This window comes from Mirounga angustirostris, unplaced genomic scaffold (genome assembly GCF_029215605.1).
Source record: "Mirounga angustirostris isolate CCGP_5_RB_7025 unplaced genomic scaffold, mMirAng1.0.hap1 SCAF_1, whole genome shotgun sequence".
NCBI classification, from domain to species: domain Eukaryota; kingdom Metazoa; phylum Chordata; class Mammalia; order Carnivora; family Phocidae; genus Mirounga; species Mirounga angustirostris.
In genome coordinates, this window is record NW_026991709.1 from 165,959,632 (window position 1) to 166,030,263 (window position 70,632).

The 70,632-nt window shown below is 49.5% G+C and overlaps 2 protein-coding genes across 2 annotated transcripts; one reads left to right on the forward strand and one right to left on the reverse strand.

Annotated features, from left to right (window-relative positions):
- The first annotated feature begins 23,343 nt into the window (after positions 1-23,343).
- Positions 23,344-46,217, forward strand: OXTR (oxytocin receptor). Its single transcript, XM_045863780.3, has 3 exons — positions 23,344-23,523; positions 24,389-25,467; positions 41,321-46,217. Exons 2-3 carry the CDS (start codon positions 24,540-24,542, stop codon positions 41,566-41,568), a joined length of 1,176 nt encoding a protein of 391 aa, XP_045719736.1. The 5' UTR covers positions 23,344-23,523; positions 24,389-24,539; the 3' UTR covers positions 41,569-46,217.
- A 2,137-nt stretch (positions 46,218-48,354) lies between these two features.
- Positions 48,355-59,967, reverse strand: CAV3 (caveolin 3). The gene is made up of 2 exons (XM_045861926.3): positions 59,724-59,967; positions 48,355-49,110 (listed from the first exon to the last, which is right to left on the reverse strand). Exons 1-2 carry the CDS (start codon positions 59,835-59,837, stop codon positions 48,769-48,771), a joined length of 456 nt encoding a protein of 151 aa, XP_045717882.1. The 5' UTR covers positions 59,838-59,967; the 3' UTR covers positions 48,355-48,768.
- Positions 59,968-70,632: the final 10,665 nt, after the last annotated feature.

The following is a 70,632-nucleotide window of genomic DNA, read 5'->3' on the forward strand; positions in this document are numbered from 1 at the left end:
CTTGGGTGAGAGCACTGGATGATGGGAGGTGGTGTGGAGGGGCACTGAGGCCTCCTTACAGCTGCTACGGAAGCTCCAGAGGCACGAGTGAGTCCCTCTTGGATCCTTAGCCCTGTCCAGCCTTCCTAGCAGATGCCCCACGGAGCAGAGATGAGCTGTCCCGCTGTGACCTGCTTGGATCCCCAACCCACAGAATCAGGAGCAACAAATGGTTGCTATCTTAAGCTACTGGCACTCCCCTAATTATCCCTCATGAGTGATCTCTTGTACTTAGAATAAAATCCAAATTCCTTGCCATGGTTTATAGGCCTTCCACATTCATTCCCTGCCTGCCACTTTCCACTTGAGCACCATGCTGTGGCCATACATCTCCTCTTCATTCCTCAGACATGCCACAGGCATGCCTGCCTCAGGGCCTTTGCACTTGCTGTTCCTGCAGACTTTCTTGTGGCTATTGGCATGGCTGAATTCTTTCTATTCCTCAAAACCCACCTCAGATGCCGTCTCTTCAGAGAGAGGCTTTTGCTGATCACCCTCATCACTCTGAAACATTACCCTGTTTTCTTCTTTGCACTTACCACCGTCTAGATCTATCTTATTCATGGCATCGGTTTATTATCTCTCTCTCCTCAGAAGCACATAAGTTCTGTGAGAGCAGGATTTTGTCCCTCCCATTCACAGCTGCATCCTTGGGGCTTGACCAGCTGCCTTATCGTAGACCTTTAGTAAATGTCTGATAGACGAATGTTCATTGGAAACAACTTCAGTATTTGATCATAGGCAAATGATTACATGTCTGGACCAGGGCTTCTTAAACCTCAGTGTGCATATAGATCACCTGAAGGTCTTGTTAAATACGGAAAATGGTTCCATAATTCCAGGGATTCTGGAGTGGGCCTGAGTCGGCCTTGCTAACAAGCTGCCAGGTGATGCTGATGCCGCTGGTCCACAGGATGCCCTTCGCACAGCACGGCCTGTAGACATTTTCACCAGCTGGAGCATGTCGTGCTCCTACAAACATGTTTGTTTGGCAGGAGGTGCCAACGAGTGCTCATAATCCTCCCCCTTTGTTCAACCTTCTTTCTAGGTATTTGCAGTCGATAACTATCATGCCCAGGGCTGTCTTTTGCTTCTGTTGTTTTTCAAGTGGGTTGCTTCCCTGTCTTTAACAGCTATGTATGCTTCTCAGAATTCAATTACCCACTGCTCTCCACAGCCGCTGGCTTGCTGTGCCCAGGGAAGGGCCCTCTGAAGCTGTCCCGAGCACCTTGTCGGCCTGGCGTGAGAGAATCTAATCCCCGATTGCCTGTAATCACTTTAGCAATTAGCTAATGTCTCTGAGACTTTGAATCACCAGTCCTGGTGATTCAGGGTCCATCTGCGTCCATGGAGTTTCCTCAAGTGGATTTGCTGTCTGGTCTCTGCCTCTTGGGCCAGCTTTTGCATGTCTTTCCTGAGGGAAAAGGAGTGATGTCAAGTGGATGTGGGGCCCTGTGCATTCATGCCCATTAGAACTGCAGGGATGGCCAGCCCCTAACACATGGCCTCAGCCACAGGGGCTCAGGAAAGGAGGCATGGAGAAGACAATCTTTGTTAGGTCATGTTCTAGGGCTCGGTGTCCCCACATGCCTTTCTGAGCATTCACTGAGCAGGACTGTGCTGGGCAGTTGCCCATCTGTTATCTCCCCCACTCCTCCTGACAGTGACTCAGGAGGAGGCTGCCAAGAGAGGCGGGAGGGTCCTGTAGCTGGTGGGTGGTGGAGCCAGGACTGGGGGTGGTGCCCCCCCCGCCCCCCACACTGCCGGTCAAAGCTGCTGCCACTGCTTTATGGTGCGTGTAATCAGACCGAATCTCCTGGGGGAGAGGTTCTTCTGCCGCACTGGGGCCATGTGTCAGGGATTGGATGGGAAGCTGACAGATGGGCCGCAGGGCCAAGAAGGAGTCTGCTTTTTGCGGGAGGCACAGGATGCAGACAGCTTTGTCAAGGGTAGGAGCTATGGGGCTCAGGCTCCTCAGGGCTCCTGACCCAGAAGAGGATTTCCTGGAGGACTGTGGCCAGCAGTGCTGGGGATTCTCCCTTGGGGCAGCCTTATGCAGAGGTCCCAACGCCCACACCAGGAAACCCCACAGACCCGCAGCCTGTGCCCCCAGAACCCTCCTCACTACTCCTTTCTGTAGGGTAAGCTGTTTTGGTGGCTCCTGCCCACTTAAAATTGTACAGAGATATTAAATTGGTAACATCGCCCTGGGCGTGAGTTGGCCAGACCATTTCTGAGAGAGGAGGCCATGGTCACTGGCAGGTGGAAGGTGGAGAGGGAGGGATGTTGTTCCTGAGTCGTCTTTGGGGGTAAGTCATGGTGGCAGGGGCGGTGAGAAGCAATATTCAGAGAAAGGAGCTTAAGGGTGGCAGCTGGGCAGGGGACCAACGCTTGCTCCAAACTGAATGAGGAGCTAATGAAAGCTAACACTTAATAGAGCTCTTACCATGTACCCAGCACTGTGCTGAGCACTTAGATTTCATTTCCTTCCTTCCTTCCTTCCTTCCTTCCTTCCTTCCTTCCTTCCTTCCTTCCTTCCTTCCTTCCTTCCTTCCTTCCCTCCCTCCCTCCCTCCTTCCCTCCCTCCCTCCTTCCTTCCTTCCATCCATCCATTTAACTAACACATTTAACATTAACACACATATTCACCAGTTCAGAAGATGCTGAAATGTATACAGCAGAAAGCTGTAGCTCTCCCACCTAACACCAGCCTAGCTTTCAGCGGTAACCGAGCACCCTTAACAATGTTATCTTTTCTACGATCATATGATTGAGTATAATTCACAAAAGATTTTTTGTTTTTGCAAAAAAATGCCATGCCATACTTTCCATACAATTCTTCAATCTGCTTTCTCCCCACCGCAGAGCATGGACAGTTTTCGTGATCATCTCTATGGATCTCTAGGGGCTAGGTAGACTCAGAAGGGGATGGGCAGAGAATGATTGTTTGAGGGTCCCAAGAAAAGGTTGAGAGAGTTTCAGGGAAGCAAGATTGGGAGCATCAAGACTGGCTTCTTTCCACCCAGGAGAATGCGGGGTCAGCCCTGAATTCGGCGGTGGTCCTGCCTGGTAGGTACCTGTGCAGCAGGTCACCTTGGAGTCCTCTTCTTGGGTTGCAGTCCCAATTCCCTCCCTTGCAGAAGTCAGTGAAGCCAGGCAGCCAGAGCGCTCTGAGCCTCTCAGGGTGAGCCACTGAGCTAGTGCCAGGTGCTCTGAGTGTGAGATGCTGGAGTAGAGGAAGGCATTGCCTAGTAACAGCATCTGTGGGGGCCACAGGGTTTCAGTAGATGGTAAGCAGCCTGTGAGTCAACATACAGGAACTTCCAAGGAAGCCAATTTGTTATCAAGCCACAATAAAGGGAGTATGACCTTTAGGACTATGGAGAGGACTGTCTCACCAGCCTCTGGGCTGGGCAGACATCATCTAGAGAAATGGTCTCATCTGTAATCTATGCTTTATGAGGGGCAGAGCAGAATGACATGGCAAGAAAAGGGTCTATAGACTCTGTCCAGAGGGTGGATCCAAGACACTGATGATATGGAGCTTGAATGAGGGAGCTTTGTTGCAGAGTCTATAAAGGTATTATGGCAAAGTCCATGGGTACTGGGGCCAGGGAGAAAGTACTGCCACTAACAGTGTGACCTTGGGCAAGTTGCTCATCTTCTCTGAGCCACAATGTCCTCAGCTTTAAAAGAAAGGACTTAGAAATGTGATTTTGAAGGCCAACCCTCATTTGAGCATTGTAGATCTAACTTTATGTCTGTCTTTATTATCTCCTAGTGACAGCTCTGGAAGCACTGTGAACATGGCCAGGCTGGATGCTCTGGGGGAGGGCAGGGAAATGCCCAGTGTGGGTCTTAGCAAGCTGCATGCCTTGGCTTTCTTCCTGATTACCTGTAGCCTTCAAATCCGAGAGGAGCAATCAGAGAGGAAATGTAGATTCTTGCTCTAAAAGTAGGACCAGAGCATTGGTTTCCTGAAGACATGTAGACCCTGATTTTCCTAAGCAATAAAATTAAGTCTCAAACTGACTTCATGAAGCTGTGCCCAATGTTTCTGGGCAATAACATCCAAGGTTTAATTAAATAATGATAGCAATAATATGAAAAACTTAGTAGCACTATCTGTGTCAGTTTCTGCTCTCAGTGCATATTATGTATATTAACTCAATTAGTCCTCAAAGGAAGTATTATTAGTAATATCCCCACTTTACAGATAAAGGAACTCAAGTACAAAGAGGTTAAGAAGTTGTCCGAGATCATCTAGCTAAATTATCATCTCTTCCTGCAGATGAATGCTGATGGGAAAATCAAAGGAAGTCCCCATGAAACAGTATCTAAATTTATCTAGAAGCTCCCCCCCACCAGCTCCATCTAACCTCCTCTGTCCAAACCCAGCCAAATAATAGCAGATCTCTGGGAAATGTGGTTAGCTCCATCAGAAATACCAGAATGCTTTCCATATAGAGCAAAATGACTAAAATCCTTTTCTTTATGTGGTTTCATCAGTTCAAGGACTAAGTCAAAGAGACAAGTCCTTTTTCTTCTTCCCTCACCCTACTTTTAATAGTGTTAATATAGCTGTGTCTTTTACTGTAAATCTCCTCAAATCCCCTTAGAAAGCTGACAGATAGAAGTAATGAACAGCTGGAGTGTATTTTATGTGCTGGCCTTTACTCCCAGTGCTTTGATCCTGACTAGAAGTCTGTGAGGGTCTTCAGTCATCCTCACTCCCATTAGAGATAGTAGTAAGAGCCTTCATAGAGCAAATGCCTATTGGGGGCAAAACTTTGTGTGCATTATCTCATTTAATTGTCATAATAACACCTTTTCACGGTGGAGGAGATGAAGGCTTGGAAGAACTGACTTGCCTAAGAGCATACCCAGATCCATCTGCTTTTGACCTCTCTCTCTGCTGTTACCCTAGTGCAAGGCACCATCCTCTTTCACAGGCTGCTGTCATAGCTCTCCGCTGACCCCTCCACTCCCACTCTTGGTCCCTGTGTAGATTGCATCATTGGCCTCATTACTCTTGTATTCTTTTGCTTTGTGTGGATTTTGCAGTTCTTCTGATTAAAGGGGTGGAATATATTTTCTTGCCCCTTGACTTTGGGTTTGGTCATGTGACTTGCTTTGACTAATGCAATAAGGCAGATCCTTAAAAGATTTGTTTCACTTGACATCTTGAGCTTCTGTTGTCACCTAGAGAATGGTATGTCTGCAACAGCCTGCTGGTCCCAGGAGAATTATCCAGCCAGACTCAGCCTAGGTCAGTTTGCTCCCAGCAAACTCACACATGCATAAGCTAAATAAATACTTATTATTGATATGTTCTCAAAGGGTGGACTAAAGGGGATCTGTGAGGTCAAAATTGTTTTTATAATAACGTGACCTTATATATCTTTTATATAGTGTTGACATAGGCACTGATGTTCAATCCAGTGGACTGGATTAAAAAAAACAAGACCCAACTATATGCTGTTTACAGGAGGCATGCTTTGGATTCACAGGTAAAATAGATTGAAAGTAAAATGATGTAGAAAATTTATCATGCAAACAGCAACCATAAGAAAGCTGTAGTGGTTGTACTAATATCAGATAGATTTTAAAACAAAAAAAGTTACTGAGAACAAAAAGGGACATTCTATAATGATGAAAGAGTAAATCCATCAGGAAAATATGACAATTATAAATATATATAAGCCTAATAGAGTCCTAAAATGCATTAAGCAAAAACTGATGGAAATGAAGGTAGAAATAGACAATTTAACAATAATAGTTTATGACTTCAATATCTTAGTTTCAATAATAGATAGAAAACTAGACAGAAGACCAACAAGGAAATAAAAGACTAGAATAACATTATAAATGAACTAGATATAGCAGATATCTATAGAACATTCTACACAATAGGAGCAGAATCCACGTGCACATGGAACATTCTCCAGGACAGACCAAACACCTCTTAATAAATTCAAGAGGATGAAAATAATACAGAGTGTGTTCTCTGGCCACAAAGACTGAGATTAGAAATCAACAACAGATGGGCGCCTGGATGGCTCAATCGATTAAGTCTGTCTTCAGCTCGGGTCATGATCCCAGAGTCCTGGGATCGAGCCCTGTGTCAGGCACCCTGCTCAGCGGGGAGCCTACTTCTCCCTCTCCCTCTGCTGCTCCCCCTGCTTGTGCTCTCTCTCTCTCTCACTCTCTCAAGTAAATAAATAAATAAAATCTTTTTTTAAAAAAGAAGTCAACAACAGAAGGAAGTTTGGAAGCCATGAATATCTGTAAATTACACAACACACTTTCAAATAACCAATGGTAGAAGAAGAAATCACAATGACAAAAAATTCTTTGAAATGAATGAAAATGAAGATACAATATACCAAAACTTATGGGATGCAGCTAAAACAGAGCTTAGAGAGAAATTTATAGTTGTAAATGCCTATATTAAAAAGAAGGAAGATCTCAAATCAACATGATCTTCTACCTTAAGATTCTGGAAAAAGAAAAGTAAACTAAACTCAAAGCAAGCAGGATGAAGATAATAAAGAAGATTAGAGTAGGGATTAATGATATAGAGGATAGAAAAACAATAGAGAAAATCAACAGGATGAAAAGTTACATGAAAAGATCAATAAAGTTGATAAGCTTTTCGCTAAATTGACCAAGTAAGAAAGAGAGAAAGACTGAAATTGCTAAAATCAGGAATGATTTTAGGAATTAAAAGGATTATAAGAGAATACAATGAACAACTGTATGACAACAAATGAGATAACTCAGGAAATGAACAAATTCTTAGAAAGACAAAATTTATGGAAACTGACTGAAGAAATAACAGAATATCTGAATAGACCCATATAGCAAGTAAAGAGATTGAATTAATGATTAGAAATAAGCAAAACTACCCATAAAGAGACCAGATCCAGAAGGCTTCATTTATGAATTCTACCATATATTTAAAGAATAATTAATGTCAATTTTTTACAAACTTCCAAGAATAGAAGAGGAGAGCACATTTCCCAACTCATTCTATGGGGTCAGCATTACTCTGATACCAAGACCAGGTAGAGATGTCACAGGAGAAGAAAACTACAGACCAATATATCTTAGGAAAAGGGGCCAAGGGAAAAAAAAAAAAAACCACAAAGAAGAAGAAAAAAAACCTAGCAAACTGAATCTACAAACATATTAAAAAACAAACTTTACACATCATGACCAAGTGGGATTTATCCCAGGATTTCAAGATTGGTTTAACATCAGAAAATCAAATAATGTAATATACCATATCAATAGAATAAAGGGAAATAAAGGAAAAAACAGTCATCTCAATGGATGCAGAAGAAACATTTGATAGATTAACACCTCTTCATGATAAAAATATTCACAAGCTAGGACTAGAGGGAACTTCCCCCAAACACAAAAATCCCACAGCTAACCTCATATTTAATAGTGAAACATCGAATGCTTTCCTCCTAAGACCAGGAACAGGACAAGGAGGTTTGCTCTCACCACTTCTATTCAACACCATACAGCAGGCTCTAGTCAGAACACCTCACTGAAAAACCATTAGAAAAAATAAAAGAGTTTATCAAGGTTGCAGAATACAAGATCCATATATAAAAATATTTGTATTTCTATACACTTGCAGTGAACAATCTGAATGTGAAATTAAGAAAGTGATTCCATTTACGTTAGCATAAAAAATGGAAAGACATCCCATTTTCATGGATCAGAAAACTTACTAATGCTAAGAAGGCAATACTCTCCACGTTGATCTACAGATTCAGTGCAGTCTATATCAAAATTCCAGCTGATTGATAAGCTGATTCTAAAATTCATAGAGAAATGTAAAGGGCCGAGGATAGCCAAAAACCAAAAAGAACAAGGTTGGAGAACTCACACTTCTCCATTTTAAAACTTACCACAAAGCTACAGTTATCAAGACAGTTTGGTACCAGTATAAGGATAGACATGTAAGTAAATAGATTATCATTGAGGGTCCAGAAATAAGCCATCATCATTATGGTCAGTTGGTTTTCTACAAGGCTTCCAAGGCCATTCAATGGAGAAAGAATAGTCTTTTCAACAAATGGTTCTGAGAAAACTGGGTATCCAGATGCTCAAGAATGAATTCAAACCCCTGTCTCATACCAGGTGCAAAAATTAACTCACAATGCATCAAAGACCTAAATGTAAGAGCTAACACCATAAAAATCTTAAAAGAAGGCATAAATCTGTATGACCTTGGATTTAGCAGTAGTTTCTTAGGTATGACACCAAAATCACAAGTGACCAAAGAAAAAAATAGATAAATTGCACTTCATCAAAATTAAAAACTTTCATGCTTCAAAGAACACTATCAAGAAAGTGAAAAAGACAACTCATAGAATAGGACAAAATATTTACAAGTCATATTTCTGAAAAGGGAGGTGTTTCTAGAATGTATAAAGAATGTTTATAATGCAATAATAAAAAGATAGCCCAATTTAAAAAAATGGGCAAAGGATGAATAGGCAGTTAACCAGATAAGATATGCAGATAGCCAGTAAACACACAAGAAGATGCTCAACATCACTAGCCATCAGGACAGTGCAGATCAACAGCACAATAAGGTATCTCTTCACATCCAGCAAGATGGCTATAATCAAAAGAGAGAGATAATAACAAGTGTCGATGAGGGTATGGAGAAAATGGAACCCTCATGCTCTGTTAGTGGGAATGTAAAATGATGCAGCCACTTTGGAGAACAGTGGGGACATTCCTCAACATGTTAAACATAGAGTTATCATATGCCCCAGCCTTTTCACTCCTAGATGTATGCCCAAGAAAACTGAAAATGTGTGTTCATAGAAAAACTTGCACACAAATGTTTATGACAGTAATATTCATCACAGTAGTCCTTCCTTATCTGTGGTTTTGCTTTCCATGATGTCATGTTACTCATGGTCACCCATAGTCCAGAAGCAAATGATCCTCCTTCTGACATATGGTTGGGTCAATAGTAGCCTGACGCTACATCACTGTGCCTATGTCGTTCCCCTCACTTCCTCTCATCATGTAGGCATTTTATCATCTCACACCATCACAAGAAGAAGGGTGAGAACAGTACAATAAGATATTTTGAGAGAGACACCACGTTCACATAATAACTTTTATTATAGTATATTGTTAGGATTGTTCTATTCGTTATTGTTGTTAATCTCTTACTGTACCTAACTTATAAATTAAACTAGTATATTTAGGGTTCAGTACAATCCATGATTTCAGTCATCCACTGGGGGTCTTGGAACTTATCCCCCACAGATAAGGGGGACTACTATAGAGCCAAAAAGAGGAAACAACCCAAATATCCATCAACTGAATGGCAAAACGGCTACACAATCGAATAGTATTTAGCAATAAAAAGAAATGTAATACCGTGACACATGCTGCAGCAATGGATGAACCATGAAACCATTACATGAGGTAAAAAAAAAGTCAGATATAAAAGACCACATATCGCATGATTCCATGATTCCTGGATATGAAATGACCAGGCAATCCATAGATATGGAAAATACATGAGTGGTTGCCTAGAGCTGGAGGTTTGGAGAGAAATGGGGAGTATGCTAATGAGTATGAAGTTTCATCATGAATTGAGGAAAATGTTCCAAATGACTTAAAATCCCATGAATAACTTAAAATCCCACAAATGACATAAAATCCCATAAACCTTACAGTTCTGGAGGTCAGAAGTTGGGAATGGATCTCCCTGGGCTAACAGCTAGGTTTCATTCCTCGGGCTGCATTTCTTCTGGAGGCTCTCCAGGAGACTGTTTCCTTGTCTTTTCTAGCTTCTAGGCCACCTGCACTTTTTGGTTGGTGCCTCCTTCCTCCATCTTCAAAGATAGCAGTGTAGCATCCTACAGTCTCTCTCTGACACTGACACGGACTCTGCTCCCTACCCTCTTTCATCTATAAGGAACCTTGTGATTCCATTGGGTTCACCCACACGACCCAGTAAAATATCCCCCATCTCAAGGTTGGCTGACCAGTGACTTTAATTTCGCCTTGCCATGCAACAGAAGAGATTCACAGGTCCTAAGGATTAGGTCATGGACATCTTGGTGGTGGGGCATTATTCTGCCTACCACAGGTGGGTAAAACTGCTGGTACTTGAATATGAATCGAGGCCCTGGTACCACTTTCTAGTAGTAGTCATTTTATTCTTCAATGCTACATACTTAGACTAAAAAATGCCAGTTTTGCTTAAAAATCTTCTGGACAAAGCAGGAAAAAATACTAATTTTGTTAAATATCAACTTTTGAGCACACTTTCATAGTCCGGGTGATGAGATAGGAAGTAGGCACAAAGCACTTCTGCATATGATGTATGGGGATTGTGACAAGGAGATGCACCTGTGTAGTCAGTTGCTTGAGTTGTGAGTTGGACTAGCTGCTTTCTTCATGGAACACAGTTTTTACTGGAAAGAACTAGTGAAAACAAACTGTGGGTGTTCATATTTGGGTATCTCTCAGACACTTTCTCAAAAATGAATGAAATGGACTTGTCACTTCAAAGAAAAGAGTTTGCAGGATCTGTTGACAAGGATTAAATTAGAACTTTGAGCAGAAAATTAGAACTTCGGAGAACTTGTACTTAACTCGCTGAGCTGGATGGCTTCCTAATACCTAAAGACACTCCCGATGAGATCATTGGTGATATTAATGAATGTGAGTTTTAGAATGTTGTTTGAGGAAATTTATCAACATTTAGAAAATCTGCATAAACTCAATGAACTAATATTTTTCAAATGACCAATGCAGGATGTTATGAAATCATGCATGGGTAAATATGCATTTAATGGTTAAGATCAATTAGTGGGGTTTGATGTATCAGTGTGTTAAAAGTTCATTTGGATTCAGTTCCCACATTGCTACTAGCCTTTTTGAAACAATGACATGTTGAGTTTTAGTGCAGTACCAAAGAAGAAAATCCACAATACTGAAAAAGCTGTTGAAATACTCTTCCTTTTTCTAACTACATCTGAGTAAGGCTCCTTTTTCATCCTATTCCTCAACCAAAACTTCATATTGCAACTGATTGAATGTAGAAACAGATATCATAATTCAATTGCCTTCTTTTGAGCCAGATTATGAAGAGATTTGCAAAAATGCGAATAATGCTATATATTTGTTTTGTTTTGGTGCAGTGGTTTTAATAAAATGCTGTGGTTTTAATTAAAAAGTTGATTACTGGGGCACCTGGGTGGCTCAGTTGGTTAAGTGTCCAAGTCTTGATTTCAGCTCAGGTCATGATCTCAGGGTGATGAGATTGAACCTGCTTAAGATTCTCTTCCTCTTTTTCCCTCTGCCCCTACCCACTCGCGTTCTCTCTCTCTCTCTCTCTAACTAAAACTAAAAATAAAAAGTTTTGATTACTTAAAAAAAATAAAATCTTAAGGGGGGGCACCTGCCTGGCTCACTCAATAAAGTGTGTGACTCTTGATCTTGGGTTGTGAGTTCGAGCCCACTTTGGGTGTAGACATTACTTAAAAAATAAAATCTTAAAAAAAAAGTTTTGTGTTAACATGTAATTGGTTTATTATTGTTATTTTAAAGGGAATTAATATTTAAAAATTTCTCACAGTTAAGATTTTTAATACTGTTAAGTATCAATAAAAATAACTTATATAAACAAACATTGTTTGGGGTGGGGTCCTTGGTAATTTTTAAGTGTATAAAGGTGCCCTGAAACTAAAGACTTTGAGAACAACTGTATTATCAAATGCCACTGCGCTTTTGTGGCTGTTTGCTATGTAGAAGTACCTAACCGGTATACTGTCTGGTGGTCATGTGTCTACTTAGCATAGTGATCTTTGAAAATAGTTATCATTCTGGAACCACCTGTCCGACTCTTGATTTTGGTTTAGGTTGTGATCTCAGGGTCATGAGATTGAGCCCCGTGTCAGGCTCTGTGCTGGGTGTGGAGCCTGCTTAAGATTCTCCCTCTCCCTTTGCCCCTATCCCACTCTCTCTCTAAAAAAATATATATATACATATATATATATATATATGTATATATATAATAGAAAATATTCATCATTCCATCAACAGATAAACAGAGAAAATGTGGAGACACACACACACACACACACACACACACACACATATATATAAAATACTATTCACTCATAAAAAAGAAGCAAATCCTTCCATTTGTAACAACATGGATGGATGGACCTTGGATGCATTATGCTAAGGAAAGTAAGTCAGGCAGAGAAAGGCAAATATTGTATGATCTCACTTATATGTGGAATCTAAAAAAACAAAACCACACTCATAGAAAAAGATCAGATTTGCGGTTACCAAGAGAAGGTGGGGGGATTGGATGGAGGTGGTCAAAAGTACAAAACTCCAGTTATAAGATAAGTACTGGGGATCTAATAGTTGACAGTGCTGTATGGTATATCTGAAAGTTTCTAAGAGAGTAAATCGTAAAATTACTCATGATGAGGGGAAGAATATTTTCCTTCTTTTTTGTTATCTATATATGATGGATGCTAATTTTGTGGTAATTATCCCACAATATATATTAAGTCATTATGCTGTATACCTTAAACTCTTACAGTGCTATATGTCAGTTATATCTCAATAAAAATGGGAAAAAAAGAAACCTGCTGACACCTGAATCATGAATGTATAGTGTCCAGAAGTGTGAGAAAATAAATTTGTGTTGTTCAAGCAAAAAAAAAAAAAAAAAAAATCTGTAGGATTATATCATTACCCTGCTTGAAACTTCCAATTTCCCTTACATTTAGAATGAAGTCCAAATTCTTCTGCTGGCTCATGAGGCCCTCCATGATCTGGCCCTTGACCTCCATGACCTCATTTCTTATTACTGTACCCTCAGTTCACTCTACTGTGGCCACACTGTCCTTCATGCTACATCAGATTGTTGCTGCCTCAGGGCCTTTGCACTTGCAGTTTTCTCTGCCTAAAATGCTTATCTCCCATAGCTGACTCCCAGTTTATCAAGTCTTTGCCCAGTGTTACCTCCTCAGATTGGCCTTCGCTGATCGCTTCACCTAAAATAGCAGCCAAGTCTCCCTCCATCCCCTTACCTTGATTTTTTTCTTTTTCAGAGTTCTTACTCCCTCCTACTGTTCTATGTGTATATTTGTTTATGGTCTCTCCCACTGGAACGTAAGCTCCATGAGGGCAGGGACCTTGTCTATCTTACTCATAGCCCAATCTCAAGGGCCTGAAACAGTGCCTGGAGCTTTGGTGCCTGGGACTTCACACACCTGGGAGTTCCTAGCGGTAAATCCCTCAGAGCTAAGGTTGTGTTTTCGTAAACATCTCTGTGTGGTTAGTTTTTTGGAATGGGAACTTATGATGGGGGCGGCAGCGTTTTCCAGGAAAGGTGGGTTGGACATCATGCTTTGGGCCCTACTTCCTTGAGAGCTGTGGGTTCACAGACTTGTGCGTCAGTGAGGGTCTGAGAGAGGCGTTAGGACAAGCCTTGGCGGCAGGTGTGGCCTCTTTGACAGGCGGGGCCCAGAAATGACCGGAGTCTTGCTGCTCTGGACATGGAGTGGGTACCTCCCAGAGGGGCCGTTTCCGGGAAATGGCTGGCAGGTTAGCCTCGTGCCCGGCCTTTGCAGTCACGTAAACCTGGGTTCAAACCCAGGCTCTGTTTGTTTGTTTGTTTGTTTTTTCCTAGCTGTGTCACCTGGAACAAGTTACGTAGCTTTCCCCAGCTCCCAGGTCTTACCTGTAGACTGAGGGTGGTAATTGGATACACTCCCCAGAATTTAATTGAGGTAGTTCCGCAGAGCTCTCAGGAAGCATACAGCAAACACTCAGTAATGATTGTCCTGCTGCCATGGGAGAGAATCATTCCCTAGTCTCAGTTTCCTCTTTTGAGGAATGGGATTCCTGCCGAAGGACCTCTTGGAATTGTTTTTTAAGCTTTCACAAATGAATAGACCGGAATGTGCTCTGAGGAAGAACAAAAGCAGGACACATGGGAGGTGGTTCTGATTCGGCCTCTTTATAAAGGCTCTTTGGCTCCCTGCAGAGTCTGAGTTGTGCAGGCCAGAGGAGCCGGGCTTCTGCAGGGGTTCAGTTCCCTCTGCCTGCAGCCTCGTTTGGATGCAAGTGGCGGCCATTCCCTCTCCAGACACCCTGGACAGCTGTTGGTGGGGGCCACACGATGCCCACCTGTTGCCAGGCTGGACAGGACCCCCGGGTGCTGCAGACCCTGCCTGGAAGGGCAAAGCCAAGGTAAGGCTGCAGGAGAGGCTCAGCGGCAGCCCTCTTGCTACTCCTTTCCCTGGTGGGTGGCCTGGCAGGGAGGGGCAGCTCGCCTTCTGTCAGAGTTGACCAGGCCACTCAAAAATCTTTTCCTTGAGTCTGAACTTCAGGAAGCTCTGTAGGAGCGAAAAAGCTGGACGCAGCCTGGGCAGCTCCGTGCCTATGGGTAGGGTTGGGGTCCACCCTGCTTCCATTGATACCACAAGTTAGGTAAGTGAGATTTGAATTAGGGTTTAGGCTAAACCTCACTGAGGCTAAAATTAATTCAGTTAGGTCAAACATTTCCCCCCAAAGGCAACCTGACGTAGAATGGGACCTGGGTTTGGAACTAGTCCCAGCTGGATTTGAACGTTCCCTCCCTGACCCACATACTCTGCCTGGCTGAGGGGACTTTTGCAACCCAAGTTCATTTACCAGAAGTCCCTCTTTATTTTTTTTTAGTTTTTTTAAGATTTTATTTATTTATTTGACAGAGACACAGTGAGAGAGGGAACACAAGCTGGGGGAGCGGGAGAGGGAGAAGCAGACTCCCCGCTGATCAGGGAGCCCGATGCGGGGCTCCATCCCAGGACCCTGGGACCATGACCTGAGCCAAAGGCAGACGCTTAACGACTGAACCACCCAGGCGCCCCAGAAATCCCTCTTTAAATGCATATTCCTCAAGAAGGGAAATGGCATTAGACCTCTGATCCGGCAGTAGAAATAAGTGATTCCGAGAGCTTTTTCCTAGAATCCCAGATACTTGGGAGCAGGGACACGAGAAAGATGTGCCCCTTGCCCCAGGCCTGTGTGTGTTGCCCCACAAACACTTAATAGACACTTAACTGAATTTCTATCTTGTACCAGCTGCTTTTCATACCCGTTCTCACCCTGGCACCATCGATAAAGGAAGGAATTCTTGTCTTCTTGTTACAGTTGAGAAGACATCCTGGTGCCTGTATGACCACACGCACACTGTCAGCCCTGGCATTTCCATGCATGTGGCACTGGGTTATTAGTCAAGTCATTCATCACGGGACTTGTGTACACACACCGTGCTAGGCACGGGGGGTGGGGGGGGACAGTGGCGAATGCCGCCAGACCTGGCTTCTGCCTCTGGGGACAGGCATTAATCACCCCCCTCCCCCATACACACACACACAGGTGAAATCACACCAGTGCAAAGTGCTAAGGAGAGGTCTGTAGTACTACACCGGGTCCTGACGGGCTTAGGAGGACGTGGTGGGTTTGTTGGGATATGACGCACGAGCAAGAGGGAACTTGGCAGTGGCAGAAGCTCAGAGAATTGCAAAGAGGGTGGCACAAGCCAAGGTTGCCTGGTGGCAGGCGCTGGGCCCCTTGGGTGCCATGGGCTGTGTCAGAGCATTTGGTCTTTATCCCCGGAGGAAAGACATGGAACTGTTACCAACAGAGGATGTCTTCACGTGTGGCATTTTCAAAGGTGACTTTCGGGGCACCTGGGTGGCGAGGTCTGTTAAGCCTCCGACTCTGGGCTTTGGCTCTGGTGGTGATCTCAGGGCGGTGACACTGGGCTTGCGTTGGGCTCCCTGCTCAGCATGGACTGGCTTGAGACTCTCTCTCCCTCTTCCTCTGTCCCTCTCCCCCATGCTGTCTCTTTCTCTGTCTCTCAAATAAATAAATCTTAAAAAAAAAAAAAAAAATCAAAGGCAACTCCGGCTGCTGTCTGGAGAGCAGGTGGGAGGAGCAGCCTGGGGAGTGTGTGTGAGGGGCAGCTTGGAGTGGAGCGTGGCCTGGAGGCCGGGGAGGGAGGAGAGCTCCAAGAGGTGCTTCGGAGGGGCGGGGTGGATGGTGCGAGGGAAGCTTCCGGAAGGCTGGCTTCACGGGCATGCAGTCTATGCCTCAGCGCTGGCCCCATCCTCAGAGGGCCCCACACTTGCTTTAACACTCTTCTCTCACTGTCTTGAAATTCGTAATAGTGTTTGACCAAGGGGCTCTGCATTTTCACTTTCTTTTCACTGGAAAGGGGAATTTTCTGCCCCTCACTTGGCACTGGGTCCTACAGGTTAGGAAACCGGGCCTACCCCCTGGGGCTGGACCCAAGGATCTCAGGACTGCCTCTCCCCTAGTTGCAGGCAGTCTTTGAACCAGCTCATCTGAGTGGGTGCCCAGGCCTGGCCCCGTAGGGCTCATAGCCTGGAGCACCCACCTGGGCATGAATCACAGCTTCAGCCCCAGGGGCCCTGGCCCTGCAAGGAGTCAGCAGAGGAGGGCCATTTTTTTTTTTTCCTCCCATTCTGGACCTCATTTTGATTCTCTGAGAAACAAAGGGGATGTGTAGGATGATTTCTAGAGTCCTCTCAGGCCCCGACATGTTGTGTTTGTTCTGGTTCCTGGCGGCCTGTTCATGTTGTGCGAGGCGCTCAGGGCTGCTGGGATGTGGGTGTGAGGGCGGCTAGGCAGGGCCCTTGCTTGTCTCCTCTGTCACTTGCCTGATTTCCCACCATTAGAAATGCACGGTGAGGTCACAACCAAAGCCCTCTGGGAGCAGTGATATTTGGGGCTATTTTCAGCTGAAATTTGAGTGGTGTGGTCTTCATTGGCAAGGGCAGGGGAAGACTTGTTAAGAGAGGATGGACCCTTCCCCTCCCCCCATCACAATTTGGCCTGGGACAAGGCTGCCCAGGCCCCCTGGGTGGGCCAGGAGTAACAGTGTGCCGGGGACTGTTTCTGCTGGCCTAGAAGACATCTGCTTTCTGGAAGTGGCCTTGTGTTTCCACCGGCCCTGCAGTTGGCAGAGCTTTCTGTCTCATTTCCAGGCAGCTTGCCTTAGTACTCTGGGTCTTGTGTAGGACTGTGTGGTTTCTTGAGGACCAACACCCTTGGCTCCCAATCTGGGACCTTCAGCAATAATTTTGGGGTGGGATGTGTGGGTGGGGTGGAGGCACATGGGGAGAACTCTCACTAACAGGGTTTTCTGGGGCTCTTGTCATAAGCAGGCTCTACTTCACTCAAATAAGGGTGCTGCCATGAGCCTTGAACTTTTGGGCTTGGGGTAGAGAGGACAGATTCCAGCTTGCTCTTCAGGGCAGGGCCATCGGTTTCCAAGCTGTAGTATCTAGACTCCTGCACATTCTTGGAGGCAGCGACCACCGTGGTACCCACCACCGGCCACGGGCCGCTCTAGGTCTTGTTCCATTAAGTCTTCCTGAACCCCTCAGTGACTTGGTGTGATTGTGTACTTTCCAAAAATGGCACAGAAATACTTTTGGTCTCATTTGCCTCCAGCACCTCCCCTCGAAAGAGGCAGAGCATAGTTCTCCTCCTCCTGACCGTGAGTGGGACTTTGATACCACCTCGTTGAAAGGAATGTGGTGGAGGGAGACAATGTGACTTCTGGTGATACGGCTTCTTTCCAGATCTTTCTCTCTGTCTCTCTCTCTGTGTGTGTCTCTTTCTGTGTCTCTCTCACACATGAAGCTGGCCTTTGGAACCCAGCTGCCGTGTGTGAGGCAGCGTGGGAGCCCATTGGCAGGGGCTCTAACTACAGCCCCAGCTGTCTGCGGGAGAACCCACCGCTGTCTGTGGGAGACCAAGCCTTCACGAGCCATAGAGGATTCCAACCCCAGCCTTTGAGTTGCTCTAACTGATGTTGAATGAAGCAGAGATGGGCTATCCCAGCCAAGTGCTGCCCAAGCCATCATTTTGTGAGTGAAATCAATGTTGTTTTAAAGCCTATGTCTTGGGCCCATTTGTTCTGTAGCCATAGTAACCAGAGCACATGGGTATTATCACCGTCCTTGCTTGTTAATTGAGTTAACTGAGGCACAGAGAGGCTGAGGATGTCTCTCAGGGTAACACTGTGAGCACGCGGCAGCAGGCCTGCCTCACCCCTCCATGCAATGCTGGATCCAGGAGCTCTGTGTCTACGCAAGGCGAGCCTGCATGAGCCAGTTCATTGAATCCTCCTCCGCCAGCCTTGAACTCTAAGGGTCCCCCGAAGGCAGAAATAAGACCTCGGGAGAGCTGAGGCTTTAGGATCATCCATTTTGGAGGGAGCAAAGGGAGTGTCCACTCTCTGGCACCCAGGTCCAAAGTTCCAGAACTCAGTTCTCAGAAAAGGGGCAACCGACGAGGAGGGGTCAGAGATCTGGTCTGATACCGGTGAGCGGGGCAATCTTAGGCAATCACTTCCTGTCGTGAGCCTCAGTTTCTCCATCTGTAAAGGGGGCAAGGTGTGGAATTTGACAAGGGGATGAGCAGGAAGGGCACTCCTGGTAGGGGGCAGGCTACTCGACGGCAGGGAGTGTCGGGAGTCCTGCCCATGGAGCCTGGCTTGCTGCGGGGAGCAGAGTTTTGTGGGTGCAGAGGTGGCAGAGGGTTGGGCCAGGGGCCTGCAAGGGGCTATGGGGTGGAATTAAGAATCTGTTGGGGACTGGGAGTGTGGTGTTTGTGCTATGTTGGAGGGGTGGTTTGGTCAGGGGGTAGCTTAACCAGCACCCTGAGCCTGGTGTACAGATGGCAGCTCAGCCTCTGTTTCACTGGGTGAAATCAGAAGCCCTTCTTCCTTTCCACCCCTCACATCCACCCTGCAGGAAATGAATGGAGATGTGTGTCTGTGCTCTTCCTAGTCCTAGCGCTCCAGAATTCTGGGGTCCTGCCCTCAGCTCGGCTGTCCTGGCTCAGCTCTGGGATGTGGCTTTTAGGGAAAAGCTCCTGCACATGGGCTGCCTCCAAGAATACAGGCGGAGGGACCTTGGCTGTCCCGGCCTGGTCTGGTGCATCTCTCTTGTGAGGACGTGTTGCTGGAGTGTGGCCCTTTAGGACATGGTTGATGAAGCATCACAGCATCTTATAAGTGGAGAGAAAGTGCTGCGTGCTTGACAGCTTTGGGAAGAGCTGGGGGAGGGGATGGAAAAAAGCAGCTGTTCCATTCCAGTGGGGTTCCTGCTGCGGGACCACGACCCCAGCCAGCTGCCAGCCCCACCCAAGGCCTCGGATGCTCGAGAACACTTGCAGGGAATGCCCCGACTTCTCCAGTAGGTGAGGGAGAACACTGCAGAGGCAAAGCAGAGGGTGGAGTCTGGAGTTACTCCCGTCAGTCTGTGATAAGGCTTTTGGGAAACAGAATTCTCTCTTTTCAGATTGCAAAAATAATCCATATGTACTATGAATATTAGAAGGTACAGATCATCAAAATATCGTGGCCATCCATGACCCTACCAACCAGAGATAACTGCTATTAATTTGTTTGTAACATCCTTTATAGATAATTCTCATCCTCCTTTCTCCCCTCCATCTCCTCCTCCCCCTCCCTGTCCTCCTCCTCCTTCATCATCTTCTTCTTCCTCTCTCTCTCAGACGCACGCACAACACATACACCCATTGCATGTCAGTTAACACAGATCCACCCTGTCATTTGTCACTTCTAGGTGGTCTTTCACTGGAGGTACATAACAACGGTCTTGTCCCATTCATCCTTTTTCACCGTTATCAACAATGCTTGATGAACATCTGTATACATACCTCTTTGCCTTCTTGCCCAATTGTGTCCTTAAGTTCTGTCACCAGAAGGATTCATTTGCTGCATCAAAAAGTATCCAGGTTTTCAAGGCTTTTGATACATACTGTCCTATTTCCTTCTAAGGAGACTGCCCCAAAATGCATTCCCATCTGCATTGTTTGAGAGCCCCATGTGCCCCCTGAGGTATTTCTCTTGTTCATTCTCACCAGTCTGAGAGGTGAAAAATGCTGTTTTCAGTTGTTGAAGACTTCCTCTCTTGGCCGGAGTTTCCACACTCTTCCTACCTGGGTTTCCTGAGGACCTACTACATGCCCGAGCCATCCCTGCTACTGAGGAGGTTTCCCCATGCAGCCCATTCTGTGCCCGCTGCTTTGCTCCATGTGTTTGGCCGCCCAGACTTAGAAAATGATAGACAGAGCTGGAGGGGACCTTAGAGATTGTCCAGTGCCCTCATTTTAAGGAGAGGAAACGGAGGCCAAGGAGGGGTGGGGGCTTGCTGCCGGTGCAATCGGAACTCTGAATTCAGGCAGGGATTCCAGTCCTTACGCTTCTCCTGATTTTCTCACCCATCCTCAGGAGCACTGGTTGGTCCAGTTTAAGTCCTGGGTTCCATTCAGGGTCGCCTACAGCAGGTGCTAAGAAAATATTTACCGAATGAATGTGCATAATAGAGCACAGGAAATAGTACATTTTGTGAAAATGTGCTCAACATTCCAAGAAGAAAGGATGTTTTGTTGGGTGCCCCTCTGGGAAGAAATGCCTTTTTTTTTTTAATAAAAAAGAAAGTGAGTAGGCTGTTGGAATTGGTGGAGGAGGAGAGATGGGGCTGCCTGGGGCTTAGGGCAGTGTTTGTGTTTGGAGCTGTTGGGTCACTGGAATTTCCCTTAGGTTCCTCCGTGCTCCCAGAGATGGACTGATAGACACAGGGTAGGGGTGGCAGATGGGAGAAAAGAGCTTAGTTTCCTTTGGTGGCTTGTGTGAATCTACACAGATTTCTTAAATGGTCCCCGGGGACTGTCTCAAGTCCTCTCCCTTATCCCCTTTCCTCAGACCACGCCCCCTTGCCCTCACCTTCACCAGAAGGTCCGTCTGGCTTTTATCTCCAGCACCTTTTCAGTGCTGCTTAGGCCCTTCAGGACACAGGAGGTGGCTTGGTCTACGCAGAGACTGGAGTTTTGGTCTGGCTTCATTTCTGATGGCAGTGGGACCTTGGGCAAGTCACCCGTCCTTGCCATGTCAACCCGGCCATCTTCCTGTTCAGGCCAGACAGGCTCTCAAGGGGGCTCTTATCCCATCTGCCTCCTGCCACTTGCCTTCTTCCCATCTTTCCTCCTGCTGATGCAAACGTGTTATCGCTCATCACAGGTAACCTTCAGGTAACTCCCTCTCCCCGCCCCCCAGTTTCCAGCACTCTGAGGGAGAGAGTACAAAGCTCCTTCCTAAGGCTGCCAGCCTGGGTGGTCTGGTTCAGGTGGACCTCTCTAGGCTTGCCTCATGCTTCACACCAGCCACACTGGCCTATAACCAGCTGTGTGCCTTGGGCCAGCCCCTCATCCTCTCTGAACCTCTGAACCCCATCTATAAGAGAGACAACATGAGAATCCCAATTGCTCTGCTTGTTTGGAGGATAACAACCACTTTGAAATGACTCTCAGCTCCTCTGGGCCCTACTTCTCCAAAAGAAGTCACAGATTCCAAAGATCCCGATTCTCAATAAACCTTTATTTCTGCAAAAGAACAGACTGCCTTTATTCCAAGCTCAGTTATTCCCAAAGAATGCTTTCTGTCTCAGTTATGTCTTGTTGTGTCTTCACCTAGGCCAACAGTGTCTACAGATGGAGAATACATTTATTTATGCCACTTCCTTACTAGGGGTTGTGTTGTCACATCCATTGTCACACTTCATCTCTGTCATTGCTTTCTTTCAGGAGGAATAATCCCACGTGTATGAATACCATGCTTTCTCACACACAGCCCTCCTGTAGCCAGATTGCCACAGAAATATTATTCTGGGAAGCAAGGGTCTGACCCTAGTGATTAATTTACTGGGGGATGTTCTTGGGGAATCCATTAATCATTTTCTCAACACATTTTATTGATAGGTATGTACAATAGGTAAGGTGATGGGTAGATATAATATATCCCATAAGGGGTGCTTAAGGAAAACCCCTCCCTCATCCCACCATGGAGTGGGGCAGGTGTGTTTTACCTCCTAGAATTAGGTTCTCAGATGGCATAGATCATCAGATTCCAGAAAACTAGAAGGATGAGATCCTAGCTTCTTTTTATCTAGTAGATGGGATACTGCCTGATTCATGAATTGCTGAATAAAGCCAGTAAGATCTTTAAATTTTATTCATTTGAATTTTGCTTTTTAATGATATTATGATACAACTTCCGAGGGCAAGAAAAAGACAACTTTCACCTCTTCCCAATGCTGCTGGAATTCCCAGGCCCATCCTGGAATGCTCACTCAACTAGAACCCTGGGACCAGGATGGAGTAATTAATGGTCTATCCCTAGGATGTCCTGGCACAGGGCTGTAATTGTGGATTCAGGAAACCTGGTCTTTGACTAACTCAATTCTCTCCACATAATTAAAAGAGGGTGAAGGGAAATGTCAGGAGGAAGTATGCATTTAAATTTTAAAGAGCCTTGTTCATTTTTGAATCCTCACCTTTTTTTCCTGCCTTAATTCTTGGCCTCTGTAATTACTTTAACACCCCCCCCCCCCGATTTTAGAATAGAAAAGGAGTTAGGAGTCAGAGGAAGCTGTCTTTAACATTTCATCTTCCTTTGGTATCATGTAGGATTTTAATTTCGAAGCATGGCAAAGAGGCAGAAAAAGCTTCAGGCCACAGATGAAAAGAATCAATTTAAAATGAAGATAGATTTTTTTCTTTTCTTTTCTTGAGATCTTTCCCCTAAAACTACCTAAAGAATGAAGCCCTCTGCCAGTGCTGATTAGAACAGAAGGCATTTCTCGTTCCATAGGAATGGGTATAGGAACAAAAGTATTCCAAAGCAAGGACTTACTTGAATTCACTGCTAAATCCAGTACATCAGGCTCCCGGGAGGGAAAAGTAAGTGCTGAAATTAACCTGATGTTTGGGAAATGTCAGTTAAATGCCTTTGCAACTTCATCACCATCTACTCAGGGGAAAACACCGCTATTCAAGCTTCCCGTTTGCCTGAGAGTCAGAAGCTTCCAAACCAAGAAAGGAAGAAACCATGCGGGTTATTTATGAGCTCCTTCCCTCTTGCAGTTTTAAGCCACTGTGAGAGAAGCCTGTTTGTTGCCGCTCTGGGGCGAACCCGGGGCGACTTAACCCGGCTCGGCAGGGGTTGGCGGGGCCGGCCCTCCGCGCCTCCCAGCGGCCACGTGTGGTGGTGCAGCCCCGGCCCCAGGCTGCAGAAAAGCGGGCCGCCAGCAGACAGCGCCGCATCCTGACGCTGTCAGCGCGCACAGCTTGGGCTGCGCTCCTCGCTCGCCTTCTGTCCCTATCCAGTGACCAGTTAGGTGCGGGCGCGGGGAATTCCAGCTGAGGCTTCCGAGTCTGAGACCTCACGATAGTGTCAGGCTGGGTGCCGCCCGCCGCCATCCCAACCTGGCCTGGGAGCGCACGCGTCTTCGGAGCTGTCCGCGGCGGTGCAGTTTCCCCGGGGAGCCAACTTTAGGCCAGCTGGAGGACTGGGTGCAGGTAGCTGGGTCTTGCGCACGGGTAGACGGGTTGGCTGGGGCTGGGGGAGCCATTGGAACCCGAGTGGAGGTGGTGGGGTGCCTCGCGCCCCTGGCACCTGGAGGCACTCCCCATGCTCCCACAGACTGCAAAGAGACCGCTTAGGATCAAGATGCAGAACCCTTAACTGTCGAGGGCCAAGACCACATCGGCTTCCTGAGGCAGCTGGGCTGGGGAGGATTCTCATGGGAGGGCTTCCCGGAACAGCAGTTGGGCGTCCTGGGGGTAGGTATTGAGACAGAAGTTCTTCCAGGAGAGACCGCTGGAATGGGGGTCCCACCGAAGCAGTCGTTGTGGAAGTTCCGGGGGGTGAGAGCGGATGCGAAACGTCTTAGAAATAGGAGGTTGAAGGGGGATGGTTCTGAGCTGGAGTTTCCCAAGCAAGTGGCTGTTTGGGGGGATCTCTGGAGGAAGTAACTGGAGTAAGGAGAGATGGCTGTTTGGGGCGTCTTGCGGGAAGATACATATGCTGAGGGTCGGGGGTGGGGTGGGGCGGACAGCTGCTTTGGGGCTCTCTGGGAGAGGTGGCCTGTTTAGGAGGCCCAGTCCCGGAGGAAAGTGATTAGGACCCTCCCCTCTCTCCCAGTACAAGTGACTTAAAATCTTAAGAAACTGGCAGTCTGGTAGATTCCCGCTCATTTCCAGTGGCTCAGAGGAGGTACCTCAAACGGGGATTTCTGGGGTGGCGGCTGAACCACCCCCGGGCTGGCGGTTGTGGAATAATGTGGTCCCAAATAATGTGGGGTTCCTGGGAAGGGAACAACTGAGCCGCACGTGCGTCGGAGATAAGTGCTTGGTCTTCACAGGGGCCTCTGGATTGTTTCAGGCTCGGCCCGCAAATCGGCCCTCGGAGTCTCAGGGAGTGGAACCCGAGGAGCGCCCCCCACCCCCGCCCCCCCAGGCGCGTCGGGCCCCACCCCGCCGCACTACTCCTTAAAGGGCTTGAAGACCAGGGGCGCACGGCAGCAGCCACGGTCATGGAGGGCGCGCTGGTGGCCAGCTGGAGCGCGGAGGCGGTCAACGGCAGCGAGGCGCCTCCGGAAGCCGAGGGCAACCGCACCGCCGGGCCCCCGCAGCGCAACGAGGCCCTGGCGCGCGTGGAGGTGGCCGTGCTGTGCCTCATCCTCTTCCTGGCGCTGAGCGGCAACGCGTGCGTGCTCCTGGCGCTGCGCACCACGCGCCACAAGCACTCGCGCCTCTTCTTCTTCATGAAGCACCTGAGCATAGCCGACCTGGTGGTGGCAGTGTTCCAGGTGCTGCCGCAACTGCTGTGGGACATCACCTTCCGCTTCTACGGGCCCGACCTGCTGTGCCGCCTGGTCAAGTACCTGCAGGTGGTGGGCATGTTCGCCTCCACCTACCTGCTGCTGCTCATGTCTCTCGACCGCTGCCTGGCCATCTGCCAGCCGCTGCGGACGCTGCGTCGCCGCGCGGACCGCCTGGCCGTGCTCGCCACGTGGCTGGGCTGCCTGGTGGCCAGCGCGCCGCAAGTGCACATCTTCTCGCTGCGCGAGGTGGCCGACGGCGTCTTCGACTGCTGGGCCGTCTTCATCCAGCCGTGGGGGCCCAAGGCCTACGTCACGTGGATCACACTCGCGGTCTACATCGTGCCCGTCATCGTGCTCGCCGCCTGCTACGGCCTCATCAGCTTCAAGATCTGGCAGAACTTGCGACTCAAGACGGCGGCGGCGGCGGCGGCGGCTGCAGAGGGGCCCGAGGGCGCGGCGGCGGGCGGCGCGGGGCGCGCGGCGCTGGCACGCGTCAGCAGCGTCAAGCTCATTTCCAAGGCCAAGATCCGCACGGTTAAGATGACCTTCATTATCGTGCTGGCCTTCATCGTGTGCTGGACGCCATTCTTCTTCGTGCAGATGTGGAGCGTCTGGGACGCCAATGCGCCCAAGGAAGGTAGCGCTGGCGGGAACCCCGGAGGAGGGAGCGCGGCGGGGCGGGGTCCTCGTCCTGCCCCCTCCGCACCGACAGGGTTCTGGGGATCTGTGCGGGGGGATGCGGGCCTTGGAATCCTGCCGAGCTGGGTTTGAGTCATGGCTCCATTATCCATTGGCCAAGGGATTTGGGGCTTAACTTCCCTGAGCCTTGACTTCCTCTTCTGTAAAATGGCCATAATGATGAAAGTACTGGCTCTCATCAGGGGGATGAAATGAGAAAATGCACACAAGGTCCTTAGCACAGCCCTTGGGCTACATATGGGGCATATGGTTCCTTTTTATGGACGGGAAAACTGAGGTTCAACTGACTTTCCCACCTGGTTAGCAGTGGTGGAAGTAACTTTCGAACCGCGGTCCAAGCTCAAGCTCACGCTCACCACTTTAAATTTACTTTATGTTGAACTTCCCCTTTAAGTTCAAATCAACCTGAGCACAGGGGGTCTGGTTTGGATGAGGGCAGCAGGAGGTGGGCTATTGATTTGTCCAGCTTGGCGCTGAGTACCTGAGTAGGTCCGGGGCAGGGTGTTGTGGGGATGTGAAGTCGAGTCGCTGAACCCCTGGCCCGTTGGAGGCGGTGAGTCTCGAAAGGCAGAGAGGTGAGTGCGGGGGCTGGGGGGTGGTTGGGCAGCTTGCGGTGGCCGGGGGTGCCCAGGGCCAGATTCGGTTGCTTGTCCTGTGGGGTGGGGAGGGGCAGTAAAAGGATGGGAGCCCCAATACAAAGATGCAAACTTCCCAATTTGATCTGGGAGGCTGGGTGATTTCTGTAGGGAGGGAATGTGCTCTCCAGATGGGAGGACTGCGGAGTGCTGGGCTGAGGGCGGTGTGGGGAAGACCTGGAGGAGAAGGTAGAATGGGCTGGTCTGTGGGGAGGGAGCTTGGGGGAGCAGAGAGCGCCTTGGGTCCTGGGGCTTGTGGCCAGCGCTGGGCTGCTGGGAGCTCCAGGCAGCTTCGCCTTCATTGCACACAATTCCAATAGCTTATCTGCAAAGATCAGGAGGGATGATCAGTGATGGTGAATGACAGACATTTTGTTTGAGGGTAAGCCCCTAGCACTGCACTGGGATGCAGGTGACTCTAATGATTCTAAGAGTAGATCGAGGGGTTTGCTTTTACCCTTTTTGCAGAAATGTCCCATTTCTAAATATAATCACTCCTGCTCTCAGAAGTCTAAAATACACCCATCCCGTGGAAGCTGAAATCTCCCTTCATTCAGCTGGATAACTTCGCTTTGCTCTCTTCCAGAACCACAGACTCCTGGCTTTACCCAGCCCTGCCTGTTAACCTAGCGTTTTTCTTAGTGGCCTGGGCAATTATCATTCAGCACATACGGAGCACCTGTGGTACAGCAGGCTCCGGCAGTGTCAGGGGAGGATTGCTGTGCAGACGCAGCGGAGCCAGCCCTGCTCCACGTTGCAGAAAGGGTTCAGGGGTCCAGAGGGGGAAGGTGCTTGCTCCAGGTCCCACAGCCAATCGGAGGCAGACTAGAGCTGGGGGTTCCTGCTCCCACCCCAGCTCTTTCCTCCTGTGCCAGCCTTCTGATGAAGGACACAGAACTAGGGAGTTGGGCTGGGCAAAAGTCAGCAGTGGGTGTTTCTAATTAAGGCATCAGGCTACACTTATTTCCTGGGCAGGAGCCAAAGAGATGCCAGACCTGGGTCTTGAGGAGCTCTAACACCAGTCCTTGAGGAAGTGAGACCGATACTGAGCAGATACTGGGGAGCCCTCCCTCTAGCCCTTACTAGTGTGGGACTTTGGGTGAGGGGTCCCCTTCTCTCCTTTGACCCTTAGTGTCTTGCTTTTAGAATGAGGACATTTCAACATTCAGTTCATTCATGCCTCTCTCTTTCCCTCCCCTGGCCTCTCCCACTCATTTTTCTCCCTGATGAATTTTTCTCCCTCCTTCTTTCCCCCACCCCCTCTTCATATGACTTCTTGTTGTCCACCCCCTCACCTGCTCTCCTCTTCCTATTTTCCTCCCTAAAGAATGAGAGTATATGGTCAACACATATCCTAATCACTGAGTGAGGTTTCCATCTTTCCTATGCTTTAAAAGGACATCAGATAATCCATGTCTTTGTCTTAAAACACAGGAAGAGAGAGATTGAGAGAGAGAGCACCCAACTAAAGTGGGGGCCAGAGGTGTTTTGGGTACATGTGGTCCCCTGAGGATTTCCCTTCGGTAGAGCCAGGTTCCTGCTCTCAGGCTCCAGGAGCAGGGAGAGAAATAGACTCTAGGAACCTCAGGTCTTCCCTCTGTTCCTTTGCTTCTTTCCCAGTTCAGAGGAAAGGGTGGGTGCCACATGGAAAGCCCAGGTCCCCCTCATCCTCCTCTGTACCCTGTCTTGGGTGCTCCGAGAAGAGAACAAATGCAGACAACATGGCAGGGGATTCATGATGCCACTCCTGCAAGGAGCGGGCACTCAGTCCCCATGTAACGGGCCTATCAAGCACCGAGGACTTGGGCTCTGGTCGCCAGCCTAGCCAAGTCATGCCCTGGCCTCAGGGTTGCAGTGGGGATCTGAGTGGACCGCAAGCTCCGTGCCCACTTGGCATTAATTGGGATAATTACAAGTAGCAGCCTGGGCCATCAGAAATAATGGTGTTTATAGTCCCTTTGGAGACGTGACTCCATCTGGAGGCTATCGGCAAGTGTTAAGGAACAAAACAAAGATACAGTTGAGCTACTCAAGAGATTTTGATCAGCACTGGGAAAGGAATGCACAGCCCTCACTTTCCAAGAGGAAGGGAATTGAGAAGAGATGCAAAATATCTAGATCTGGGCCCCTTGCTCTGCTCATCTCCTGGGGGCTGGAGGCTGGAAGTTCAGGAAGCCCAGGAGAGCAGCCAGACATTCTTCCGGGAGGCCCGGGGCGTCGGGTACAGAGAGAGGTGGAGGGAGTGGGATGCATGTGGCATTGGTTTGTCATGAAAACCTCTGAGGGAAGGAGAAGCTCTGGAACCACAGGCTACAGATCATGGGCTGACAGAGGGGTTGGAGAAGGCACGCTTGCCTTGGCAGCTGGCCACGTGGCCCTTGGCCAGCCTCACAGCCCCTGCCTCCGTGAGGGTTTGTGTGCCCTGGCCTTCTCTCTAAACCCAGGCGCTCCTTTCACACGTCTCTCCTTTGATGGACTTCTTTCCCTCCTACACCTTCATTCACACCAAGCGCCAAGCGCCAAGCGCCACCTTTATGGGTTTAGAGCTCACTTTGCTCCAAAAGTAATGAGAGGTTGGCCACAAAGATTCAGGTATTGTGGCAAGACAAAGTAGATACAAGGAAACCTAGATGAAGGGGAGGAAAGGATAGGAAGATTATAATATAATCATAGTAATAATAATAATAAAGGCTCTGTGTGTAGAGGTGAGCCGCACACGGGGCTTCCTTTTTCTAAGAGCCAGAGCAAAGAAGGAAACTCTCAATTTCAATATTTCCATTGTTCAGAAGAAAAACAGAGAAAAGGGAGAGGAGCATCGTGGTAATTAATGAGCTCCTCCCCACCCAGAGCAGTCCCCTGCTGCTGGAGCCCTGCTTTAGTGAGGCTGGTGAGACCAGACACCCACGGCGGGGGTGGACCAGCCCCATATGTATCTTCACAAGCAAATTCCACTGTCAAAGATTTGGCGCCAACCTTTCACCTTGAACTCAGTGGGATTTGCTTTGCTGCTTGTCCCAAGGACTCGGACCTGGGGTAGTTGGGAGGGAGGAGGTAGAGAGGGGGTGTGTCTGTATTTCCAGGGGTTCATTGATGCTGCTTGGTTTGTGGTGGGGCTGATTTTGAGTCTCCAGCTCTACTTTTTGTGAAATTCCTGGTCCAGTAGGCAGAGATGAGAGAGGAGGGGGGCAGGTTGGCTGATGGGGCAGTGGTTGCCACCCGTCCACACAGAACACTATTCGTGTCTCCTCTCTGTTCACCAGAAGGTGCCTGGAAGCTAGGGGAGAAGCTTTTGAATTAAAAAAAAAAAAAAAATCTCACTCACACTTCACAGATGAGCCATATGCAGAATAGTCCCCTTTTCTCTCAAACCAGCTGATTTCCATGGGAGCAAGAAAATGCCCAGAGAACAGGGTGGGGACCTCCAGTGCACAGAGACTGCAGAAGGACCAAGGGACCTGTCTGGTGGGCCAGGACAGCTGGCAGGCACTGTGGAACCCTGCATGGTTTGTGCAGGGAAAGAAGCACATGGCTGGCCTGTGTTTGGAGCTTGCCCTGTTCTTTTCTCCTGTGTGTCCTTGAGCAAGCTGTTAGACCTCTCTGGGCCTCAGCTTCCTCCTGTGTGTCATCAAGGAAGCAAAGCCTACCTGTGGGGTTGTTAGGAGAATGACATGGTGTGCCTCGTGGCACCTGGGGGCCATGTGATCAACGTCAGTCTTCTCCTCTTCCCCCATTCTACTTGTTATGAGTTTTGTTTGCATTCTTGGGATTGACTCTGAAAATCTTGGCAGGTATTCCTGAGGGAGGAGATGGTCATTTTTCTCCTGAGAGCCCAGGCGGAGGGGGGCGGGAGGGAAGCAGAACCTGTAGACAATAGGCAGTGCGTCCAGAGAAGTTGGTATGTGGAGGAGAAACTTGTTAAGGCTGGACTGTGAGCCTGGTCACAACAGGGACACCTTCGGTCCTGCTCACTGGTATGTGTCCGATGCCAAGCGCAGGCCTGGGCATCCATTAGGAGCTCAGCCAATGCTGGTTGAGCAAATACAAGGGATGTGGGAAGAGAAAGGTGCTCGAGATGGGCTGGGATGTGTGTGTGGATTTGGACTTCAGAGAAATAAGGATCTTCTAAGCAGCCCTCCAACACCGGAACTGGCTGCCTGGTGAGGAAGTGAGCGCCCAGTCACTTGGGGGCAACCAAACATCTGTCAGGAGTGTTGTACCAGGAAGAAGGTGGAAATGCGCAGGAGGCCTGGTGTTAAGTGTTTCCCTGTCTGAAAATGAGCTTCCCAGCTCCTCCTCCCTTTTTCTGTGGAACTGTGGTCCCTCCGGTGTGGCCTATCCACCTCACCTTTTCAAGGATATTGTGCCCAAGGTTTGGGTGGGCCAGGCACCTCGGAGAGTCTCCCCTTCAGGTGAGCCATTGATAGGCAGAGCAGTGGGGGAGGGAGGGCAGGAGGAGATTGGACAGATCATTCTCTGCCATGAAGAGCTCTTGAACTTGGCCCTTCTGGGGATAAATTGCAATTAGATGGACAGTTAACAACCACACTCTTGTCATTAAGCAGTTGTGAGTTATGTTCTTGGCTAATGCGAATGCTTTCCCTTTGGGTTTCTGTCCCAGGTGACTTCACATCCCCCCTCCTCCCAGAGGTTTGATTAATAGCAGAAAAAAAAAATCTGTTGGGTGAGGCTTTGCTGCATACTTCTTCCATTTGATGGAGGTTTGAGGGGGGTGGGGAGGCCGTGGGGGGCTGTGGATCAGGAGGTCAGCGGCAGAGCAGGCCTCTCCCAGCTCTAGGTCCTCTCTAGAGAGGCTGGGCTGGCCGGTCAGATGCCTGAGGGCTTGGCCCACCTGACGACCCCACCGCTTTGCACTGACAAGTGAGGGAAGTGAAGGGAACCCCACGGGGCTCACCCCCAGGGGCAGGGGCTGGCTGGGGGCTGAACTGTGCTCTCCCGGCCCCCACTTCATCGGTCCCGGGAGACAGCACTGGGCAGTGGTGAGAGCCCCCTTCAGAGACCTGGTCTTGTTGCCATCTCTGTGATTTGGGGCAAGTCTCTGGGTGATCTGTGGGCCTCTGTCACTCCCAGCTGAACAGTGGGGATAGAACAGGACACCCTCTGTGGGCATCGGCTTCAGCGACATGAAGAGTTAGTGTAGTTGCTAACAGGAACCCCCACTTGTTGAGTACCCAGCCCCACGTCTCATCCTCACCCGAACACAGCAAGGTAAGGGGGCTTTATCCCCATTTTACAGAGGAGGAGACTGAGGCCTAGAGAGGCAAGACCTGCTCAAGGACACTGTTGAGTAAAGGGTGGAGCTGGGGTTTGAACCTACATCCTCCCACACCAAAGGCCGCCCCGTCACACCGCCCCTCCTCGCCAGGCCAGCATTTTCAAGGTGGTCCTCCACGCTTGGCCTTGGGATCTCCTGGGTGCTTTTAGAAAGCTGGTTCCTGCCCTGGCCCCAGAGCCCTGCACCCTCTTTGTGGCCCCAACATCTTTACATTCCTGGGCTCTCTTTGCTGAAACACCCAACCCCCCCCCCCCCCCCCCGCCGCCTATGCCCTCAGGGCACCACCCTCTGGGCGCTCTGGGTTCAAAGCCTGCGCTTCTCAGCTCCCCTGCTAACTGCTAACCCCTCCATCCTAGCTGAACGACACCTCTCGTGGTGGTACTTTCCTTTCCATTAGCAGCTCTTTGGTTGAGAGCAGAGTGTCTCAACTTCGGCGCTCCTGACATTCTGGGCCCAGTAACCCCTGTTGGGAGGGCGACTGTCCAGGGCTCTGTGGGATGTTTAGCAGCATCCCTGGCCTCTGCCCACTGGTTCCCACTGGCACCTTTCCCTCAGTCGTGACCACCAACAGGGTCTCCAGACATTGCTGAGTGTCCCCTCGGGCAAAATCGCCCCTGGTTGAGAAACACTGGTTTAGACCCCCTATGGAGGCGTGGCCTGAGCTAATAGTTAAGGAATGAGGGCACCCTCCTCACCTCTGCCCTGGGCTCTGGCCAATCTGCCTTGTGTACCCCTGACGGCTTGCCAGTTCCCACAGGGTCCTTTTGCTTAGCACTCATGCTGATTCTGTTCCCACCATAGGAATGCCCACTCCAGTCTCTTCTGTGGAGACCCATCCTTCAAAGGCCAAGTCCAAGTGTGGATTGCTTTGTGGCACAGTTCCAAGGGGGTGTCCTTTACCTCACGGTCTGTGAGAAGATGCTCCCAGGAGCTGTGCGGGGCACAACTTGGCAGCTTCCTCTGGGGTCTCCTTCCTCTTCTGAAGGCCAGTGCATCCATTCTACAAACAGTCATTACTGTGTCCCAGGGGTCCTGTCCACACAACCTCTGCTTTGATACCTCAGTCCTCCAGTGAGGAGAGTTTGCAGGGAGCCGTCCCAGTTCCTCACCTGCCCTCCTGAGGCAGACAGCTGGCATTTGCATAAACATGGGACAGTCAGGCCAAGGTGGGCTACAGAGCTCTGGGAGCGACACCCCGTTTTCTGCCTGGCTGGTGTCAGGCCCTTAGGTCCCGAGGTGTAGCACGAAGGAGTGGCAGCCGTGACCTTGGGCAGTTGACTACACCTGCCCGGAGCCCAGTTTTCTGGAGTTAAGAATAGAGTTTAGGTTGTGGGCGGGGGGGCTGTGGCTGCCAGTGAGTGGCACAGTGCCTGGCATATAGTAAGTGCTCAATCAATGGCTGCTTTTTCTTTTTCTTTTCTTTTTTTTTTTTTTTAAGATCTTATTTATTCATTTGACAGAGAGAGACACAGCGAGAGAGGGAACACAAGCAGGGGGAGTGGGAGAGGGAGAAGCAGGCTTCCTGCTGAGCAGGGAGCCCGATGTGGGACTCGATCCCAGGACCCCGGGACCATGACCTGAGCCGAAGGCAGATGCTTAACGACTGAACCACCCAGGCGCCCCTGCTTTCTCTTTTTAAAAAGGTTTTCTTTATCTGAGAGAGAATGAGACAGAGCGTGTGAGGTAGAGTGCCTGCGCGCAAGAGCACAAGCAGGGGGAGGGGCAGAGGGAGAAGCAGGCTCCCCGCTGAGCAGGCAGCCCGGACCGACTGTGCCGACTGCGGGGCTCGATCCCAGGACTCCAACATCATGACCTGAGCCGAAGGCAAACGTTTAACCAACTGAGCCACCCAGACGCCCCCAACGTCTGCTTTAAAAAGCAGAGAAATTCCAAGACTGTCAGGTCCGGGGCTGGGGCAGTGCCGTTGGAGGTGGGAGTTGTCGTGAGCTCAGGAGCACCGTTTTAGCAGAGGGGCTGCAGTTTCCGGTGAGGACTGGTAGCAAGCCCATTGGTGCTCCGAACCAGCATTAAGAGGTAAAGAGAAACTAAAGCCTTACCTGGAGGAGGCAGCAGGAGGGGAGGTGGGAAGGTTCTAGACCTGGGTTTTAGAAGTCGCAGGGACTCTTGCCTAAGGGATGAGCCGGAAGGGGGTGTAACCAGGCAGTCGAGTCCCAGCCCTGATTCCTGTGATCCTGATTCCCAGCCACCCACGGAGGGGCAGCCGTGGCCAGAGTCTCCTGTCCCACTCTGAAGGGAGCTGACACTTCCCCCCCATGGCCAGATGCTGCAGTACCACGGGCCTCTGCCCTCCGTGGCCCACACCTCACGCCGGAACTGTCACTCTTGCTCATTCCGTTTCTCTCTCTTTCTCTCCACCAGATCTGGATATCTGAGTATGAACCTGATTTTCCTAGAGGGAACTGCACTAGAATCCACTCACGGTGTTAGAGCCCCCTCCTCTTGTCAAGCAGGGAGATTGCCTTTATGCCTTTTCAGCAGTTCTCTCAGGACTTCCTGTCTGCTAATTTCGTGCTTCACTTCAGTTCAGTCCCTTATAGAACTCTTAACTGTTTTCCACAAATGACACCCAGCCCCCAGCCACAAGTCTGGAAACGTAAGTAATGACGATGTGGAGGGATGCCGCAGTAAGAGAGATATTTACTCTCAGTGTTTATTTATCACCCCCAGGTGAGTGCCCCAGGAGGCAGCCGTTGATTCTGTCTCCCTGGAGGAAAAAACATCGGGAGGGGTTCAGAGAGGAAGCAACATTTGAAAAGGGTTTCCAAGGATGAGTAGGAGCTGGCTATGCAAAGAAGCACATTCCATGTTGACATCATCGGGCAGTTACTTTATTATTATCTTTCTCCCTGTTGGAGGGATACTTCTAAAACTTCAGTGAGCACACAGATCATGTGGCAGGGGGGATCTTGTTAAAATGCAGATTCTGATTAGGGAGGTCTGGGAGGGAGCCCAAGAGTCTGCATTTTTACCAAGCAGCCAGGTGATGCCTATGGAGCCAGCCCATAGACTACATATTGAATAGAAGTCTTTAATGTCTTACCTCTTTTATCAAATGTGCAGTTTGCCTTCGTACCTGTGGCTGAAATTGGCTGCACGGTCTGTAGTTCCCTGCAGGGTAGAGAAGGGCTGGTTGTTTATCAAAAGGCCCCAGCTCTTCTGCTTCCAGATGTGGTTATTCCTTAGGTCCAGCCCAGTGCACTCAACATGTCCCCCAGATTTGGGCAGTGACATAATAGAAGCTCACTTAAAGCTCTGTAGCCCACAGATTTGGCTCTTAACCCTGCTTTATGATGCATGGGGTGATCACATATCTGTGAATTTTAAAACCATTCCAATGTTGTAAAATTGTGGTCTTTTCAAAAAAGGCACTCTACAATACATACTAGTATTCAATCTTGATATGAGTGTACATTCAAAAATCATTAAAAAAAAAAAAAAGGCTTCCGTAGACTACAGCTCTCAAATTCTTACACAGCCCCTCTAGGAATAAGGTACTTAAACCCAAATTCCCAATCCCCTGGTGTGGGGGTCCTTGAACCAAGTAAGTGGTGTCTGGAGCGAGGGCCTCTTATAAAAGTGGATGGGCTTGATTTGACTCGGAGGAGAGATGTTAGCTAAGCCGTCCGTCTTTGAAATGTCTGTGAAATGCCTTAGTTGCCTCAGGCACAACGCAGCCCAGAGAGGCCCTGGCCACCTGCCCATCAGCTGTTCGGGGCTAATTTGAGCTTTCCGTGCCAGGGTGGAGGGGGTGCCGGGAAATCCAAACATGGGAGTTCTTGGGGCTTGAGTAAAGCCAGGCTCGTAGGCGGGTGGAATGCTTTGGGGCATACCGTCCTCGTCCTCAAGTGGCCCTCTGCCACCCACCCCTCCATGAATCACAATGCTGAGTGGAAATACAGAGTTGTGTCTGTCTCCTGGGGGTAAAATTGCCCAGCAAGGGATCTGGCTTTTGGCAGGTGGTCATTTCTGCTCACATCTCTTGCTTGGCGCCTAGGAGCCCCCACTTGAAGATCACCCCTAGTGCCCAGGCTTGGGCCCACCAGCCCGCCCTCCCAGTGCTGCGCCTCCGTGTTTAATAGAGTGCTGTCTTCTACGTCTGTCTTTCCCTTGAGAGCAGGTCCCCAGGGCTGGTGTTGTGGCAGCAGGCACAGGGCATGAAAGGATGCTAGAACATCTGACCTCCTCCTCCTTTTCCTCCGAGAAAAGCCCTAGGCTGGTGGCCAGGCAGGTGTGAGGACCAGTCCCTGGACCAGTGCCTCCCCCTTTTTGGCAAGGACCAGAGAGAGAAGTTTGCGTCACTCAGGGCTCTGTCCTGGGGAGGAATGTTATTTTTATGGGGAGCAAGCAGAAGAGGTGGAGTCCCACCTTCAGGAGACCCTGAAATCCTGCCCTCCCCAGGGTTGTAGCCACCTTCCCTTTTGGGTTTCTTATGTCACTGGCCGGGTAAGCTTTTCCAGATGGACGATCAGGAGTTTCTTTGGTGTCATGTCATCCAACCCCAGGGCTCTGGGTTTTAATTTTTTTTTTTTAAATTTTTGAAGTCATGGAAAAACAGGCAAAGGACACTTTCTTTAATTGACCTGGGATAAGAAGCCTCCAAACTTTGGGCTTTAAAAAATGATGCGGTTGGTAATATCTCCTATTTGTTAATAATGATACCCATCACCTGAATAAACACTGCTATTCACAAAGCCCTTTTACACTTTTTCCCTCCAGTTTTCTCAAAGTCCTTACAAGTGTCACCTCCAATTTACAGATAAGGCTGTTAAGGCTCATATGGTAGATGTGGCTCAAAGAAGGATTAGGTGGAGGATTCAGACCCCAGGGGTTTGTGCCTGAATCCTGTGTCCCTGGCTCCTCCCTTGTCAGTGCTCCACCGCGGCCCCTCTGTGAGCGCTCCCCCACCCTCCTGGCCCCAGAGGAGGTGCCGGCAGCAGACCACACCTTAGGAGGAGTTGGTGGATTCTAACTTTCAGCTCCTCCTTTTCTGCGCCGACGTCATCATTGCTCTGCTTTGTCCAACATGTGGCCGGGGGCCAGGGTTGGAGCTTCCAGCAGGGACGGCCCTTCAGAGAAGCCTGAGTTAAGGCAAAGGAGTGGACCTTTGTATATTTGCATGGACTAGTCTAGGCTGCTCCTGGGACTGGGTGTTCTGCTCTGGCCAAAGGCAGTGCCCCGAGAGGAACTCAGCCGAGAGCCTCACTGGCCAGCTCCTTGGCAGCTGGGGAATGAGCCCCTGGGTCCTAAGACGAGACCTCGGCTTGGGGCACCACGGCATCCGCTGCAGACCTGCTAGACCCAGCTTGAGGTGGCACCACTCTGAGTCACCTTTTCAGTGGTGCCTCACCAGCAGCTACCTGTGGGTAGCTGTGTTTTGAAAGAAGACAGTCCTGGGGCGCCTGGGTGGGTCAGTTGGTTGAGCGGCTGACTCTTGATTTTGGCTCAGGTCGTGATCTCAGGGTTGTGGGATCAAGCCCCGAGTCTGGCTCTGCGCTGGGCATGGAGCAAGAAACTGCTTGAGTTTCTCTCTCTCTCTCTCCCTCTGCCCCTCTCCATGCTCACACTCTGTCTTAAATGAAAGAAAGAAAGAAAGGAAGGAAGGAAGGAAGGAAAGAAAGAAGGAAAGAAAGAAGGAAAGAAAGAAGAAAGAAAGAAAGAAAGAAAGAAAGAAAGAAAGAAAGAAAGAAAGAAAGAAAGAAAGAAAAGAAAGAAAAGAAAGAAAGTCCACACGGTAAGGATTTCAGTACAGAAGAACACCCAGAGGGTAGCGTGCCCCAGAACCTGGAGCTGGAATGCCCCGAGCAGAAAGGAGAGAGGGCAGTTTGCGGTGTCGAGACAGCAGCGTCCCCCAGCTGCGTATGTCCAGGCTTGCATGTGAGTTAAAACGGATCTTAGCACTGAAATCTACAGGGCGAGATCAGACATTCCCAGGACCCCAAGTAAGATGGAATAAGGCAAGAACATTCTCCTCTATCGCTAGTTCATTGTTTCAGCACACCTTTGACTTTGTGGAGCCCCGGCACCCCCTTGCTCTCCCTGAAGATGGCCCATTGTCTCAGTCTGTTTCAAGCCGTCTGGAAGTCACCAGCTAGCTGAGAAGGGTAGATGAGCTTGTTGGTTACACTGGGGGTGCTGGCCTCTAGAGCCAGGAAATGAATCTACGTATAAACTGACCTGCTTGGCCATGCGGTCCGGCCCAAGAGCCACACTGGATGGACACTGCCATATGGCAGTAGAGCTTCCAGAAGCTAAACCAGTGGGTCCTGTGCCCTCTGGCCCCACCCCACCCCCCGGGCTGTCTCAGATTCCAAGACACAGCCCAGCCCAGGGAGCAGCCTCTCCCCATTGTTTCACACGGGTTGGCGTTAACTCTGTTACCGTTAAGAAAAGTAGCATTTACTGGGCGTGTACACATCATGGTAGTGATAATGGCATTAAGTTCATTAAGTTTTTACTTCTATCGAGTGCCAGGAATCATGATGAGTACGTGGCATCCTGTCTAATGAAACTTGGCAATGATTCTGTAAAGTTCTTTTTATTACTCCCATTTCACAGATGGAGAAACGGAGGTGAAGAGAGGTTAGGGGACTCGCCCTAGAACACACAAGGTACAAAGTGGCAAAGCCAGGATTTGTGCCGTGTCTGGGTAACTTGAAAGCAAAGCCATCACCGGGTTCTTCTCATGGTAGTGTGGGGAGAAGTGGGCAGGGCTTGCTCTGTGGGTTTCTCCCTGCCCTTCGGAGCCCTTCCCGCCGCTTTTTAACATCTGCCCCTCTTCCAGGCATCAAGGATTGGCTAGCTTTCTGTAAAGGACCAGGCAGTAACTCTTTTAGGCTTGTGGGTATAAGGTCTCTGGAACAGGTACTCAGCTTTGTCCTTGTAGTACAGAAGCTGCCATAGACAATATATGAATGAATGGGTGTGGCTGTGTTCCAATAAAACTTTATTTAGAAAAACAAGCATCAGGTGGGGTTTGGCCTCCATAGACCAAACTATATAGCTTGCTGGTCCCTGGCTAGGCCAGGAGACATTTCTGCTAGGAACAAGGGTGATCTGATAGGAGGTAATGTGTTTACCATCCCAGATATACTTAGATTATAAAAGACCATCACTGGGAACAGGCAATACCTAGCCTCCAGGGGCATTTCTATCTGTGTGGGCAAAGGGTAGTTGCTCTCTGACTCTGTCCCTCAAATCACACTCTAAGAGTGATTGCCTGGCAAGCCTGTGTCTTTGCTTTCAGACAGAGAGGATTCACTAACTGGTACGAATCTGACATGTGTGCATGCTGACCTAGTTTGAAAAGGAAAGACTTCATTAGTTTAAGGTAGAAACACAGGGTGACGTGTTGTGTGTCCCTGGGGAAGTCAGTTCTCTTCTGGGCTTCCCTTTCCTCATATATAAGATGGGGATGAGTCTGCTTTGAAAACCAGAGGGTCCTGTGCGAGCTTGAGCAGTCATTCCCATGGTCAGCATTGCTACCTTGCCACGTGCTCGCTTGGAAACAACATCGTGAATCGTGAGGACAGTATTTTCCGTGCTTTGTTCTGTTCCTGTTGGTCTGCAGCCCTGTGAAGCAGAAAGGGCAGCAGTGTGGTCTAAACATGGTCCAGTAAGTGCAGAGAGCCAGTGAGGTGCAATCAATCAGTCACCTGCTCAGAAACTACCAAGGGCTCCCCATTGTCTATAGACTAAAGCGCAGACGGCCTACATTCAAGATTCTCCTCAGCCTGGTTCTTTCCCATTTCTTTCCCCGTGAAATTCCTTTTCTCCAACTCTGGCAGTCCCTGAATGTTCTTGGACATTCTCACTTATGTGCCTTCATTCCTATTGCTTCCTTCCTCTGTAATGTCCTCCACAGCCTGTTTCTGATTCCCAGAGAGCTCTCCTCCCTGCTGATGGCTTGCACTTCCACCACTGTGGACTCCTGTCTCTCGATGGTTAGGATATTACCAGATTTTTAAAAGTCTAATTGTACCCTTAGCCTTTGTCAACCTGACAGGAGCAGGTTCAGCTTAGAGAGGGTCATCCATCCCCCAGGGAGCCAAGCCAGGCCCATCGTTCATATCTCTGGCCACCAGGTGGGGGCAGAGGCGCTGGCCCTGGTCCCAATTCCTCCCACCCGGGCTGGCCACGGAGAGGTAGGAAATCTCCACGTAGTGACTTGGGAATTCATTAACTGTTTCCTTTTTTGTTGTTGATGTTTCTGTATGCCTTTTTTTAAATAGGATAAATAAGCTAAATGATATAAATGTAAAGCCAGGCAAATAGCTTAAGAGAAAAGACACAGTTATAACTATATACAGTTAAGGAAAAGGTGGTGCCTTCCTGTGCATGTGTGAGCTTCATTCCCGCTATGTCCTTCTACCTCGTTTCCTGTCCTTACATGCCTGCATTCTTGCCTCTGTGTCTGGTAGTTTACTTCTCAATGCCCTTTTTAAATTCTAACTTTTGATGTGTTGATTTTGCCTCCTTTATTTTATACATTTAATTATGATTTTGAGGACATTCTGTTTTTAGTCTTGGTGATTTCCCACCAGAATTTCTAAACTTAAATTCATCTTCTTAGCCACCCAAATCAAACATATATTTTTTTCATTCTCTTTTATAGAAAACGAACAGTATTGGCTTCCCTCCCCCCCCATTTTTCCACTTTCCTATTCTTTACTATTTCAGTCTAAGGATTAGATGCTATTCTCTGACAAATAAATAAATAAAATCTTTAAAAAAAAGAAAAAGAAAGAAAGAGTCTCATTCTCTAGTGACTGAGCCAGCCAGGCACCCTAGGATTAGGAATTTTTCTTTCCTCTTGAAGCTTGAATTTGTGACAAGCAATGTCTTGAAGTTGATCCTTAATTTTGCCTGGAACACAGTCAATCCTCAGGATAATGGCTTCTGCCCAGTGCCTTAAATAATTTCAGGGTAAACTTTTCTCCTGTGTAAGTCTGATTTGTTGTGTGGAAGCAGCACTCTGAGGGGTACAGAACTTTCAGTATTCTCAACTGCAAAGATGGCAACGCTTTCTTGCCACCATGCCTTTGCCTGGGCTGTTCCTTCTGCCTGGAGCTCCCTTCCTCCCTTCTCTGCCTGGAACACTCATAAGCATCCTAAAGGTATCAGCTCAAATGCCGGTTTCTGTGGGGCTGGCCATGATTCTCTCAGAGTCGCACCCCTCCTTGGTCTGCCCAACCTGACCCGCATCATGCCCACCCCGTGGTGCTCATTTTATTTTTGTGTCCCCAGTACCTAGCCTGGTGTGTGGCACATGGTCACGATAGCAGCCACCATATATTGGACACTTACCGTGTACCAGGCATTTTTTTAATCCTTGCAGTATTCCCGTGAGGTTTGGATACTCTTGTTATCCGCATGGAAAGATTAGCAAACAGCAGTCTCCTGAGGAACTAAAGTAATTTGTTGCTGGTGGAACAAGACTACAGACTCGGTCTGGCAGCTTCCAGACTGTGCTCTTGGGCACTCGGAGTCGTAGGCACTGGATACTTGCTGGGTGAGTTATGAATGAACAGGTGGCCGTGACGAATGCAGCTCCTACATACAGAAGCATTTGGCGGTACTCTTTTGATGAGAGAAAGGACAGGGAGCATTCTAGGGCTGGGCTGAGCCTGGGAAGGCTGGGTGTGTGTGGGGGGGTGGGGGGCAGGGCAGGCTAAGCACATGCCCAGAGCCACAATATGGAAGGCAGACAGACTTTGTCTCTCTACTTCTTTGTCTTGTGACCCAGCACCTGGTACCTAGGAAAGGCTGTTCTCAAGTAATGATGATGACCCTCCAGTAGTGATGGCCTGTTCTCCTTTCCCCCCACACCCCCATCCTCCTTTCAGCCTCGGCTTTCATCATAGCCATGCTCCTGGCCAGCCTCAACAGCTGCTGCAACCCTTGGATCTACATGCTCTTCACGGGCCACCTCTTCCACGAACTTGTACAACGTTTCCTCTGCTGCTCCTCTGGCTACCTGAAGGGCAACCGTCCGGGAGAGACCAGCGTCAGCAAAAAGAGCAACTCATCCACCTTTGTCCTGAGCTGCCACAGCTCCAGCCAGAGGAGCTGCTCTCAGCCATCCACGGTGTGACTGGGCTGGGCCAGGACTGCCTCCCGTGGCTCAGGTTGTGCCGACGTAGACAGTCCACCCCTTGGTGGCCGTGTGCATGTATGTATAAGGTACCTTTCAGTTTGCACCCTTCCACACCTTGGGGTAGCTTGAGTGGGGTGGGAAATTCTGGCATGGGTTGGGAAGTAGTCTCTGTGGTGGAAGATGATGGGATGACTCAGCCATCAGACAGTTCCTGGGTCTCCCCTAGCTTCCTACGGGTGTTTATATACCCTGCCCCCACTCCCACCTCTGGCTGGTGCATGGGTTGTTTTTTTTCTCCTGGACCTGTCATTTCACTTCAGTATCTTTTTAGTCCTTTATTCTGGGGTCTTGTGAAAGCTGGTGAGTACAGGATAGGTGTGTGGAAGCTTACTGTTCTGAGCTCAGAATAAGGAACGGGAGTGGGACCTCAGATATGGAGGGTGGTGATAATATCCTCCTGACTTCAGAGTGCTTTTACTTTTGCATGGAACCATCCTAGCATCCTTGGGCACCAGCATGTCCAAAGGTGGCCCTAGGAACAGGGGATTCCCTTATGAAGCCATTTGGTATAGGCAGTTGATTAAAACTTGGGTTGAAAATATTTAAGAAGCTAATATTTGCATGAAACAATTAGGAAAGAAAAAGGAACAGAAGGCATCCAGATTGGAAAAGAAGAAGTAAAGCTCTTTGCAGATGGCATGATTTTGCATGTAGACAATTCTAAGGAGTTCATACACATGTACAAACCCATTAGAACGAATAAATGAATTCATCAAGGTTTCAGGGTACAAGGTCAATATGCAAAGACCAGTTGTATTTCTTTATACTAGCAATTCACGATATGAAAATGAAATTAAGAAATAATCCCATTTATACTGGTATAAGAAAGAATAAAATAGGAATAAATTTAACAAAAGAACTACAAGACTCATACCCTGACAACTCAAAATATCATTGAAAGAAACTGAAGAAGACATCCTATGTTCATGGATCAGAGACTTAAATATTATTAAGATGACAGTACTGTCCAAAATGATCTACAGATTCAATGCATTCTCTTATCAAAATCCTAGTTGGCCTCTTTGCACAAATTGATAAGCTGATCCTAAAATTCATACAGAAATGCAAGGAACCCAGAATAGCCAAATGATCCTTTGAAAAGAAGAACAAAGTTGGTGGATTCACAATTCCTGGTTTCAAAATTTACTACAAAACTTGAGTAATCAAAAGAGTGTGGTACTGGCATAAGGATAGACATGTAGATCAATGGAATAGATCAATGGAATAGAATGGAGAGTGCAGTTATAAACCCTCACATTTATGGCCAATTGAATTTTGACAAGTGTGGCAAAAGAATTCAGTAGGGGAGACAGTCTGCTCAACAAATGGTGCTGGGAAAACTGGATATCCACATGCAAAAGGATGAAGTTGGTGAAGGGAATTAAGAGGTACAAACTTCCAGTTATGAAACAAGTAAGTCACAGTGAGGAAAAGTACAGCACAGGGAATATGGTCAATGATACTGTAATACCATTGTATGTGACACAGTAAGTGTACTGTGGTGAGCATTGAGTAATGCATAGAATTGTTGGAATTCCATGCTGTACACCTGAAACTAATATAGCATTGTACGTCAACTATACTTCAATAAAAAAAAGAATGAAGCTGGACTCCTACCTCACACTGTGTATAAAAATAAACTCAAAATGCTTCAAGCCCTAAACATAAGAGCTAAAACTATAAAACTCTTAGAAGAAAACATAGGCGTAAATCTTTGTGACCTTGGATTAGGCAATGATTTCTTAGATATGATACCCAAAAGCACAAGCAAAGGAAAAATAGATAAATTAACCTCATCAAAAATGGGGTATAGAATTTTTTTGCTTCAAAGGACACTGTCAAAAAAGTGAAAAGACACCTCACAGAACGGAAGAAAATATTTGCAAATCATATACTCCTATCCAGAATATATCAAGCACTCTCACCACTTAACAATAAAAAGACAAATAAGCCAGTTTTTTAAAGGGGCAAAATATTTGAATAAATATTCCCCTCCAAGGAAGACATAAAAATGGCCAATAAGCCCAAGAAAAGATGCTCAATATTATTATTCATTAAGAAAATGCATATTCAAGCCACAGCAAAATGCACTTCACACCCACTAAGATGGCCGTCATCAAAAAGATGGGCGCTAACAGGTGCCGGCAAGGATAGAGAGTCATTGCAACTCTCCTACATCCCTTGTGGGAATAGAAAATGGTCCAGCCACTTGGAAAATACTTTGGCTGTGCCTCAAAAAGTTAAACATAGAATGACCGTATGAGCCAGAAATGCCACTCCTGGGTATTTACTCAAGAGAAATGAAAGCATACACAAGTACAAGAACTTGTACATAAATGTTCATGGCACCATCAGTTGTAATAGCCCAAAGTGGAAATTACCCAGATGCCTGTCAACAGATGAATGGGAAAATATGGTCTCTGTGTATAGTGGCATAGTATCTGGCTATAAAAAGGAATGAAATCCTGGCACATGCTGCAACATGGATGACCCTTGAAAACATGATGCCAAGTGGGAGAAGCCATTGCAGAAAGCCACATACTGTATGGTTCCGTTTTTGTGACATGTCCAGAATAGGCAAATCTATAGAGAAAGTTAGAGGACCGTGCTGGCCAGGGGCTGCAGGCTGGGCTGAATGGAGAGTGAATGCGAATAGATGCCAGGTTTTATTTGGGGCGGGGGTGATGACAACTTTCTAGAATTAGTGATGATGGTAGGTGAGTTTTTAGAATATGCTAAAACCACTGAATTGAACATGTGAAAGAAGTTAACAACAACAACGAAATGTTAACCAACCGAATTCAGAGGTGGCCAGCAGGAAGGATGAATTCCTTAGAATCTCCCTGAGCTTCTGTTTCTCTCTGTGACTCACCATTTAGGAGGAATAGTTACTCAGTTTTTCCGCAAGAGTTGATGTTTCCAGTTTGGATGAAGATGCTACTGGTGGTAATCCCCCCATCCCGCTCTAGGAAAGGCACAAGTGAAGTCTTGTGGCTGCACACTGTTGTGTTTTATTTACAAGAGCAATTCACCAAAGGTCTCAAAGGTTTTACTTACCTGGTAAACACAGTCTCACGTGTCCTCTCGGGCTTTAGGAAGGATATGACCGTGCCCAAAAAACTACCTTTGGTTGTTAAATACAGGATGTTCTAGATCAGAGGTTACTTGATGGGGACTGGCCGGCTCATTAGTACTCTGGGGCACTTTTTAAAAAGATTTTTTTACATATTTTTTGGACTGTAATACAAACAGGCGCACTTCCGCAAAGCCATAGATTCACTCTCTCTATACACTGTCCTCTCCTCCCTGCACACTGCGTTATGCACACATGTACACGCCCACACATTTATGCACATGGTCTAGGTGTTCAAGGAGAAGAGAGGCATGCACCGAAACTCCAGTACTCAGATTCTTACTGTTTAGTACAAGATCTTCAGTACTAACTGGACACTGAAGACTGTATTATCTTTAGACCCAGAGACAGTGTTGCTGTGACATGTCCCAAGAGTGTCAACACCAGTCAGTCCTGCTCTTTGGGAAGCTAACGGAATGCTGGTTGGGGGTCTCGTGGCCATGCTTGGGACCACTGGGGCACTCTGGGTGCACATGCAGCCATGGTGGGGTCTGTTGGCATTTGAGCCTCCCTGCTCACCAGCCAGAGATGCCCTCTCCTCCACTGTTCCCGGGGAAGTTGCTACCCTAGCAGCTAACAGAGGCCACTGGGGATCAAGGGGACAGCAATTCACAGATTTTTCTGACTAGGGGCACAACCTTCTTGAGCACCCTGGAGATGCAAGGTTCTTGGGCACTAGAACCAGCAAATCAGTGGCATTGGATTTCAGCAGCACCCGTGGCTCTATACCCCTCCCCTCCCAATCTTGTGCTGGAGAATATCTTCATTGTCTCAGTCTTTCTCTAACCGAGCCTGGAAGCATGAGTGCAGGGTCCTGATCACTGTCTGGAGCCGGTTGTTTCTGTCCTCCTTCCCCAAACCCCACGCCCGAGGTCTGCATACCACTTTCTCCCACAGTGTCAGACCTGTTGGCAAACCAAAGGCATGGCTGGAGGTGCCAGTCAATTGGAACATGTAGGTTTTCTTCTGGAATGTTTCATTATTCCAATGGTCAAAAGTGAAATGTGAACACTTGAAGACTCTGAGCCTTATTTCTTTCGGCCCTGAAAAAATAATTTCTCACACAGTTTGTGCTCCTTTGGGGATGGATCTGTGGGTTACAACTGCAGGAGGCTGCCTTTTACAAAGATCCTGGTTTCAAAGTCCTTAACCTTTTCTATTCAATTGCAATGAAACAACACTAAATGCAAAATGTGGATTCCTCGCTTTTGTTCTACTGTGGTGATTTTTGCGGTACCCTCGTGGACTGTGCCTTTCAGTGAATGGTGTGGCTAATACCAAGATGTCTGCTTCATCAACTGCTTTATAAAAGGCGCACTGAATAAACAATTTTTTTTCATATGTTGCTTTGCCCTCTTTCTCCCTCCCTAAAACAGTGATCGTGTCTGGTGGCTTGTGGACTTGGATTCCCCTGCAGGATGGCAGAGTTTTCTGCCTGATTATGACAGAAGAACACATGGGGTGTGGTGGGGGTGGGGACCTGGTCCCATGGTCTTCAGTCACTATTTGTCAGAATTCCATAAAAAAAAAAAAAGGCTCTAAGACCCAGGCACGGATCTCTTGTATATGACATAGCCACACCCACTGTGTGCCACCGTCTAACTCTGGAGATAATAGGATTCTAGATTGTCACCTTGAAGGGACACTAACACATACTTCTTCCAGTGAGATCAGGGGGCTACCTACAGAACCACAGATGGGTTCGCGTTCATTCTTGGGTTCCGTGGACTCACACTCTGGAGCTGCATTTTGTGCCAGAGTCCCTGATGAGCCGAATGTAGCATATGAGAGAGAGCGGGACTCCACCCCGCCTCCTCCTCTGGCCTGTTCCCATTACGCCCCCATGCTGTTCTTCCTGCTACTTCTCCAGGAGATTCCTGGAAGAAACAGAACTTCTCAGACATACATCCATCTTAACTGTGTGCCCTTTCTCCAGTTCTGTGAACTTCACGGGTAATTGAGCACCTGCTTTCATCTGCCCCTAGTGAAAGAGAGCAAGTTTCAAAAATTGGAGCTGTAGTCAAATCAGGTTATAGAAAATGTCGAGGTGGTGAAACATCTCTGCACAACCCAAGATGCCAAGTCTGAAGCTGATGGCCTAATGCCTTCAAGAGATGTTTGGAAGGGCAGCCCCCTTCGAGGAGGATGTAAGTGATACTGACTTTAAACCTTTTCAGCAGGAGGAGCCTGGGCTCACTCAATCCACCTGAAAACGCGCAGAGCCCCTGCATAGAGCAAAGAGCAGTGGGCAGGAGCTGCTTTACTCCAGTGCTGGCCTGCTGGGTGTCTTTTTGGCAAGTCCAGAGCTGACCTCTCTGGGCTGTAACTGCCCCACCTAGAAAAAACTAAGGGATGACTGCTGAAGTGTTTAGTAGTAAAAATATGGATATCTGCAGCTTATTTTAAAATGCATAAAAAAGAAACATGCACAAAGAAAGCTGAGGCTGGTGGATGGAGAGAGCTGTGACAAAGTAGGAGCTGTAAAACGTTCATTGTCAAAACTAGATGGTGTGCAAACCTTTCAACTTTCCTCTGTGTTTAAAAATGGCATAATAAGATACTAGAAAAAGCAAAAATGAGTAAAATTTTAGGGCTGAGATGGACATTAGGGATCGCTTTATGGATGATAAAATTGAGACCAGAGAAGGCAGCTAGGAGGAGAGACAGGACTGGAACCGAGGCTGCCTATGTCCTGTCTCCTTATCTGCTCCACCATACTGCTCCCCAACACCCCTTGGGCTCATGTCCAGGCACCAGTGAGCTGAAGCCTCTGAAAACCTGCTGCGGAACCATCATTTTATGAGACTTAAATGGGTGTTACATGGGGGGAAACAAAGGTCAAGTGGGATTGGGAGACACTGGCCTGAACAGTTTTCTTCACTGCAGGACTTGTCAGAGCCTTTAATATACTGATGTCTACTGAAAAATCTCAGAGAAATATAGAGCATTTTCCAAACAAATGTAATCACAAAAATCCCCCCCCCCCTTTTTTTTCTGAGGACTAAGTTCTGGATAACAATCTTGGGAAAAATATCTCTAAAGAATGTAAGATTGCTGGTTTTCACCCCCAGTGGGGTTAGGTGAGGAGGAGGTGGACTATGCCCCTGCTATTGTTTTTTACGTCCATAGTGAGTCCACACATGCACAAATTGGACCTTGTGCCCTCATCACATTTCTGAAGGCTGAAGGGGTGCATGTGCCAAGCACCAGGGCCAGGGCCTTGGAGTCTGGTGAGCCAAAGGGGAGGTTCTGAGAGTTTTTAACTCAGGCCCTGCCCTCAGTGGTGCCCAGGGAGGGACTCCCGCCCCTTCTAGCCCAAGGGCCATTTTCTTCTGTTGGTGACCACTGGCTGGCCCAGAGCAACAGAACCCAAAGGGAAATAATCTCCCTAGGAACATGGGGGAGCAAATAGCCAGCGAATAAGAAGAAGCCCAAGAGGAACCCAGCTCTGTTCTGGCTCTTGAATTTGGCCCAGAGGAGGGCCAACCAACTTGTCCCACTTGTTTCTCAGGGCAGCAAACTGTATTTTTGGAGCTCATCGGGACATGTACCTACCTTCTGGACACACACAAAACACAGCGTTCCCCAAATGCAGCCGAAACCCTTTATTGGAGTCACCCTCCTAATGCCAAGAGTCACTGGTAGCTTTCCCAGGTGGTGTGCATGGACAGGTTGACCCCGGGTGGGAACTGAGTGCTGGTTGGTGCTGTTACAGTACAGATGAATGCAAAGACTTGCAGTAGCTGCCTCTTAGCAAATTCTCTTTCCTCCTGCCCGGTCGCGGGGGCATCGAGGTGGGGTAGGGGGCAGGCTGCAGGGCCACTGTGCTTCTGTGGCAGGGCTGTCTTTTCTTTCTGGCTTCCCAAAACTGTGTGCTTCCGTCTTGGGGGCAAATAGCAGTCCCTCAAGAGAAAGCGCTCGCCAGCAGGCCCGCCGAGAAGTACCGTGGGGCCAGCCTGGCCTGACTCGCCCTGCCCGGCCACCCCCATCACCCCCACCTGGCCTTACACTTCCTTCCGGAGCACCACCTTGATGTTGCTGCAAATCTGGCCCAGGGCGGCAAAGAGCGGGTTACAGAAGGTGCGGATGCAGAGGGAGTAGATGTGGCTGATGCACTGGATCTCGATCAGGTAGCTCTTAATGCACGGCACCACTGCCCAGATGTGGCAGAAGGAGATGCAGGCGAACAGGAAGCCCCAGAGCAGGGCCAGCGGGACTCCCAGCAGTGTGGACAGTAGGCGGTAGCACCAGTACTTGGAGACCGTGAAGGTGGTGTAGCTCACCTTCCACACGCTGTCGAAGCTGTAGGTGCCCACGGGCTCTGCGATCACGTCTTCGAAATCCACCTGCGGGGGCGGGGGGGAGGGCAATCTTTCGGTCACAACATCCACCCACTTCCTGCACTTCAGTGTGCCGGCGGCAGAACGCTCTGGAGGGCTGGTTGCACCTGCTGGCGGGGCCGCGTTGCCGGGGATCCTGACTCAGCACGGCCGGGGTGAGGCCTGACACTGCATTTCTGACAAGCTCCCCGGTGATGCCGGTGGTGCCCGGGAGCAGTGAGGCACGGAGCTGGGCCCACGCCCTCATCTTATGGGTGGATAAACAGGCCCTGGGGAGTTGCGTGACTTGCTTAAAGCCACCAGGACGTGCAAGGCATGTTTCCTAAATTCTGTGATTTTATGATCCTAGAGAGTTGGACAGTCCTGGTCATCCTGGGGATAAGGAGGAGACATCTAGCTAGGCTGGTCCCTGAAGGGAGCCAGGTGGAGGGAGGGGCGAGGGTTGGAGAAACATATTGGGCACGGCTAGGACCTCATGGGATGGACAGTGTGCACCCTCGGGGTGATGCAGGTGCTTCCAGAAGGCCAAGGGCAAGCCCAGCGTGGCCAGAGTGAGGCGGGAGGGGCCTGGCCAGACAGTCACTGTGATGAGCAGTCTCCGAAGCTCTAATTTGTGTGTGTGATGAGGACTTTTAGGACCTACTCTCTTAGCACCTTTCATATATGCCGCACGGTGTGGTGAAGCATAGTCACCGTGCTGTACCTTACATCCCCTGGACTCCTTATTTTATAACTGGAGGTTTGTTCCTTTTGACCCCCTTCGCTCACCACCCGCCCCGGCCTCAGCAACCACCAGCCTGTTGTCGGCAATCTGATCTGGATTTTGCGTAGCTGGCTGGGCCAGTGGTGGTTGGGAGAGAGGGCGCAGGTGGGGTCCAGTGGGGAGCCGTGGCAATATTCCAGGCGGGACCCACTGCCAGGCTGGTTTGGGGTGATGGCAGTGGGTTAGAGAGAGGCGCACAGGTCTGAGAGCTATTTTAGAATCTGGCATGTGGTGAAGTGAGGGCCATGCCGTCCTGGCTCGTAAAGGTGTCTGGTGCCGAGTCAGGCTCAGCAGGCCCGAGGCACCTCACCCTAGTCCCACGGCGACCTCGGACTTTCCTCTTCCTGCTGCCTACCCCAGCCCACCTTGCAGCTGGAAAGCACGGGTGCTCAGAGAATCCGGTTCACACTTTCCACTGTGAAATGTTGCTGAGGCCCCATTTGGGAAGTGGGAAAAAATAATCAGTAAACTTGAAAAAAAAAAAAGAGTACTTTAAGCCGAGTCATTTAACTAAACTTTCTTGAGTCCCCGTTATGCATTAAACACTATCATAGCTCATATGCGACGTCCTTTAACATCCCTAAGCTTTAGCTGTCCTGTCTGTGAAATGGGGACATGATCATCTTTCATGCTCCTGGGCCATTTGAATAAAAGCTGGTTGAATGAAATCTCAAACTCATCAGACTGAGGGTGGAGGGGTCACCTGTGGGGCCTGGGGGTGGGGGGCCAGAGCTCAAACATCAGTCTTCCAGGGGATCCTCTCATCTGGGCACAGAATTACTATTCAAATTGCTTTTAAATGACATAGCCACATTGCAGAAAATTCAGGAAATAGTAAAAGGAAAACAAAAGCATCTCCAATTTGTATTTCTCTAGTACTAACAATGTCCTTGCTTTGGTGCTTTTCTTTCCAGGGTGACTTTTTTGGGGGGAGGGAGTGGACACAACCCTGTTGTATGTATAATGGCGAGTCCTGTTTTTGTCACATGAGTATATTCTGAGCTTCCCGTGCCATGCCTCAGATCCCTGGATCCCCCTGGAGACCGCAGAGGATGAGGTCTCACCCAGGGGCTGGTATGTTCAAGGGGAGCAAAGTTGACAGCCTGGGATTTCAGGCTGCAGGTGATGTGAAAAGCTGACTCAGGGAGTCAGTAGGGCCTTCCCGGACCCCCTGTAAATCTCAGCCTCCAGCTGTCTCTGCTGGGGTTCAGCAGAGGTCATTTAACCTCTTAAAGGGGGGCCTGGATGGAAGGGCGAGGCTGGAGGGAAGAATATAAATATGGTCCTCATCTCAAAAAGATGGTACTTATTCCTGGAGGGCTTCTGGGAAGTGGTGGCAGGCTGGGAATTTGGTGGACTGTGAGCTTTGGAGGCAGAGATGGAAAACTGGTGTGCTGGATAATTGGAAAAGAAGTCCCAAGTTGGTTGAGGAGCACCTCATGGCTTTGGACAGTGGATGGAAAGGACTGGCATCTTCTCTATTTGGTTTATACGGGGCAAAAATTCGGAGTTGTTGTTTCTCTGGGGAGCTTTCAAATCTCAGAAGCTGGGGAGGATAGGCCTGGGCGACCATTCCAACCCTGACCTGGGTCCACCCAGAATGATTATCGAGGTTCAGTTAGATCCCTAGGGCCTGGGTCCTGTCCATTGCGGCATTCTGACCTCTGTCGCCTGCCCCTCCTCCATCATGGCCCTGCCCCAGCCTGATGCCTCTTAGCACCCTGGCTGGCTTCTGGTGCATGGGGCAGCCCCAGGAACTTTGCCAGCCGGAGGAGATATTGTCCCAGCAGGCACTTCCTCCTTCCTTCACTCTCCCACTTGGTGCCTGTGGCCTCCCTGCCCTTCCTGTGGCTGTTCCTTAGGATGGTGCCTCTGCTACTCACAGGTGACCCAGCCCTGCCTCCTCACCTCACAAGAGGCAGACAGCCCAGAGGTGGGAGGCAGGGCCCAGAGGTCTGGTCCTCGTTGACCAGAGAGACGTACCTCAAGGCAGGGCTCCCAGCCCCTTCTTTCCAGCCACCCGCCCTGCTCCTCTGTAGCCCAGCCTGCTTTGTTCATTTAGTCTCATGTATCCTGCCTTTCAACACATTTGATTATTTGTGTCTGGCCTCTGAGAGGTGGCAGCGTGGAAAAGAGCCCCGTTGGAAGTCACGCTCTGGAGGCTGGAGTCCAGCTCTGCTACTGACTGGCTCTGTAACCTTTTCTGAGCTTTTCTGTGCCTCAGCTTCTTGGATTCATCTCATAAAGTTTGTTGGAGGATTCAGTAAGTTAAGACATCTAAGTACTCAGAACACTGGCCGGCACAGAATACCGGATTAATCACCGTTAGCTGTTGTTGTGGGTTGTTACAGGGTGTTCTCGTCAAGAGGATGGTAGAGCCCCAAAAGTGGCTTGGCACACCAGTGACATGCTGCTCTGATGAGTGACTTTGGCAGATGACTTACACCTCTGAGCTTCACTTGCTCATCTGTAAAATGGGTTTGCTATTTCTTACAACCTTGTTATGAGGAATTGAAATAATTAATCATCCGTTCACCCCCCCCACCATCTATTCACCCACCCATCCATCTCTCATCCATCTATCCATCCATCCACCCACCCATCCACCCATCCATGCATTGATCCATGGATCTATCCATCCACCCATAGATATCCATGCATCCATCCTTCTATCCATTCAAACACAGATTCATTCAGCACCCACTCTGTGCTAGGCATACCACCTCTTGGGCAATGCTCAGCATAGTACCTGGCACTGGTAGGTGCTCAGTGGCAGTAATTATGTGTTCAGTTCTCATGTTCCTGTGAAAATATATCTCAGAAAATCTGTTGACACCCCAGATCCTAAGTGCAGTAATTCTGCGGCTTACCTCGTCGTAATTGTGTGCGTATGCACGCACACCTCCACCTGCACTGGTAAGATGGGTGCAGGCTTCTTTTCCCTCATTTCTGTTTACGGTAATAATCTCACTCCCCGGGACCTCTCTGTTGTGTCTGTTAATTATTACTTCTTTGCAGAAGACGTCGGTGCTGACATTTGAATTATTCCCTGTAATTGCCTTTGGGCACTGTGCATGGGGCGACTGCTCGTTTTCTGGGAATCAGAAAATGTGCTCTTGGGGGATGGGCTGTGTGGGCAGGCCCAGCTGTTCCTCTAACTCGGGCTGAGCCTTGGGATGGCTTTGGTCACAGCGCTGACTTTGGGGAGGTATTTATAAGACCCGGCTCAGGGAGATCTTAGGCAGTCACGCTGGTGTATCAGAAGCACACAGTGACTTCATTTCTGAATCCGTCTCTAAAGTGGAGGGGAGATGGCTTTTCCTGGGAGGGTGGTGGGGTGGGTGCTGGACCCATCGGCAGAACCTCAGGGCTTGGTGTGCAATTGGAGAGAGGGTAGAGGGTGGGAAGGGTGAACGTGGCTGCCCATTCAGTCGGTGTCCCCGTCTCTGGCATATTTATTTTTGGAACAGTGAGAGAGCCAGTTGATTAATCGGAATGAGCCAGCGCAGCCCCCACAGGCTCCAAGAGGATGGGGAAGGGTGCAGGGCAACAGCGCTGGGCTTTGCCAGAGGTTTCGGGGAAGGCCAGCAGCCACCCCCTGTCAAAAATACCTCCCCAGATTCCTGTATGACTCAGTCCTTGGGCATCCTGGGCCCTGGACAATTCAGATAGAGTATCTGTGGGTGGGGAAAGAGCTCTAGGCAGGGGGATAGACACCTGGTGCCAGTCTCTACTTGACCACTGAGTTGCTGTGTGATTTGGGGCATGGTGCTTTTCCTCTCTGGGCCTCCGGGGTTTTTTGTTTTGTTTTGTTTTGTTTTTGTTTTTTCGTTTGTTTTTAAACACACCAAGAGGACTGGGCCAAGAACCCTAGTGACTCAAAGCTCGATTTGGAGTCAGAACACCCAAGGGGAAGGTTTAGTTTTGCTGGGTCTTAGTTTTCTTGCCTAGTACCTTGCTACTTAAAGGGTGGTCCAGAGCTGGTGCCCCTCTTCCCAACAAGGTATGGACAGAAGTTGAGAGTAAGCATTTAGAAATAGTCACAGAAATTTGAGCCGGTCGTTGTATGTCTGGTAACCCTCATAATAATAAAAATTGGGGCTTACATTGTAGATGCCTATTTTTCATTTCATTGCCCTAGTAATTCATTTCTGTTGAATTTTGCCAAAGTGTTGGTGTTCAACAAATTGAAATTATTATAATAAAACTGGCCCTCTGCCCAGATAATTTGAGAAACATGGCTCAATAGAGTAGGAAGCTAAAATGGGGTGATAGCTGTAAAACAGCTGAAAAATGGCAATAATTATGATTGGTAATAACAATAATAGAATTCTATATGATCTGGGGGAACCAAAGCAATGCTCACAATGTGGCCCTTGTAGGTGGTTTCCGGCCATGTATCTTATATTTAGTATTTTGCCAGCTTTTGGATGGGGTGTTAACCAGTCTCCAGAGATGACCCCCAATTAGTCATGGCCCTGGGCATTTAAGCCCTTGCCTCTTCTCATCCCGTACTGAGTCTGGGCTTGCCCTAGGACTCGCTTTAATCACCCGAATGCAGGAGAAGGGATGCCGTGCCAGGTCCAGAACTAAGCCTCACAGAGGCCTGGAAGTTTCTGCCTTGGGGAGTCCCGAGCTGCCATATACGCTGATATAGAGACTGGTGGAGTTAGAAGTCTGTTACTATCCCCTGCTCTAGAGCCTGGTGGAGAGGCCACCTGAGGGAGAGACCTAGCCATGCCAGCCTCCCAGCTGCGCCCCGCCTTCCACCCGTCCCCGTTGAGGCACCAGGCATAGGAGGGAGCCAGCTCAACAGAGGCCCCAGGTGGCTGCCACCGCTTGAGAGGCCACCAGTGGGAGCAGTAGAAGTGCCCAGCTGCATCCACAGAACTGTAGGAGACCATCACAGGCTTGCTGCTTTACACCATTGAGTTTGGGGCGATTTGTGACCACAGCAATAGATAACCAACACAGTGTGTCTTGAGGGGAAACTGGTAATAACTCGGGACTCCAGGTTTCTCTTCTACAGGACAAGGGGGACTCTGTACTTGAAAGTGAAAAACACTCACCGGCCCTACCAAATAGGAATTTCTGGTGGCAGAACCCAGAAATCTGCATTTTAACCGGCTCCCCCAGGAAGTGGACCACCTTTTGAAAAGCTAGATTAGTTAATACCTAGGAGTCCCCATAACACTAAATTATAAATACCTCAGTTTGATTAGTCCAGTGGAGGTCTTCTGAGAGGTACCTGATAGGGGACCAGACATGTCCAAAAGGAAGAAACTGCCAACATAGAATGAGTGGCAGGTTGGATGGCCTCCCAAAACCCAGTCTCAACCTGCCCCTTCTGCTTTCTCCCACAAATTCTCTTTCAGATGCACTTAGTCCTGTCATTCTTCAGCAGGCAGAGTAGCAAAGAGGTTTCCTCTATGTGTCAGCTCTGCCTCACCAATGGTCTGTGGTTTCGTGGAAGAGTGCTGGGATCCATTAGTAATGTCTGCCATGGACATAGATTGAGGGGGTTGTGGCAGTAACCATCTCTCACGCTTGCCAGTGCCACCCAACATCCTTCTCAATTGTATGGCTTTTGCTTATTTTGTTCCCTCTTCTTCAAAAGGCTTATTCACATTTTAATTTTTTCCCCATTTTTTTTTAATGCACCTGGGCTCCTGTCTCCCCATGAAGCTGGCTCTTGATTTTCCCAGGCGAGAGTAAGGTCTTCCTCCCTTAAACCCCGGGACACTTCATCAGGGCCTAAACTATGGCGTTTAGCACCTTCTCCCAGATATTCTCATTATTTGAGTCTCATCCTCTCTGTTGGTTTGGATTCCTCTCAAGAGGAAGTACCAGGTCAGTGTCCTCTTTCTGCAACGGGGTGTCCAGGTGGGCCCAAACCGGGAGCAGAGTTTGCCGAACTGGTGGCTACTGGGTCCTTTGGGTGTTTCTTAGCCTGAGCTGATAGGCAAAGGGTGCGGTTTGTGTGTTTTTCTAAGGGAGGAGGGTGTTTAGTGGCAGATGTAGCTGTAGGATGGGCTGGGGTCATGTCTGGCCCCCTGCCCTCTTTGACCTTGAGTGGCTGCGGGGAGAGAGGTTGGAGCCTGAAGGTGAGAGGGACCTGTGTGACACTTTGGGCTCAAGCATTCCCACTTTAGGATCTGAGTGCCTCAGTGTGGGTTAGGGAGACAGCCCCGAGCCCTCTCAGAAAGAACTCAGAGGCCTTTGAGGTGAGGCTGCGGGTTTCCGAGCTGGGTCTGAAGGGAAGGAGGGAGAGCCCTGGGGACTGCTGCTGTACCTTCACATCCCCCAGAGCCTGGCATGCGGGCTCATGCGTGCTCATCCCCATCTCCTCTGAGACAACCCAGGACCTGGCACATAGTAGGCACTCAGGAACAATTCGTGGGATCCGTACTCTGGGAATGGTGGTGATGGTTGGCGGAGGAGGGAACGGGGTGTGTTCTAATCCCCAGGAGCCTCCCCTTAGCCCGAGACCCAGCCCCAAACCTTGGGGACCACAGTTCAAGTCTGGCAGGCTGTGCAGGGCTCTCCCTATGCCTTTGGCACCCATTTTCCAGCCCAGGTTCAAGGGCTGTACCAGGCCTTTGTTGGGGAAGTTTGGGGAAGTTTTGACTGGAAAGTCAAAAGGGAGCGCCTCCAGTCTACTGAGGGTCAAGTCCACAGACACCACGGGTCTCTCTCCTGCTCTGTGTCCTTGGCTTTTCTGTGTGAAACCTCAGCAGCTGCTGACAGAGGGGACGGGTCTCTCTCTTCACCACCCAGCTTCTGTTGATGCCAGTCCTCAGGCCAGAGAGGGAAAGGGATTTCCCTGGAGTCACACAGCAAGCCTGTGTCAGGCTGGGACCAGAACTTGGGTCTCTGTAGCTTGGTCTTATTCCGGCATCTTTCTGTGTCTCCCATTCTAGCCCATTAGCGCTGGTGAAACCAGCCTGACAGGTCCCTCCTCAGCTTTCATCTCCACCTATGCCTTGTTCCTCTTTCTCTCCATCTCTCTCACCCTCTCACTTCCTTTTCCTGCCGCCTCCCTCCATCTCGTCTTTGCCCCAGTTAATTAAAGAAACCCAGGTGCCCCAGGATCCCATTCAGACAGGTCCCCTGCCTAGCCAGCTCTCCTGTCTCTTCCTTCCTTTTATCTCTTTCACAAGACCGTACACAAACCCCAAGTTGGCTTTGACCTGTTTGTGCTATTTATCTGACTCCGTTCTATGATCCTCGTTCTGAATTTCAAAGCTTTTTCATTTCTCAGTTATTCAAAACAAAAGAAAGTCAAATAACTCCCCAAACCAGGGAACGTCCAATAAATACACCAAATAATCATCTCCTCTCGACAAGATTATCTGCAAGGCCTTTTGCTTAGCCGTTGAGGGATGTTTTCTGGGGTTCCGGAGAGACTGCTCTCAGCTCCTGGGGAGGCTGTCCCCAGCCCTCCCTCGGATTAGAACCTGGGCCTGGCTCACTCCAGGCTCGGTGGGGCCTGAGAGACTCTCTACACTTGTCAGCTGTTGTGGGTCTCTTTCAGAAGCCACATTCTCCCTTGGGATCCTCTTCTCTGCCCCCAGCAGCCGGCTAGGGACCGCCTGAAGGGGAACCTGGTTGTACAAGCTGGCCCCCGGCTGCCTTGTCTTGTCCTGCACGCTCCTCCAAGCTCCACCTCCGCTCACGCTTGTCACACCCTTGCTGTGCACCAGCGACTGTGTTAGGCACTTTCCAATCCCTTATTTCTTTTATTCCTCGCGTTATACTTTTATTTGCACAGCACTGCTCGGAGAGTCCTGTACCTGGTGGAGGTAAATGATATTATGTTCATTTTACAGAGGGAACTCAGGTCCTGAAAACCTAGGTGGCTTGTCCAGGGTCATGGCTTTTAGGTAGAAGAGAGTAAATTTGAAACCAGGCCTTTTAAAGCCGAATTCGGGACTCTTTCCTCCAGACCGCACTGCACGAACCACGATGAATACTATTTTACATTTATCTAGTAATTTCCCCCTTGTGGCACTTCTCACACTGGGCCATCAGTACCCTGTGGGCACCCTTAATGATACAGATAAATACAGTAATAGCATAGTATGAGCTATGATGGGGGAAATGCCTGGAGGGAAGTTGGAGCATGGAGGAGGGAGCGACTGTCTGCCTGGAGGAGCTGAGGAAGGCTTCCTGGAAGAGGTGACATTTGAGTTGGGTCTTGAAAGTGGAGCAGGGCATTCACCGCAGGGAAGAGAGGGGGGGGGATGCTCCTTGACACAGGAGTATGTTCTGGCTGATGTGGCCGGCTCCTGGCGTTGGAGCTGGAAGGCGGAAGAAGAAGGTTGGGGCCCGATCGTGTTGGGGCTTGAAGGCCATGGGGAGACGTTAAAGTTTATTGGGCAGGGGAGGTGTCCCACCGACGGATGACAGCATAGGGGCTGTGCTTCTGAGCAAGCCCAGAGCCACACTGTCTAGTCCAGTGGCCACGAGCTTTGAGCACTTGACCTATGACCAGGGCAACAGAAGAATTCTAAATCTTGTTTAATTTTAATTCAAATGTAAAAGATGATACTTCATTCTGAGATGGGAAAACTTTTTAAAAATGTTTGGAACGATTTGGGCCTGTGACTTGATTTCAACTGTACATTTTATGAGATCTTAAGACAAAACAAGGATTTCTGATCCATGTGGAGGCTGAACTGATAGGCAGCCTAAGTGTAAGCTACAGGCTGCATTTCAAACATGAAAACAGACTGTAATAGCGCATGATAATTGTTTTATATCAGTTACATGCTGAAATGATACTATTTTGGAAATACTGTGTTAAATCAAAAATATCACGAAAATTTCACCTGTTTGTTTTTCCTCTTTAAAATTGTGGCTGCTTAGAGAATGTACAATGACATCAGGTGATTGTATAATGGGTCGCATTGTGTTTCTACTGGTAAGGGCTGATCTGTGATTCTGATGCATTTAGTAGGACCCAGGGGGCCCCAGGCACCTGCCCTTTTAACAGCCCTTCCTGTGACTCCCATGCGAGGGGTGGGCACCCTGCTTCCAGGAATTCTGCTGAAAGATCCCTGTGGCTACTGGGCGGAGGTTGGAGCGAGGGTGTGGGCCTGGAGGCGGCCAGGGTGCTAGTGGCATCCAGACGAGGAAAGGGGCTGACTCAGGCAGTGGCCATGGGGGAGACGCCCCAAAAGCTGGGTAACTGTCCTCTGAGCACTGCCTTTCGGGAGCCCGGTGCCCTCCGAGAGGCCTCTGCCCTGGCCTGGCCGTAGGACCTGGGGTCAAGCGGGGAGCTGGCATGAGTGCTGGGCATGGCCCCCACACCATGGGCAGTGGACACGGGGCAGTGCTCTGGGGGAATTAATGCGTACTGGAAGCCACCCTCTGGGGATTAACCCCGCGCCCACTGCGGAGACCGCAGAAATAAGCCCTGGCGCAGAAAAGAGCCCAAGTTGGCCACCCGTTGGTCTTCATCCTGGGATGAGGGCCAGGAGCTAATGGGAAGAGCCGTTACCTGACAGCATTTCAGTACTAAATGCATCAGAATCACAGATCAGCCCTTACCAGTAGAAATACAATGTGACCCATTAGCTAATGGCACTTGCCTCTGTGAGTCGCCTCCCCGCCCCACACCTGCGTCATGTATGTCCGGCTGAGGTTTTGCTCTTGTTTATGCTAAACGTTCTTTGGGGGGGTACATGCTGGCTTTTGAGGGAGGATTTGGAGCAGACCGAGGAACAGGGCCTCTCGTCGGGGAAGCCGGTCGTGGTTGTGCATGGATCAGAGCCCTCCCCCGTCCTGTGCCCAGACGCTCTGCAGACCCGACACCCTCCGGGCAGCGGTGCTCAGACAGGCCCGCCGAGCCTACCTTCACTATGTCCTCGTTAATGTTCTTGGGGTCTCGGTTCACCAGGTCGATCTCCTTGCAGTGGATGTCCTTGACAATCTGGGCCTCCAGGTCTTTGTGCTCTTCGGCCATCATTGTGGAGCTGGGGGACCGCGGGAGGAGACCTGAGCCGTGTGGCCAGTGTGGCTGAAAAGACTTGGGGCAGGGACACAGTTCAGTGTCCCCAGACTTGTGCCCCTGCCGGCTAAGCAGGCCCCACCCAGCATGCCCTCTGACAGCTGTCCCACATAACTTCAGCCTGTCTCTCGCTAACGCCTCTGTGGCAGGCCTCCAAGCTAAAATTAAGACTGGAGCTCTGCTGGAAGGCCCAGCGCTCCTTACAGGGGCCTCACCCGAGCGAGAGCAGAGGCTTTGGCATCTGTGGGCCACGGGGCATCTGGGCTGTTGGTGCAGGCCCTGGGATTCACCCCCTGCCATCAGCATGCGGGCAGCTCTGGGAGGGGAGGAGGGGTTGGCCCGCAGCTCGGCCTCTTGCGGGGCCAGGAGCTTTGGGACACCTCGCCTCTCCGCCCGCCACGCTCCCACCTGGAGAATGGGGCTGCGCTAGTAACAATCAGGGGCTCTGCCTGCCCTCCTGGAGAGGAGGAGATGAGCTGGCGTGTGGGAAGGGGCTTCGGGACCTGAAATGCTGTCTGGTAGGGGTTCTCACTGGAGTCGTTAGTACCTGGCCCTGCCGTTTGGGGGCCTGGAGCAGGGCTGAGTCTTTCCCACTTCTGGGGTTTCCCCTGGAGGGGAGTTGATGGACTGTGGGGGGAGACAGAGAAGCAGACCACTGATGGGGCTGCCCACCCTCCTGTGCCTTTTTGATGCCACGTGGAGGGGACATGAAGTCCATGTTTATGCTGCCCTTTGCTCTGCCCCTAGTGACAGTTCCCGGGGTGCTCATGGGCCCCAGACGCTGCACGGGCGTGAGTGGGATGTTCCTCTCCAAGGTGTCTGCTCAGTTTTCCTGGGTCCTCAGGCATCACTCAAGGCCCCCCCGCCCCGAAGGATGAAGACTCTGAGTGCCCAGGTGCCAGGGTCTGTGCATCCATTCACCCATCCTCCCACTCATTCATTCAGGATTTGCTAACAGCTGGGGACAAACAGACCAATCAAGCTCTCTTCCTGCCTGGAGGATCTCATAGTCTGTGGGGACAGACTGATTAAAAAATAAGTAATTATGATAGGGTGTGGCAAGTGCTATAGCTCAGAGGTATTTTACAAACAACTTACCTTAAGAGGCCCACAGGGGCTCTGACAGCTTACTCTGAGGGCATCAAGGAAGACTTCCTAGAGGAGGTAGCTTTAGAGTTAGGTGTTAAAAGGCAAGCAGGAGTTCATTACCTAGAATATTTCAGGTGAAAAGACCATAGGTGTCAGAGGACTGGTGTGAACTAGGATGCTGAGAAGTGTGCAGTGGCCAGGGCCTGGTTGTCTGGTGGGGGTGAGGCAGGACATAAGGCTCAGCTTGGGCCTGGGTGGGAAGGATCCCAAATGTCATACTAAGTAGTATGGATTTTTTTTTAAAGATTTTATTTATGAGAGAGAGAGAGCATGAGCAGGGGGGGAGGAGGGGCACAGGGAAAGGGAGAAGCAGGTTCCCCACCGAACAGGGACAGCCCGACTTGGGGCTCTATCCCAGGACCCTGAGATCATGACCTGAGCCAAAGGCAGATGCTTAACCATCTGCTTAACCGACTGAGCCACCCAGGCACCCCCGAAAGAGTATGGATTTTACAGAGGTATTGGGAAGCCCTTAAAGACTTCAGTGCAGCAGAGGGTCTATTGGAATGATGTGTGAGGATGATCACTGGTGGTTAGAGCCGGGTGAGTTTGAGGCAGGAAGACAGTCAAAAAGCTCAAGGCAAAGAGCTGGCCTCTGTCAGTAATTTCTCTTGGCTATTATCTAATAAAATGCAAAATACTTGTGGCTGGTGCAAGGTGGGAGCTCCTCCCCCCACCACATAATACAAATAGATAGTTCAGAACTACTGTGGGAGCTCTATTATGTCATCAGGCTCCCAGACCTCCATCTTTCTGTTCTGCTGTTCTTATAGTCACCTCATAGGCACAAGGTGGCTGCCGCTCTTCCAGCCATCAGATGAAAGAGGAAAAGGGGGCGAGGGTGCACCAGGAAAAGGCATCTGCCAGCTAAGTCAGCTCCAATAGAAAGCTTTCCCAGAAGTCCGACTTGACAAGTTTTGTTTGTCATTGGCCATCCCTCTTGGCCAACGAGGCCAGGAAATGCAGGTAGCCCCCACAGCGTCACTAGGGATAAATGGTAGGCAACTAGCAAACTCTCTTGCTAGCTCTCTTAGGAATTACCTGTTTGTTTTTTCCTTCACCCCCCTGCCTGGGCCCCCAGGTCGTGGGAATATGGACCTTCTGCTGTGAAGAGTTGAGACGAAGGAAATGTTGCTGCCTGTGTTCACATGGGATACGGCAGGGATCTGAGCCTGAGCTTGAGTTTTGTCCCCTGCAGGACCAGATGTGTCTGGTCAAAAGCCAGGGCAGCTGGGGCAGTAGTAATTCACAAGGGATGCAGGAGGAGCTGCCTGGAGCAGGCTCATCGTAAAGGACAAGTGGTGGTAACAGATAATAGTAATGACTGTGGACAACTGTGTTTTTCAAAGATGGCCACATCTGTGCTCTTACAGGAGGAATGACTCTCTTCCACTAAACGGGGTCTGTGCCCTTCCCTGTTAATCTGGGTGGGGGGTTAGATTATTCTGACCTAGAGAGCATGGCAGTGCTGATGCACTGTGACTTTTTTTTTTTTTTAAAGATTTTATTTATTTATTTGACAGAGAGATAGAGAGCACAAGTAGGCAGAGAGGCAGGCAGAGGGAGAGGGACAAGCAGACTCTCCACTGAGCAGGGAGCCCGATGTGGGACTCAATCCCAGGACCCTGGGATCATGACCTGAGCCGAAGGCAGCCGCTTAACCGACTGAGCCACCCAGGCGCCCCTGCTCTGTGACTTTTGGGCCAGGCCATAGGAAGGATACAGCTGCCTGGCTCTCGCCTCTCAGGACTCCTGCCCTTGGAAATCAGCTGGGGGCTGAGGAAGCCCAAAGGAGCCCACGTGGAGAGACCACGTGCGGAAGGGTCCAAGGCCCCCAGCTGGCTGGCGACACCAGCTGCCCGACGGGAGAGTGAGTGAGGCTTTGGACGAGGCCAATCCCTGGGCTTCATGTCACCCCTAAACCCCCGTGGCTTCTGGCTGAAGCCCAGACGTCGTGGGACAGACACGCTGCTCTGCGTCCTGTCTCAATATCTAAACCACAGAGGCCACGAACATCCCTTTTTGATGCCACTGAGTTTGAGGGTAGCTAGTTTACAGTTACAGGAACTAGCACAGTGAGTGCTCACTGCAGGAACAGCAGCTGCTTTGTTGAGGTTCACCATGCGCTGGTGCCTTGAGAAGGGACTCTCGGTGTGCCTGAGTTGTCCCCTTGGTCCTGTGAAAGGGTGGCTGCCTCGAGATGGTGGTCGATGCTGAGGAGGTCGTGGGGCAGCTCATACACATTTTGCGTGTCGGAGGAAGAAGATGCTGTGGCCTGAAGTGACCCGGGAGAAATTTCTGCCAGCGGGTGGCACTGCAGCGGGACCAGAAGTCTGAGTGGAATTAGAGAGGCAGGGTGGGAAGAGCCAGATGCCAGAGGCGGAAAAAGAGCCATCTCATTTCATTCTGACGATCCTATTTCCAAAGGCGATGTAGTGGGAAGAGACTTTAACTCAGGAACTGTTACGAACTCAGGCCTGAGGTCTTCTCCTGGCCCCATCGCTAACTGGTTTCGTGACCTCGTGTCGGCTCTTGACCTTCCCTGTGCCCACCTGTCAGATGTGGATGGCGATCCTCACCCGAGACTCTGTGCCTCACACCCAGGGACAACACTAACAGGGCACCCATGGGCCCATATACCCACAGAGGAGACATTACAAAGAACATACTGGAAGATGAAGCTTTCGAGTCAGCCCTGGGGCGATGCTCCTGACACGGGAGCACAGTAAAGGAGGCAGAGTGACTTTCCAAAGCCCATTTTGTGCCTGTGGTTTTGTGGAGGACGCTGCGTTCTTACTTTAAAGCCATTTTGTTGTTGTTGTTTGGCTTGCTCAGGGAGAGAGGGAAAAATCTTTGAAAATGGGCCGTGTAGGAAGACATAAATCTGTGGAGTGTGAAAAGGGGAAGTAATAGGAAAGATGATATAGACCGACTCACCAGGAGAGTCATAGCATTATAGTCTGAAGACTCAATTAACTGTCAGATTGAAGGCTGCATTAACCAGCAAGATTTATCACTTATGCAGAAGTCTCCAAAAGAGGTAAGGCAAGGATGCATAGAGAAGGAAATCTTTTTGTTTTTCGTTGGAGTTTTAGATCTAGGCAGAGGGCCTCTATTTTCTGTTTACTACTTGGCTTTTGGAGTCTGCATTTAGAAGACACATCACAGCATTCCAGAGCTAGAAGAGACCCTGTTTCTGCATTTTACAGATGAAGAGTGTTGGTTGCTGGAGGGGAAAGCTAAGGATTTGGAGATATAAGAAGAACTGGGAGTGATTGACCATCTGCCAATCAGCAGGCCACTCCCCTCCAACCTTCAGTTTACTCCTCTATATAATGATAAGGACACCATCCCCTCTTACCAGATTTTGGTACCTGATTCCTACCAGAGATTTTGGAGGTTTTTAGAATGTTTTCCAAAAAGGGCAATGCAATCTCAGGATGCATTAATAAAGATATACCATCCAGAATGATGGAGGTGACTTATTTACTCAACTCTGCACTGGTCAGACCATAGTGGGAGCCTGGTACATAGTGGGAGCCTTGGGCTTCATGCTCCAAGAGAGGTTTTGGGAAACTAGATCCTGTCTAGATAGGGTAAATAAGATGGTGCAAGAGCTAGAAGCATGTCTTATGAGAAACAGAACAATGTCAGTTTGAAGGAGAGAAGACTGAAGGGGAAGAACAGAAGAATCTTACTCAAATCCGTGAGAGCTTAAGGGATGAGATTTATTCTGAGTGGTCCCGAGGACTGGTGAGTAAGTGGCAGACTTTGGCTTCATTCAACCCAGTGCCCGGTTCATGGTAGGCCTCTTGATAATGGTCACTGATAGGATTACTGTCAAGGGTACCAGGAAGAACTGACTCTCAGTTGTCTACTAGGCTGCTCCAGAAAGGAGTGAGCTTCCCAAAGCTGGAATTGTTCAGGTAGAGGGTGAAAGGGGGTCAAGGGTTGGAAAAGTACAGGGAAAAGTAGGCAAACTTTGGGGCCAGATAGTAAATATTCTAGACAGGAACAGCTACATAATTTGCAGGACCCATTGAAAAACAAAAATGTGGGGGCACCTGGGTGGCTCAGATGGTTGGGCGTCTGCCTTCGGCTCAGGTCATGATCCCAGGGTCCTGGGATCGAGCCCCACATTGGGCTCCTGACTCAGCAGGGAGCCTGCTTCTCCCTCTCCCTCTGCCTCTCTCCCTGCTCATGCTCTCTCTCTCTCTCTCTATCTCTGTGTCTCAAATGAATAAATAAAATCTTTAAAGAAAAACAAAAATGTGGGGCCCCTTGCTAAAAATAATTACGAATTTCAAGATGGCGGTGGCAGAGCATTAAACTAAGCTTGTGGCATCTTCTAAGTCTGGGGCGCCGTGGGTTGCATTCCCATGAAGTTGCCCCTGGTTTTGGGCCCTGCGAGTCATATCGTCTCTGTCACTATGATTCAGCTCTGCTGTTGTAGCACGAAAGCCACAGACCATACATAAATCAAGGGGCATGGTTGTGTGTTGGTAAAACTTTATTTATAAAAATAAGTGGCGACCAGATTTGGACCCACGGGCTGTAGCGTGCTAACTGCTGTAGGGTGCTGAGAGGCTCATGAGAACCACGGCAGGACGGCGTCATGCCCGAGCCTCTGCCCAGGTTTAAGCACCACAGAGTTGCTTCTCCTGCCTTCTTCTTCCACCCAAGGGAAGACTCTATCTCTGCCTCAAGTCCCACACCTCACTGGGATTCCTCGAGTCCTAATCTCCCTTTCCGTCAGGGAATGAGAGTAAGTAAATGAACCCAAGTCTCCATATTCCCCGCTAGGGTCATTGCCAAAACAGGGGAGACTGGGCCCTGCCGTTCGTTGCTCAGGTGGAGTCCACTTTGCCTCCCAGGTGAGAGTAAAGGCATGGAATGTTTGCCAGCCTCGAGGACCCACAGCAACACTGTTCAGGAACAACACTGGAGCAGGCTCTGGGGAAGGGGCTGTGTGTGCCCGTGGATGAGACTGCTGTTTGCTGGATTTTTTCCAGACCCAGCGGAGGCCTTGCTCTCTGAGAACAGCAGGAGCTTCTGTGTTCAGCGTGACTCCTTTATTGCACAACCACGAAGGGGTGGATGCCTGGAAGGGGTTCCGCAGGCAGCAGGCTGGCATCTCGGCATCTCTTTGAGCTGACCCAGAACCCCGTTGATATTCTAGAGACTGGGCGTCCTGCAGGTGATGTTTCTGTCTGAACCCCTCTGCTGCGCTCATGAGGGGCTAACGCGCGTAAGAGAGGTCTCTGTTCCTCCCCGTGGGTCTCCTTAATCTCCCAGAGGATGTCGGTCTCTGCTTCAAAAAGGATTGGCTCCAATTTACTTCTGCCTGAGCTGCAGAGGTGAACGGCTTGCAGTGTCCTGGTGACTCAGAGAAGGTCCCCACTGCGTAAACAGGGCCTTGTTTGAAAACAGGTAGAGTTCAGCTCCTCTGTGTCCACGGAAGGTTTCCCGGGGTCACTTTTTCATTTCACACACACCAGCTCAGTGCTGGTGTTTTTGCTGGGTTCAAAGATGAATAGTGCATTCTTCCAGCCCACGCTGACTGGCGTGTGGCATGCAGCAGGTGCTGAGGCTGGGAGGCCAGGATGGCAAGGAAGGAACCGAGGAGGCTCCCGCTGGGGAGGATTTCGCTGTCTCGTAGGGGCAGAGGCACTCCAGCCCCGCCGCCCCGCACAGTGTGATGAAATTGCAGGGAGCGGGTGGTGGGTCCTGTCCGTGGGTGTTGGGCATTGGCTTCTCAGGACGATGGCGGTGAGCTCGGGGAGGGCAGCTGGAGGACATCGGGATGGCTTGTTTTTGCAGGGAAGGAATGCTTGCCCTCTTCCCCGGGCTTTGTAAAAAGGAGGGCAACTTTCAGGAATGAGATTGTGTACGGGTTGAACTGTGTCCCCCTAAAAGATCAGTTGAAGTGCTAACCCTCAGCCTTATTTAGAGAGAGAGTCTTTGAGGGCGATCCAGGTAAGATGAGCTCGTTAGGCTAGGCACTCATCCAGTAGGACCGTGTCTTTATAAAAAGGGAAAATTCGGACCCAGGCACAGATGCACACACAGGGAGAACGTGATGTGAGGGTTGGAGGTAGGCTGCCACAAGCCAAGGCACTCCCAGTTGCTAGGAGAGCCACCTGGAATCATCGACCCTTCCCTACAGCCTTCGGAGAGGGTGCAGCTCTGCTGGCGGCTTGGGCTTGGACTTGGAGCGTCCAGGACGGTGAGGGGCGATAAATGTCTGTTGTGTAAGCCACTCGGTGTGTGGTGTGTGGTACTTCGTTAGAGGCCCAGGAAACCAACACACACGCAGGAAGGACCCCAGCTTCTAACCATATTCCTCTCCTTGTGCCTCTGTAATGAATGACCACAACCTGTTGTAGAATCAGGCAAAAATTTCCCTCTTACGGTTCTGGGGTCAGAAGTCCTAAAATCAGGGGTCAGCAGGCCAGCATTTTTTTTTTAGGAGGCCCTAGCGGATAATTTATTTTCTTCCCTTTCTAGCTCCTAGAGGCCACGTGTATTCTTCTGATCTCCAGGGATCTTTTGCTTCTCGCCTGTCAGCACTTGAACACCTAGACTCCTTTCAAGCCCGCAGCATCAGGCTCTGTGGGAATTCCGGGGCCCCATACGCCGGGGCAGTCTTTCCAGACTGCAGATGCTGGTTGAGCACCACCTCCTGGTCAGCCCAATCCCATCTAGCCTTCAGACGCTCCTTCCTTCCTCTCTTTTTATATGCATGTTATGTTTGCAGATGAAGAACAGATTTGGGACTCCATATCAGGCGGACTTTCCAACAGCCAGAACTTTCTGGCAATCGAGTGGGGTGGGCTACTGAGGTAGCTCACCTGCAGAATGCAGAATCCTGTAAATCTTAAGAGCTTGGGCTTGTGAGTCAAATTGACCCGAGAGGATTTATCAGTTACAAGTTGCATGAACCCCAAGCCTTAGTTTTCTGCCATGTGAGTTAGGAATGATGGTAATCATAGGCTGAAATGAGGACAATGCCAGGGTCACAAACTGACATGCCCTCCAGGTGAGGGGACAGAGCAGGCCAGCTGAAAGATGCACAGGGCCTTGTTGGTTGTCTGTCTTTTGATAAACCTGTGGACAAGAAACGCACTCCTTTCCTTTTCACTGTAGGAACTCTGACAGAGCAAACTTGAATGATGACATGAGGGGTGCTTGGCCTCAGCGAGGGGATGGCATGGAGTGGTGGGGACTGTGGACAGGTGGAGATGGCGTGCCCTGCTGCCTCAGAGAGGACTGATGTGGTCAAGCTTGGGGATGGTGCTGAATGGCCCAGCAGGAGGAACTGGGCTGACCTAGTCTAGGGTCCAGTCCTCACAGGCTGTGAAGAACCCCAATGCCCAGGCCATACCCCAGACTCATCATGGCAGTACCTCTGGGTTCGAACCTGCCATTGATAATTTTAAAGCCCCTCCTCTCCTCTCCTCTCAGTGAGTCCTACTTTTAGAACCAGGAGTCTGGCAGTGGGGAGCAGGTCGGGGCTAGGGGGTCCCCTGGAGATTGGGGCCAGGGAGAGAGACTGAGGAAGAGAAGGAATAGGTGTTGGGGCCTGGGGGCTGAGTGCTGTCTGGAGCAGTGTGACCCCTCCCTTTCATGAAGCTTCTCATGCCCCAATGTGCCTGTTGTCAGGGGCTTTGGAGGAAGGGGCTGAGTTTAGGAGCAGGGTGACATGGCCTAAAATGACCATTTTGGATAAGGGCAGCTGACTTACTGAGGACCAAAGGCCGATATTCTTGGGCCATTGCTTAGTTGTGGTCAGTCTTTTATGGGAAACAGCACAACCTCCTTTTTCAGAACTCAGGCAAAAAGAGTTACAGAGGGTACACTTACAAAGAGAAAGCAGTTTGGCAGACTGGAGATTAGGAAGACAGCCTTTGGGGGCCACGGGGTAAGTGGCTGGTGTCAGGATTAGAAGTGCAGGTTAGCTGCTGAGGATCCAAAATGAAACAAAAGGGCCCAACCATGGCAAGTTTGGTAAACTCTAGTTTATAATTTAACCCTGGCTCAAAGGAGACAAAGATACTGGAATGTGTAGGAAATGACTGTCAGGAGTTTAATGGTGCTAAAAAGAAAAGAAAAAAGTCCTCCATCATCCCAGGAGAAACCCGTTCTGAGACCCTCAGTAGGATCATTAAGCCTGGCTCTTGTGGTTGTGTTTATCTGCAGGGCTCCAGCCGCTGCCAGGTGAATAGAAGCCATTCTTATTGAAATAGAACTTTTGTGGTCTGTGATTGGTCTTTATTTTGTTCCGATACACAAGGTCTTTGTTCGGCTCAGCTATGTGAAGATATCACTGTACTATTTCATTTTAATTTGCTATAGAGCTGGGACGGAGTTGTAGAGAGAAGTTTCCATCTTGGCTGACATGCATATTCATGTCCACCGTTTCTTTGTGTGCCCTCCTGTAGGAGGAATTAATCTCCTCGTGGTGCGGGAGGAGGGGGAATAGGAGGCCCTTTCCACAGAGCTTAATTTTATCCCCATTTAGTAAACCAGGCAAAGAGTGGTCTGGTTGCTGGTTCGCTGGAGCCACAGAAGTTGGGGAAGAAGGAAGTGGCTAGAATGTAGGAAAGGGGCAGTGGGGTGTGATTTATAATAATCAATAAATATTTGGTCTTTTGTTTCTGGTACAGACCTCCTAAAACCCTTGGAATTTCCTAAGTGATAAAGGTGTCCTTTGTTGTGTTAATGAAGTGACTTTTGGAAAGCCCCTCGGTAAGCCAAGGATGAGGGCTGGTTGCAGGGGCCCCAACCGTGTCATTAGAGGGTTGGAATTTTCGGTACCCTATCCCCACACAGAATTCCGTCACCAATGGCCGATGATTTAATCATTCATGCCTACGTAATGAAGCCTCCATAAAACCCCCCAAGGCTGGGATTTGTAGAGCTTCTGGGCCAGTGAGTGCATGGGGCACTGGAAGGGGGCTCGGAAGCTCCGCGCCCTTCCCCCACACCCATGCACCGTGCATCTCTTCCGTCTGGCTGCTCCTCAGTTATATCCTTTTATGATAAACCAGTAGTCTGGTCATGTTCCTCCGAGTTCTGTGAACTGCTCTAGCAAATTAATCCAACTCAAGAAGTGGGTTCTGGGAACCTCTGATTTACAGCTGGTTGGTGACAACCTGGACGTGTGATTGGCCTCTGAAGTGTGTGTGTGTGTGTGTGGGGGGGTGGTCTCACGGGACCCCAGGTCAGGTAGAGAGTGTCAGAATTGGGCTGAACTGTAGGACACCAGCTGGTGTCAGAGAATTGCTTGGTGGTGTGGAAAAACACACACCCTGGAGGCAGGTAGGAGACATCTTGCCTTGGAGAGGTGCTGAGGAGAAAGTGGCTTTGGAGCTGGGGCAAGGGGACCAAAGGAGATGGGAGGGAGAAAGCCTTCAAAGTGAGAAAGGAAGATGGAACCAGAAAAGGAGAGAATGCAGAGGGAAAAGCAGGAGCCTCAGAGGCTGCCCCAGGGCCGGCTTGGTGGACTGGGGTGGACTTACCTAAAGGGGTTGGAAGAGGACGATCTTTTCCTTTAATAAAATCAGGTTACCTGGAGAGTTAGTGAGTCTACAGGACGGCCGAG

Coding starts and splice junctions, on each gene's coding strand:
- OXTR (XM_045863780.3), top strand. CDS start 24,540: ATGGAGGGCGCGCTGGTGGCCAGCTGGAGCGCGGAGGCGGTCAACGGC. Junction 25,468..41,320: donor CGCCAATGCGCCCAAGGAAG/GTAGCGCTGGCG, acceptor TCCTCCTTTCAG/CCTCGGCTTTCATCATAGCC.
- CAV3 (XM_045861926.3), bottom strand. CDS start 59,837: ATGATGGCCGAAGAGCACAAAGACCTGGAGGCCCAGATTGTCAAGGAC. Junction 49,111..59,723: donor TTAACGAGGACATAGTGAAG/GTAGGCTCGGCG, acceptor CCGCCCCCGCAG/GTGGATTTCGAAGACGTGAT.